A 72089-nucleotide genomic window follows, 5' to 3' on the forward strand; every position below is an offset into this window, starting at 1 on the left:
TCGGACTCCTATGGGAGCCGGGCTCCGTCTCCAGCTACCGACTCCAACCGAACTTCGGCCGACAAGTCTGGACCCCCAAGCAGGCCACAATAATGGCCACGGTTCTGCTCCACTCTCTGCGGCGGACCCTACGCAGTTTCATTACTCCCTGGCAGGCCCTAATAATGGCCACGATCCTGCTCCACTTCCTGCGATGGATACCGCACGATTCTCCCATTCTCTGGCAAGTCGCGACAACGGACGTCGCTCCGCTCCCCGTGGCAGACTCCACGTGGCTCGCCCCAGTGATAGCCACAGATCCACTCCACTACTCTCCGCAACAAACTCCTCCTGACTCTGGGCGGCCCACTACCAGACGGTTACAGACATCGCCATCAGTTTGTTGCCCCCTCCGCCTATAAAAGGGAGACTCCATATATGTTATTCTCTAAGCTCTCATTTTTACCTAGAAACTCTGTTAAAATTTTTGTTCGAGCACTCCATTCTTGTTGAGGCAGAGAACTGACTTGAGCGTCGGAGGGTCTTGCCGAAGCAACCCCACCTCCGATTTAGACTTCTTTTGCAGGTCCCGACGGCGACCGCGACTCCAGCTTCTCCGGCGCAAGCGGATTTTTTCACCAACATATCTCATTCTTGCCTTAATATCAAAATAAGAAAAAGAGAAGAAATATTTCCTTTCATATCTATTGCTCCGATATTAGAATCAAGAAAGAAAAAAATAAAATTTCTTTATGAACCATCATTGCTTCAATAAGAAATTTTTTTTAAATGGAACATTCTTTATATAAAAAGGGAGAGATTTATTTTCAAATAATCAAATTCATACAAGAAAGGAGAGAATTTTGATCGAATAAGAACAATTCTTAGAAATCCTCTAATTCCTTCACAAATAGTTTCAGCTAAATGAATTAAATTATTAAAGTTTGTTGAAAATATGTATATCATGATCTTTTATGTTGAATTCTTGACATAACTCTTCTAGTGCTTCACAAACCCAAAGTCTTTGAGCTTTAAAGATATTTTTTATGTATACTCAAATATTTTATCATCATCAAAAAGGGAGAGATTGTTGCTCCAAGAATTGATTTTGATGATCACAAACTATTTGAGGAGACTACTAACATGTTTGCTATCTTTGAAGATTATTTTTGTGATGTTTCAGATAGTCCAAGAGATTAGATTTGAAAAGCTTTATCAAATGTATCAAAAGTTGAAGTTTCAACAAGTTGAAGAAGTTTTTGAAAGCTTTTGAGAGTGTCCAAATTGATTTGAATTCACTTAAGAGTGTTTGAAAGTGTTCTGATAAGTTTCGAATCTTAAATGCATAAAAATTAAGTTGAAACAAAATGAAACGACCCATCTGGGTCATCCCTTTTTGTTGGACTACTGGTATGCTTTATTTTGGCTCATGGTACGCAGTGAGACGATCCACTTGGGATGACCCATGTGATTGGGATGATCCACCTAGAATGACCCCTGAGATTCTGAGATCAAAATAGAAAGTTAAACTTTATGTCTGGCCTATTGGGATGCCCCATGGGACGTTCCAATACCAGTGGGATGCCCCATGGGACGTCCTATTCTGGGCGAGCTACGTAACGATAAGTTTTTAGCTCATTTTTGATACATTTAATGTGCATTAAACACTCTTCAATGGCTCAAAACTAACTCTAAGATACTCTCAAGGGTAGATAGTAATTATAAAAACTCTCTTGAAGGAAAAAATTAGAAGTTTTGCTAGTATTCAAGGTTCACATCCGTGAAAAGCTCATTCAGCCTTAAAAGAGAGAAAAGAAGCATTCAATCACTTCACCAACCACTCTCCAACAGCAATCAAGTATGGAATTCATTGAGGGCATTTAGTAAAATTTTTTTTCCTTAAGTATTATATTTATTTTGTATTTATTGTATCTATTTAAGGAGATTGTGTACTGAATTTTCTGTACTCTATTTTTTTGAAACTATATTTGGGTTTTTGAGTTTTGAGAGGTTTCAAAACTCGTTTGGATTGATCTGAATCCTGAATTAGATTGTTGAGGATTGGTTTGTACCTGAAAAATAAGTATTCTTGCTTGGATAGCAAGGATCGGAGTATCCGACGTGTTGTAACTTTGAATTCATTTAGTGGATTGAATTCTCAAGTAGAGATTTGGGGAGTGGATGTTGGTGCAAAGTTGGCACCGAACCACTATAAATTCTTATATTTATTATACTTATTTCTCTTTACTTATTCTTTATGTCATTTACTTGCATTCTTTCTTTTATGTTTGAATTTATTTTTATTGAATATCAACCCATTTCACTCATCTCTTTAGCACATTATTTTAGTGCACTAATCTTTTAAAATTTAAAAAAGATCCAATTCACCCCTTCTCTTGGGCTCCATTTCTGGACAACAAGTATAAACTATCTAAATTCAATTACAAGATATAGGATTTAATTTAACATACTACGATCTATCTCTCTTAGGCACGGACCGTATCATAAGATCATGGTATGCTATAGACCATGCAGACTAGATCAATACCTTAAAAAATAAAAAGATATAAAATAAAAATATAATTTTATTACATAAAAATTAAATATAAAAATAAAATAAAAATTCATTTACAGACTTCATCATCTTCTCGAGTTAAAGGGATTCAGCCATGCATATGGATCTGCAATGCTTCCTCCATATTTTTCTCCTAAACAAAAGCAAAAATAATTAGAAAAGAAAAAAAAACTCTGCTACCTTGGATGTGTGCTGCTTGCTCCCTGTTTTGCTTCCCTACTCTTTGTTTCTCACTGTTGCTCCTTTGTTGGATGTGGCCTGCTTCTACTCTCTCTATTTTTTTTTCTTGTCCGCGGTCGTCTTCTTTTATAGCCTTCAATCCATGTGAAGAATGCATGAAAATGGAGTTTGAATCAGGTTAGAAATGGGGCTCTGAATTCAATTAGAACACCATCTCCTAACACCCTTAGGAGAGAACTTAGTGGATCTGCATGCCGTCCAAACTGCACCCGCATCTGCCTGCTTCAGATTTCACTGTAGCTAAGCTACAATTTCTTCATATGCATCATGATTTTTTATCGTGGACCTCTTAAGGGTCCATGGCTTGCTGTAAATCGAATAAACAATAGCTGATCCATGGTGGACCGGCAGAAGATGACTTAATGGGCTGATTTTTTTTTTTTGGCTTTTGGCTTTGTTCGAGATCCATTTTGAGTCTGATTTATGCTTAATTTTTTTCTTTAAATCCATAAATCGAGCTCTTTTATTGGTGATTATCCTTTCTACAAAACACAAGCAAAAGCATCAATTTTTAAGAAATAAAGGTCAATTAGTATATATTTTGATACTTTTATTAGGATATTTATTATACATATCATCGAGCTACCCCTCAGAGATGGTACGGATCTCAACTACTATTTATTGATCTCTATGGGGGTCTTCTTGCCTAGGAAGATCATCCTATAGGTTCTCCTGGATTCGTCGTTCATCAACATAACATTGAAGATGTCTCTATTGGATGAGTGCTTCTATCTTTTCTCTGAGCTACCAACAATCTTTTGTATCATACCCGTGGTCCCAGTGGTACCTACAATATTTTTTTGGATTCCTCACTCACATTGGAGCAGAAATTCTCCTCGATTGGGGGAGCTCTTCTTGGCATTCTATCTCCATTAGTATCTGAGCTTGGGAGGTGTTCAATGGAGTGAAATAGTGAAACTTCTGTGGAGGGGTTCTGGATCGGCATTGCCCCATGGAAGACCTAACTTGGTTTCCCTGAGGTGGAGTCCGAGAGTGATGGGGCCTTTGCTCGATGCGTTCATGCTACACTCACTAATAATCTTTTTTTTACCCTAATCAGTGTTCGACTGCGATCCACCATCGAGGTTCTTCCCTTGCTGATCTCAATCTTCCTCTACTTGAGCCTATCTCTCCATTTGCTTCAATATTTTGGCAAAGTCCTTTGGATATTTTTTGTTGAGCGAGAAGAGAAGGTCATTTTGGAGAAGTCCGACCTTTAGTTCAATCATTCCCATGGATTGGTCCAAGTTTCGCACTTCCAAGGTCGCAACATTGAAGTGGTTGATATAGTCTCTAAATGGCTCATTCTCCTGCTGCTTTAAACTGATGAGAAAGTCTGAGCTGTGATGCTGTCGATGACTGTTGGCAAAGTGCGTGATGAATATTTGGCTAAGCTGGTAAAAAGAGTCTATGGTGTTTGGTTGCAGGCTTGAATATCAGTGACGGACGGTCTTCATCAAGGTTGAAGGAAAAGCTCGATAGAGGGTTGTATCAGTTGCTCCTTGCAAGAGCATGAGGAATTTAAAATTTTCTAAGTGGTCCACGGAGTCAATAGTTTCATCGTACGATTGCAATTGCAACATTTTGAATCGGGGCAGCAACAGTTTGCTCATGATTTTTTGGATAAATGGAGGATCCGTATTGAAACCTAGATCGATGTCTTACTGTTGTGATGTTTATAGTGCGTCAATCCACTGCTACATCTCCTGAAGCCTCCTCTCCAAGTCGTCCTCTTGAGTTGGGTGGTGATGAAGAGAAAAATGATCCGATGTTGAATCTCTTCTTGGAATCATAGTGGGCGATCATCTATGCCTCTATCAAACTCGACTATCAGGTTGGCTAAGAAAAGTGGCACCCACCCTTAGGCTATGGGAAGGTTGGTCAGCCAACCTTTCTCTAACCAATTGCAAAATTTTTGGAGTAGGACGAGGCTCGGCATTCTGCTGCATTCCCATCACCGTAGCTGAAAGAGCTTGCACCTTTGGACAAGGCTGCTATACTGATCTTAGAAGACCACCAACACTACTGGTGGGGGATTCGCTTGGATCGATGGTGGTGGTGCATTCTCTGATGGGGCATTATTGGCCTTCCTACCATTAGAATGGTGGGATGCATTCGATGCACCTTTGTTGTGACCAATGCTACTCTGATACCGATTGTTGTTGCAGTATCATTTGCTCTAGCACCACCTCTTAGAAAGATCCCTTGTGTGAAATACGAATCTCCTAAATCCAAGATCGATGCCCAAATCCAGGATCGAAAGGCCAGTGACAATATCAATACCGCAAAAAGAAAGAAGAAACAAAATAAGAAACATAATCAAATGTATGGATTAAGCCAAAAACTCACCTCCACGGGACATGCAAGCTTCACTCTGAGAAAAGAAAAGATTTATAAGAGAAGATCGTACCTTCAAACCTCGTACACAAATCTCTCTCTCTCTCTCTCTCTCAATAAGAGGCACTTCCTCATAAAGCTCTCTCTAGAAGATCCCCCTAAAGTGACCATTGTCCACTGCTTGACAGTCTACCTGAAGCCTTTGCTTCTGCTCTCTACCAATGCATCTTGATATTTGTCTACTATCACTACTACTTTCAGAGCTCTGCCGCTATTTGTGACAATGTTTAGGTCTCTGCCGAACCATTGCTACCAAGCCACTATACTCTGTCACCCACAGGGCCTTTTAAAGGTCTCAATCACAGTCCAATTCGAATCCAAATTGGTAACAAAAATTTTGTTGAAACTACAAATAACCCCTAACTGTCAGATCCTAGTGCATGCATCCCAGGCCATCAGATCAAGCCAGCGAGATCTCTCTACCTTTGGATCGTGCGAAAATAGCTCTGTGCGCCTCGTAGAATTGCCATAGACCTCTAAGCGGTCCACACAAGGCGTGCGAACTGCGTTTGCTCCCATGGACCATACCAAATGGCACGGTAGACCATGTGACGGGGTGCGTGGACCATGCCCCCCACTTCCTGCGCCGTGCGGCTCACGGTGAAATGCATAGGCGCTTCTAGGCTGCATTGCTTGTGGGTCGTGCGTGTTCTCGCATGTTGGGCTGTGCCTGCCTCCTACTGGGTCGAGCCTTGGTGCAGGCTTATGGGTCGTGGCTTACTGCAAGCTACGTCCTACTGCACTGCATGCTACTGTGGACTATCCTCCTCATGGATTTCTCCATTTGGGCTTGTCGTGGGCTCGCTATGGATCAAATTCGAGGTATTTTTTTAACAATTCTTTACCTCGACTCAATATTCAACCTCCACCTAAACTTGAGAGCTTTCTAGATGATCTCGTCTCACCCCCATACCCTGAGGCATACGTCTACTGATCATGGATGGGCAAACATGAGAGTCGAGCTAGGCCACTCGATCCCATTGCCATCATGTGCTGTGCTCTGCCTAACATGAGATCTGCTCGGGATAGCCTCCTGTGGCAATCAAAATTTTATCTTGCAATATCGTCTGTCGTCCTTCTGAATCTCATATCTTGTGCCTGATCCACCTACATTTGGAGCTCCATCTCGCATGGGACTCCCACTGGCTTTTGAAGCTCTACCTCATGCTGAGCTTCCTATCAAGAGGTAATATCCTTCATACTTTTTTTTCCTTATCACAATCCTACTTTCGTGCAAGACCTTCAGGATTCCTCCATCAGATCTCCACCTATAGCCGGTCGAATCCAGTCTATTCAGTGAGATTAGATTCTTTTTGAAACTGGATATATATCGAATCTCATCCAATTTTTTGATTGTTCCATCATATACCTTCATGCTGACAGTCCCAATGCCCTCGATCGGACAGCTCGATCCATTCAGCAAGTAAATAATGCCCTCATTGTACTTCAAGGAGTCAAATAGTTCCTCTCTGTAATACACATTATGCGAATATGCAAAATCCATAATCCATTGGTGGAAAGAATTAGGTACCTCATTTGAGACTACAAGAACATCATTTCTGTCTTCTGTATCGCTACCCGCTATCGTCACAGTAGCCTTCGTTCAATCCCTGAGCTGTGGACAACCTCTAACATGATGCTCCAACTCATCACCCAGTAACATCTGATCTTGCTCAAATCTCTCATCTTGGACTTGGACCGCCTATCTCACGATCCCCTTTCACTTCATCTTCTGCCACCACCACCTTCAGACACCGTCACAACCGAGTCGCTACTTGAACTTGAGGCTCGATTCTCCTACCTAAGAATCTTGTTTTGGAGTAGAGCAGAAGTAATCTCTTTTATCTTGATGATACTCTTTTTCACTAAAAGAGCAGTCACCAAAGACTCAAAAGAAGAGAAAAGTGATGAAAGCAAGACAAATGATCTGGTCTTCCCCTCAATTTTCTTGCCAATACTGAGGAGATCGGTGAGGATCTTCTAGAAGTTGCAAAGATGCTTCTGCACGCTTTGTCGCTCGATCATCCACAGCTAGTAGAACTGCTTTCAAAGAAAGAGAGTGTTAGTGAGTGACTTCGCCATGTATATCCTGGTGTGGACACCGATCATCATGAATCATTATGGCTTGATTGTTGATAGAGTTTTTTATTTTGAGTCTTATAATGGGGTTGTAATCAGGCCCTTAAATTGGGTTTATTTGTAATTAAATCCTAGTTAGAGTCAAGCAATTGAAGAAGTTTTTTATTCAGTTCGAGTCAGTTCAGATCGAGTCAGCCACCTGGAGGAGTTCAAATCAGCTAGTTGTCATGTTCAGCCAATTGAAGATACCACCCAGATGACTTCTTCATGCACGCATGGAAGCCCTTTGAAAACCAAAATCGGGTGCCAATTGAAGACATGTGGAAGACCTTTGAAAACCATACTGAATGCCTTCTTCATGCAATTGACGCCCTCCTCATGGGATTTAACACCTTCCTCTTCACGCGCTCGGGATTTGAGATCTTCTCAGCAACATTCCATATTTAGCCATCTGGGATTAATGCGGCATTGATGCGCCCCTCCCCACACATGGATTTAACATCCTACTCACGTAAATCCTCATGCAAATCTTGGGATTCAAAGTTTTTTTCTGTTTAGGTTGTTTTGGTTTTTTTAAAAGGAAAACAAAGGATCTTGTAATCATCGATTGAATAAAAATAAAATTCTGCTTTCCTTTCCTCTACGTGCTTTTTTCTTCCTCCCCCCCCCCCCTCTCCATCTACTAATCTTCCTTCTTCTTTCCCTCTCTTCCTTCCCTCTCTTCTTCCTCTCTCCCATCTCTCTTCTAAAATCTCCCTCAAGGCTTGAAGTTGAAGGATGAAGACTCTTCGACAATTCTCACCAATCTGCAGGATCCATTTTTTAGCACCCATAATTTTCTATTCTCCCAAATCCCCACCATCCTTTCATGATTGCATTTCTGTTGTTGCAGGCAATTCTTTGCATGCTTGGATCGAATCCCTATGGTCTTAGACAATGGAAGGATTTCCTAACAACCACGACCTAATCTGACATTCGATTCCTCTCTCTTTTAGATATCTTAAATGATGTGCTTGTGAGATCTCTTTGCATATAAAATATATTTTTGAGTAGATCATTATTGTAGAAAGTTAAAATCTTTATTTCTTTATTAATTAGATTTAAAATTTTAATTGTAATCTGATGCCCTAATCATGGACAGTTTCTCAACTGTCTACGGTCCAATTCTAGATCTATAGAGGCTGTTCTATTTGCATGCATAATGAAAATCTCTTTCCAAATTTAGTATAATCACCTCCATTGTCTGTTATTTGTCGAGTATTTGTTGATTTGTGAAAAAACTTGATTGCTTGCTTTCTCTAGATCTAACCTGTCCCACATTAGATTGGTATCAGAGCAAGTTTGGTTAGGGCTAGAGTTTTGCATTTAGATAGCTTTTCTACATCAAAATCTGTAAGTTGGTACCCTATGCAATTCTCAGAGAAACTATGATTTTTTATTTCTAGAGACTTTAAAATTTTTTTAATTTTTGTGTAGATTTTAGACTTGACTAATAAGTGAAATTTTAAATTTAATTAGAATCTAAAATCATTTGATTCTCAAAAATCTATCTAAAAGAATCTTACATGTCCTGACTTTTACACCTGAAAATTGTTCAGAAAATGTTTGCACACCCTTGGAAGAAATAGAATTTTTCATCTATAGAAGAGTCAGAAATTTATAAAATTTGATGATTTGAAAACTAGATTCAATAATGAAGATTTTCACAAATGGAGATCTAAAAAATAGATCTGAAATTAGTGCCAAAATTTTTTGTTAGTTGGAGATCAACGCACAGAATTTTGTGACCTATTTCGCACAGCCTAAGAAAAACTGAATTTCTAGAGTCTAAAAATTCATACACTTAGGAAGAACTTTAAGGGTTGATTAGAGTATCAATTTTATTTTATGTTTGTTTGAAGTTTATAATTTTAGTAACTTAGTTTCATTTTTATAGTTTGATAACTTAATTGGTACTGTTTATTTCATCTTGGAATCAATATATACATCTTGTTTGCATCTGTAAGCTATCCTTAGGGTACTCTTATCAAAAGATAGGGAAAGAATTTTATCATCTTTTTTTGGTCCAAAAACCACCAACCTCATGTGCATTGACCCAAGCCTAGGCAAAAATCAATTAGATATTAAAAGAATAGTGTTAAAACAAGTCAAGTTCTTGATCTATAGTTGAATCCGTAAGTTGGTGTCTAAGGCTAAAGGTACATGACAAATACCTAAGCGAATTATGGTTACTTAATTAGGACCTCATGAGAGCGAGGAGAGCCCCCATAAATTTTACCTTTTACCTAGCCAGTCCAAAGATTTGAATGTTGGTCTACTTGTGCTTCGATCGATTCATAGTGATTTGAGCTTTAGATCTAGAAAACTCTTAGAATCAGTTGTACTATATGTCTACTGAGCTAGATATCACCTAGAAGACCTAGAATAAAGTCATGAAATGAATTTTGATTTTGTCGTAGCCTTTAAGAATATTATCGAGAGGTTAAATACCATAGGTGGTTTTGTCCAGAATTTGAATACGAGAGTGGAGACTCTAGAAGAAGAAAGGATGAATGGCATGGATGAACATGTTAGGAATACCTCTCGCCTAGATGACTACCCTAGAGAGCAACGTGACCATCTTGATTTTGATAGAGGTTGCAATCAAGCGGTCCAATCCCATCACAATCATAATGACCAAGATGAGAGAATACTCTAGAGTGTCAAGGTCGAAGCGCCAAGCTTTGTGGGCCGTCTGGACCCCAACGAGTATCTTGATTGGGAGGCAAACATGTATCATTATTTTGAATGATACAATATGTCTGAGAAGAGAAAAATCATATTCGCTAAAATGAGACTTTTAGATCAAGCCAAATTATATTGGCATAATAAGAAGAAATATGGAGTGATTAGCTATATATAGGAGACAGGAGCCCATAAGTACCTGAGATGAAATGAAAGATAAATTTTATGAAAAATATCTTCCTACCTCCTATCAGCAGCATCTCCTAGACTAATGGTAAAGATTGATCCAGGGTAGCAAGTCTGTTACTAAGTACATCGTCAAATTCAATGAATATCTTATGCAATGTGGTGTTAGTGAAGATTCGTCGATCACCTTGTCACGATTTAGAGCTGATTTAAGGGATGACATACAAAGAGAATTGTTCGTGTGTGAGGTCTATAGCTTAGAACAAGCTTATTAATTAGCTCAGAATTTTGAGAGATTTCAAAGATTGCCGGTAACCTGACAACTTGAGTCACGTAAATCTGGCATTCTTGATCCTAGACCTAACTTTAATGAGACCCTTAAACTCAGCTATAATCAGATCCCAACCAATTATTCCCCACCTGTTGGTCCCCCACTGAGAAAGGATGATAAAGCAAAGGAGGCTTTGTAGAGAATCCAAAAGGAAATAGTTCAGGAATCTGATATTTTAAGTACAACGGGTTAGGTCATTTTTCTAGTCAGTGCCCATCTCGAGCTCTACATATTAGAGAGCCTGATGAAAAGAACCCCAAAAACTCTCTGGGAGATGAAGAAGTATGGATAGCAGATACTGAGTTAGTTGAAGCTTATAAGGAACCCAGTACTTTGAAAGAAGTTGGACCTGAAGAGAGAATGGATGTAGTAAGATGCATTTTAGCCCAACCGAAAGAAAGTAAAGATTCATGCAGGACTACTATTTTTCACAACTTTATAGGTCAGAAAAATAAAGTGTGCAAGGTCATCATTAATAGTGATAGTTGCATCAACGCTGTTTCAACTGATGCTATTTGAAAACTTAGTCTGACGCCCGTAAATCACCAGAACCCATATAAGGTCAGTTGGGTAGATTCATCATCTATCCCAGTTAGGCACCATTGTCTAGTCTTTATTAAATTTTAGTCTTACCAAAAAAATATGTGGTGTGATGTTATGCCCATGGATGTAGAAAGCATAATCCTAGGAAGGTCTTGGTTGTTCGATCAGGATGCAAACTTTATGGTCGATCCAACTCGTATACGTTCATGAACAGAAGCAAAAAAATTATGATATACCCTTCACCCTATAGAAATGTAAAAAAGACTAGCCCTTTAGAGTCCAAAGAAGAAAAGTAGAACACGAGTTTATATTTAATTAGTGCAAAGGAGTTGGAAAAAAATTTGAAAGAAAACTCTTCTATTTGGATTCTAGCTGTTAAGAAAGTTAGCACAAAGGACACAAGTCATCACCCCCATTAGATAGTAAGTCTCCTTGAAAGTTTTAAAGTTGTTTTCCCTGAGGATCTCCGAATCACTTGCCACCCATAAGAAATATCCAACATGTAATAGACCTTATTTCGAGAGCTATCTGACCCAATTTGCTCCATTATCGCCTTAATCCCATAGAACATGCTGAGCTAAAACATTAAGTAAAAGAACTCCTTAGGAAAGAATTTGTTAGAGAAAGTCTCTGACTCTCAAGAAGGATGCAACTTGGAGAATGTGTGTGGATAGTGAGGCAATTAATAAAATAATGATAAGGTATCGATTTTTAATTTTTTGGCTTGATAATATGTTGGACATGATTGTTGGGTCAAATGTGTATTCCAAAATTGATCTAAAAAGTGGATATCGCCAAGTATGAATTAGGCCCAAAGATGAGTGGAAAATAGCTTTCAAAATCAAAGATGGTCTCAATAAATGGTTGGTCATGCCGTTTGGCTTGTCTAATGCTCCTAACATATTTATAAGACTCATGACTCAAGTACTACGACCATTTATGGACACATTTGTGGTCATGTACTTTGATGATATTCTCGTTTATAGCAAGACTAAGGAAGACCATTTAGAACATCTCCACTAAGTGTCCAAACTCTTAGAATTGAAAGTCTATTTGCCAATTTCAAGAAATGTGACTTCATGACCACACGTGTTCTTTTCTTAGGATTTATTGTGACCCCCGATGGTATGTTTATGGATCCTAAAAAAGTTCGTACAATTAAAGAATGGCCTGTACCCCAAAACATTCATGATGTTAGGAATTTTCATAGTTTACCAGCTTTTTATTGAAGATTCATTAAAAGATTTAGTACAATTGTGGCTCCCATTATGGATTGTATAAGAAAAGAGCTTTGAATGGATCAAGACTGCTGATCGAACTTTTCATGAAATTAAGGATCGTATGATCAGCACTCTTATGTTACATCTGTCAAATTTTTCTAAGATTTTTAAAGTTGCCTGTGATGCATCTGGGATGAAAATTGATAGAGTTCTTAGTCAAGAAGTACATCCTATGGCTTTCTTTAGCAAAAAGCTAAACAACACTAAGTGCAGGTATTCCATCTATGATAAGAAGTTCTATGCAGTGGTCCAAGTTCTTAAGTTCTGAAGGAACTACTTGCTTTCACGAGAATTTATCCTGTATTTTGACCATAAAGCTCTTAGGTTTCTCAACTCATAAAGAAAGTTAAATCCTAGACATGAGAAATGGATGGAGTTCCTTCATCATACACCTTTATATTGAAATACTATATCGATGTTAATAATCATGCTGTGGATACACTCTCTCATAGGGTGGATCCTTATCAGTAGTAGTTATTGATAAAATTGAACTACTAATGCACTCCGTCAAGAGTGGACCTTCTATGAGAGTGAATGTTAAAATCATCGGCATTGAGAAATTAAAAGAGATTATGATGACAGCCCAGACTTTGAAAAAATTATGTCTTCACTCCAACAAGGATTGTTTAGAGAAATTAGTGAATCTACCTTCCAGAATGAATAACTTTTAAAAACAATAAGCTATGTATCCCATATACCTTTGTCCATGATTTTTTGGTATGGGAATTACATGCAAGAGGTTTGTCCAATCATTTCAATAGGACCAAAACCATAGAGGCTATAGAAATCAATTTTATTGACGAGTCTGAAATAAAATGTAACCAAAATTATTGCCCAATGTGAACCTGCATTGTAGCTAAATAGTGTAGACAAAATACTGGATTATACAACCCAATACCGTTCCTAATTATCTGTGGAAAGATGTGAACATGGATTTTGTTTTAGGATTGCCATGTACAGCTAAAAAGAATGACTCTATCTATGTAGTAGTGGATTAGTTTTCAAAAATGACCCATTTTCTTCCTATTCTAAAGCCTTCAATGTCTCTAGAATTGCTCATCTTTACTTTGATGAAGTTATATGATTATATGGATTACCTAAATCAATTGTATCTTATAGAGACTTATGTTTGTAAGCTACTTTTGAAAAATTTATGGCACTTAATGGGGATGAAATTAAATTTTCATCAGTGTATCACCCCTAGATAATGGTCAAACTAAAGTTGTAAATAGAAGTTTAGAGAAATTACTTCAGTGTTTAATTGGCGAGAATATGAGAAATTAGGACTTGTGTTACCTAGAGCTAAATTTACTACAATAGTTTTATTAATAGGACTATTGGCACGAGTCTTTTCGAAGTTGTATATGGCCATCATCCTAGAATATCAGTTGATCTCATTCCTGTATCCTTGCATACTAGAACATCTGAAACAACAGAATCATTTGCACAACACGTTAGAAATTTGCATTAAAAAATTGTAAAAAAATTAATGTTAGCAATCAAATTTATAAATAATTAGCAGATTCACACTAATAAGCCCATGATTTTGCTAAAGGTGATTATTTATGATTGGATTAGACCAGAGCGATTTTCTTCGAAAACCATCAAAAAATTATATGCATGTGGAGCAGGCCCTTTAGGATCTTCAAGAAAATCAGACCAAATGCATATGTTATAGATTTACCATCTGACTATGGTATTAGCCTACTTTTAATGTTTCAGATCTTATAAATATAAAGAACCAATAACGATATCTAGTAATCCATTTGAACCTAACCCATCCATTGAAAGTAAACTCTAATCCGAGTGTCACAACCAAAATTTTCAAAAAAATATGATTGTATTGAAAGAATTTTGGACGAGCAGGTAATTTCCACCAGAAGGAAAGATATTACAGCTACCTGGTTCATTGGCAAGGCCGACCTGAGTCTGAGGACATTGGATAACCCGAGAAGAGCTACAAAAAATTGATCTAGATCTACTTGAACACTATCAGAGATGAGGTGGCCTTTATTCGATAGAGTCAAATTCCTTCCAATCTAGGAGAATTAGTATAGACATCGGTCACCATGAATCATTATGGCTCGATTATTAATAGAGCTTTTATTTTGAGTCCTATGATGGGGTTGTAATTGATCCTTAAATTGGGTTTGATTTGTAATTAATTCTAGTTAGAGTCAAGCATTTGAAGGAGTTTTTTATTCGGTTCGAGCCAGTTCAGTTTAAGTCAGCCATTAGAGTTCAAATCAGCTAGTTGTTATGTTTAGCCAATTGAAGATACATACCCAGATGACTTTTCACGCCTGCATGGAAGCCCTTTGAAAACCAAATCGAACGCCAATTGAAGACACGTGGAAGACCTTTAAAAACCAAACCAAATGCCCTCTTCATGCAATTGACATTCTCCTTATGGGATTTAATGCCTTCCTCTTCACGTGCATGAGATTGGAGATCTTCTCAGCAGCATTCCATGTTCCGCCATTCAGGATTAATGCGGTATTGACGCGCCCCTCTCCACGCACGGATTTAATGCTGTCCTCATGTAAATCCTCACACAAATCTTGGGATTTGAAGTTTATTTCTATTTAGGTTGCTTTGGTTTTCTTTTAAAAGGAGAACAAAGGGTCTCGTATTCATCAATTGAATGAGAATAAAATTCTGCTTTCCTTTCCTCTATGTGCTTTCTTCTTCCTCCCCCCTCCTTCTATGTCTACAATCTTCCTTCTTCTATCCCTCTCTTCCTTCTTTTCTTTCCCTCCCTTCTTCCTCTCTTCCATCTTTCTTCTGAAATCTCCTTCAAGGCTTGAAGTTGAAGGATGAAGACTCTTCGGACAATTCCCACAAATCCACAGGATCTACTTTTTAGCGCCCATAATTTCCTAATCTCCCAAATCCCCACCATCCTTTCATGATTGCTAACTTATTTTATTATTGCAGGCAATACTTCATATGCTCGGATTGAATCTCTATGGTCTTGGACAATGGAAAGATTTGCTAACAATTGTGGCCTGATCTGACGTCCGATTTCTCTCTTTTTTAGATGTCTTAATCGATGTGCTTGTGAGATCTCTTTGCATCTAAAATATATTTTTGAGTAGACTGTTATTATAGAAAGTTAAAACCCTTGTTTCTTTATTAATTAGATTTGAAATTTTAATCGTAATTTGATGCCCTAATCTTGGATACTTTCTCAACTATCTATGATTTGATTCTAGATCAGAGGCTATTCTATTTGCATGCATAATAAAAATCTCTTTTTGAATTTAGTATAATCACCCCCATTGTCTATTGTTTGTTGGGTATTTGTTGATTTGTGAGAAAACTTGGTTGTTTGCTTCCTCTAGATCTAACATGTCCCATATCACATCTCCTCGAGCTTTGACCATATCACTATCGAAAAAATCTCGCCAAGCATATGGATCATCACATAATCCATTAGATACAAATAGATTGTACTCATCATCTGCATTAGAAGCTGTCTCCAATCCTGCACATCCATGGTAGTCAGCTTTTTCTTACATAAGAGAGCATCGATTAATCCTTGCTGGATGAGCATATTCTTCATCCTCTCTTATCATAAAAAGAAATTACTCTTTCCATCATACTGATAGATCTCCATCTTGATTGAGCCAATCTTCTTCATCTTCTTCGATCTGGATCAATACCACTGCAATCTGGCACTCTCCTATGATCTGACTCTATCTGGTAATCAGACTCTGATACCAATTATTGTAACCAGAGCTGCTTTGATACCGATTATCATTGTGGTATCACTTTCTCTAGCACCACCACTTGAAAAGATCCCTCGTGCAGAATACAGATCTCCCAAATCTAGGATCAATTTTCAAGTCCAAGATCGAAATGCCGGTGATGATGTCGATACCGTAGAAAAAAAATAAAATAAAATAAAAAATATAATCAAATACGTGAATTAAGCCAAAGGCTCACCTTTATGAGGTATGCAAGCTTCACTATAAGAAAAAAAATTATAAGAGGAGATCACACCCTCAACCCTTGTACACCAATCCCTCTCTCAACAAGAAGTACTTCCTTACAAAGCTCTCTCTTTCTCTAGGAGATCTTTCTGAAGCGATCACTGTCTGCTGTCTGACAGTCTGCCTGAAGCCTCTGCTCCTGCTCCTTGCCGATGCATCTCAGCATTTGTCTCCTGCTGCTGCTGCTTCAGGAGCTCTGCTGTTGTCTACGGTCATGTTGGGTCTCTATCGAACCATCGCTACCAAGCTATTGTACCCTATCGCCCACAGGGTCTTTTAAAGGCCTCAATCACAATCCAATTCGAATCCAAATCAATAAGAGGAATCCCATTGAAACTTAAATAACAACCTATCCATCAGATCCTAGGTGCATGCATCCCAAGCCATCAGATCAAGCTAGCAAGATCTCTCGATCTTTGGATCATGCAAAAATAGCTCCATGTACCACATAGAATTGCCATAGACCTCTAAGCTATCCATGCAAGGTGCGTGGACCACGTCGTTCCCATGGACCGTGCATGGTCAGGTGCATAGACAGCACCCCCTACTTCCTGCATCGTGTGGCTCACAGAGAGCCACATGGGCACTTTTGGGCTGCATTGCACAAGGGTCATGCATGTGCTCGCGTGCTAGGCCACACCTGCCTCCCACTAGGTAGAGCCCTAGAGTAGGCCTGCGAGTCGTGGCCTGTTGCAGGCTGCATCCTGCTGCATTGTATGCTGCTGTGGGCTGTCCTCCTTGTGGGTTTCCCCATTTGGGCTTGTTATGGGCTCACTATGGGTCAAATTCGAGTCATTTTTCTCAACAAACTCTTCATGCCTTCATGTCGATCTACGATAAACTCTTTCCTCTTAGAATAAAACCCTACAATTAGTTGGAGGGGCCTGTTAGAAAGTATGATGGTTTCATGCATTCAATTTAAAAATTTTCATAAACAATTTATGTGCAACTGAAGTAAATTAATTTAAAATAATTTTACTTTGAATAATGCATTAGATCAAATCTAAAAATCATGTGCTGGATCTTGATACAAACACATCATCAAAATCTGAAATCTGAAATCAAAATAATAGGTTAGTAAAGTAAACTAAAGATCTGATCTCCATATCTTTGGATCTTGTAGATATCCAAGATTTCAACAGTAGCCACGCAAGCATCTAACCTCTGCTGGTATCCACACAGAGATGCCTAATCGAAGTATCAAGATCATCGATGTGCTAGCACCTTACAGACTGCACTTCTCAATTTTAGATCTGGATTCTCTTCTAGAACTCGAAGAAGATGAAGGTTGCGTGAACCCTTTTGCATAGATCGATGGGATCTGAATCGGACCACCATAAAGAGAAGAAGAATCTTTCTTCTTCTTTTCCTCTCTCTTGTCTCTCTCAGATTTGATCTCATCAAACCATGAAGCATGGAGGATGTAAGGAAGGATGAAAGGGAGGCAGGTGATCAGATGTCACAGCCAGAAGAGATAATGCATAAAAGGAAAAATAGTGCTCCCTTTTTCACACCCTTTTGTAATTTTTGTTGCACAAAAATTGAAGCCCTTAATGCCCCTAAATAGATAAGATCTGATCTTATTTGAAAAGGTAGGTGTGGCATGGAAAATATGGAAGAAAAGAGGGATGATGTGCAACAAAAAAAATCGAGTAAGAGATCTCACACAATTCCTAGCACATGCCCATCTTTCTCTTTAATTTTTATCTCACAAAAATTCTATTTTCCACACCTTATTAGATAATATTTAATCTTATTTTAAATCAAATTTAAATAAAATAAATTAAAAAGAGAGAGACTCCCAGATAAGGTGGTGCGCCAACAATTGGCGCCCTTATCTTCTCACATGCATATGGTAAAAGGGAGCATGACCCCATGCACTCTTTCTCTCTTTTCTACATGAGATTAGGAAAAATAAGCCTAGTAAGCCTAGGCTTAGGTAGTTAATATCAATTGGGTCTAATTTGGATTCAATCTGAATCCAATTCGAGCCCGATTCGAATCTGATTCGAAAGGTTGTCAATTCTGATCTAATCAGGATTGAAATCTAAGTCTGACTTGGATGATTAAACCCAATTAGTCTTAAAATAAATCAAATTAAATTAAATTAAATTAAATTTAAATTAATTAAAATTAATTCATAATTTAATCAAGTCTAATTAAATTACAACACTTACAATTAAGTCCCTCTACTAATAATTAGTAGTTGCCACATCTGTAACACTTACAAAATTAGCAGTTTCTAAAATTCAAACTATCAATCCAATTAATAATTTGAATATGATCTAAGCCATTGATCAAGACATGCTCTTTTTATGTGTGACCCCTTAGATTTTATTCCTTCTGATATTGAGACATACCATGATCTCCATCATAGTATCATCGAAACTTCTTTCAATGAACTGAAATAATTCCAACTCATCCCTACAAGGATCGTTGATCTGAAAATGATCCTAGTGAGTTTTCATAATCTACCAGTGACGTCTAAAGTATGTAGTAATAATCTAGCAGAATAGAAGAATGAACTCCTAAGTGTAGTCACGATGTGATACAATCCCTCTATCGTGAGTTTCGACTAGATGGAGATTATAGAGAACTCATCAAATCCTATCGTCAGTCTTATGCTAGATTGGCTCGATTTGAGTTCATTTATGAATCTAATGAAATTTTTTTTCAGTATTCACACTTACTCTGGTCAGAGATTTTTTAAACTCAATTTCATAAATCGTATATGACTACTCTTTTTCTATCAAGATCGATAAATTTTATCTAGGTGCATTTACTCCAAACAGCGAATCTAAACCTATAATAGCCAACATACATAGCAAGGACCCGAATGGTTAGGGACCAAAAAAATATGCAGTCAAACTAAATAGCCTCGCTACGAGTAGCCAACACATCATAGGTCAAAAGATCAATCATACCATTGCAGCATTGAAAAAATTACTAATGAGTGAGTAGACATCCAAGTAATTTTTCGTATTGATTACGCTCAGTATAAGTTATTGTCTAACAATCACCTGTACTCTCACCTTAGTATTCCTACACTACAGACTCAAGACTTATCTGTTCAGAAGAGAAATGATCCGTGCATCGATCTAAATAGATTGATCATTATCCTTCGTGACGATCTTATGATCGAGAGAATTTAGAAATTAACTACTAATAATGTATATCTCAAATTCTCAACATCTTGAGAATATACAAAATCATCTTTGTTAATTTTTAGAATAAATCATAAGCACATACAATATGATTGATAATAAAAATCATCCGATAAGTACAAAAATATATTCTAAAGAAAGATATACATCAGTCAAGATTAGCTCTAGAGCATACATCGAGCCAACTCTCATTTGCACTAAAGTCAATCTGTTATATACCTGAGCTTCATCTTCTGAAGATAGGCTTCGATCTTTAACTAGCAAAGTGACTTGAGCCTACCATATCCTATGTAGGGTTTACTCTTTGTATCTCTATGTATTTCTACTCGAGATAATCACATATATCCTTGCACTATGTACTTAGACTTCTGATGAAATATTGACTCCTTAGCGAGGGCTATGGGCTATTATCTTTACAGTATAGTGTCATAACATCCAATGATATGACATCTAGTTCTGCAACTATCATAAGAACCAAAATGTATCCTGCATATCTATAGCATACTCAGCTTCCACTGATCGATTACTTGGAATCCTTTCAACATACCGAACTAATATAACTTAAGAATATATACTGATGTAGACATTCTATTATCAATATCAGTGTATTCTTTCATTCTTAGCTCTAACCCTTCTTCAAAGATCCAGAATAAACCTTAGTGCTTCTTAAGTACCTAGAGATATTTTTATAGTAATCTAATGCTCCTAGTCTGGATTCGACTAATTTCTACTCATAACTCTCACAGCAAGATATACCAAGTCGAGTACATATCATAGCATACACCAATACCCAAGAGGTAGCAAATCCCTCTTGAAGGTTGCTATGCTGAATCTTTCAGCACCTCTTCTATGTACTTGTCTGTAAAAATCCAAATATCTTTTTAAATCTATCTCTATAAATCTTTATTCTCAGAATACAGGATGCTTGTATTAAATCTTTGATGAGAAAATTCTATATGCAACCACATCTTAATCGATGTTAGTATGGGACACTCCCACTGACCTTCATGTAAACACATGATTCCTTCTCAATTTTGAAAATCAAATAATTTGAACACAATATTGAAATGAGTATTCCAACTCCAAGATTTTGTTTAAATCCATAAATAGATTTTTACAATGTGATCTCTATTATAGAAGTAAAATTATAGACCGCTCTATATAGATATCTTCCCAAGATATCCATTCAAGATAGCTATCTAGACATTATTTCTGAGGATAATATCCAACATCGTCTGATTATAGATTTTAGGATCATCTCTATATTTTTCATCTTTCATGAGAAATACTTTCTCTGAATCTTCTGTAAGAATACCAAGTATCTTTCAAAAAGATGGAAGATCTACTCGATCTACGAGGTAAAGAAGATACTATATGTACTGGCTCATCATGAATAGCTTTTCAGATCCAATGGCTCGTTACTTTTCAAAACTTCTTTTCGAGTTTATCCTTCCATTGCTTTCAAGAAAATAGCATGATTGCTCACAATCACATTGTGAGCCAATGGGAAGAAAAGTGGCATCCCAAATTTTTTAGGATACCCTATAAAAAGCTCTCACAGACCTATCATTTAATTATCCACCATATCATATCTCATACGGTATGGTGGAACCAACTTTAGAGAGAGCCTAATTCAAATTTCAGAAATTAAAGCTTGTCTCTAAAAAAATAAAGATTAAATCAGTGATATTCATGATGGTCCGATCATATCTCATATAGTACCACTCCTTTCAAATACCCCATTGAGCTGAGGTGTACAAAGAAGATTCCATCATAAATCATGCCATTTTCTTTGAGTAATCAGAATTTTCTATTTGGTATTGCATTCTTGTTGCCTAGTAGAACAACCCAAAAGAGGGGGGTGAATTGGATTTTTCATAATTTAACCAAATAATATGCGGTTTTAAAAATTAATAAAGTAATGATGAGTATAGAAATAGAATATGTAAAAATTTAAATACAAAACAGTAAGAAAGAAGAGCACAATCACAAACACAATCGATGTATAGTAGTTCGGTATCTCTTGCACCTAGTCCACTCTCCAAGACCTACTTGAAAATTTTACTATAATCTTTTCAAGATTACAGTCGGATAATTTTTTAGACTCATTATCTAAAATTTAGTTGATTTTATATCGGATCACCGACCATAACGAATAAATAAGCTAATCCTTGGTGTACACTCCAATTTTAGGCTTGGATGGGCCTATCCCCTAGTTTCAAAACTCTTATTGAAGCTAGTTACAACAAGAACAAAAGTAGAAAGACAAATAAAAGTAAAAAACTTTTTTAATGAGCAATAAAGTCGATGAAGCTCTTGGCTCTTCTTTTGTGAAAGCTTTTGAATAGATGAGCTTGTCTTCTTGCTGAAGAAAATCTCTTGATTTGACATTTCAAGTGGTTGGAAAGTAAATACTCTCTTTTCAATGCTTTTGGACTTTTGATCTTGATTTTTATTTTTTCACTTTGATTCTTTTGTCATGTCACTTCAAAAAATTGTTGGAAACTTTAAACCACTATTTGGAACATCAAAAAATTATTTCTAAATGTTAGAATCCAAAAAATAGACGTTGGAAGTATTTTTGGACCGTTCTAAATTTTTTGCAAAACTAGCCATTGGAACTTGAGTTGATTCAGATTAAGCTTGAGTTGGCTCAACTTGAGCTTTGAGTCAACTTAGTTATATCTTGAGTCGACTCAAGATTTATGAGTTTTTTATCTCAAAAATCATCTCTCTATTGGCATCCTGTGACTCCGACTCGAGCAACTTTAGTCGACTCGACTCTTTAGCTGCCTTTGAGTTGACTCATGCCATACTTGAGTCGACTCGAGAATGTGCTAAAATACTTTTACATGCCATTCTGATTAAGTCAACTCGGGACCATCTTGAGTTGACTCGTGGTGCCCTCCACTAAATTTTTGTGATGTTTTTCAATTTGAATTCTTCTTCAATTTCACCCTTCAAATATCTTCCTCCAGCTTTGTTTGAGATGTGCAATGCCCTTCAAAAGCTTTAGATTCCTCTTTTTATTCTTAAATATATTATTGAATTTTTTTCTTTTGATACTCTATATTTTTTTTAAAACATGATCTTAAGGAGCTTATTAGTTCAAATATATACTCAAACATTTTGTTATTCATCAAAATTAATCCTTGGGGTCAACAATCTCTCTCTTTTTGATGATATTAAAACTTTTGAGTAAATGAGTAATTGGCAAGACATATGCACAATTTTTAAGAAATATATTTGAGTCAATAAAAATATAAGCTTTTTCATAAGTTTTGGCTTTGCTCCCCCTTAGTGTACGCCCATATTTATTTCAAGCTTAATGCTCATTCATTGATTATGCTATATGTACAAAATTTTTCATTCATATGATTGAACATGAGACATCGGCACATAAACATGATACACATTAAGGCTCATTGCTATACTTATATGTTATAGCTAAAATTTACATTTATAAGACATAGATACATTCATAAGGCACATGAGTTCATTTATGATATATTCATGAGGCATATGCATATGAGGCACATAACAAAGCAGAGCAAGCAATGCTCATGTCAAAGCAAAAGCAAGCAATGCTCATATGTGCTTCTACTCCCCCTTTTGTCGTCAACCAAAAGGGTAAGGTATAAAGAATTTAAAATACTCCATAACACAAGAATAAAGAAACGTAATAGTATAGCATTGCATTCATCAAAATGAATATGCTAGGTTATAGCATATCAATATACAATGTCATATAAGTCAGATAATACAAGCAAATCACACTAATGCAGTGATAAGTTAGCTAACACAAATACAAAAGTCCCAATATACAAGTCCTAACAGAAGTCCTAATACATCATATAGCTAAACAAAAGTCCCTATGCCTCTAATCCTCATCAGAAAGAATCTCCAGGTCTCGGATGAGAAAGTTTAAGAAGATGAAGGTCCAACTCTTTAGCTCCTAGTCCTGCCCGATGGACCAACCTTCAGAGATGTGAGAAATCTGACTCCAACTTGGTGTATACTTTAAAGGTGGCCTACTCTGACTAGCAGACAACTGGGTGGACTGTGTAGCAAACTGAAGCTGGACAGGAGGTCGTGGCTGAGCAGACACTGGTGGCTATGGCCGAACTGATGGCAGAGCAGATGGCTGAGGCCGAGCAAGTGGAGGTCGAGCATGGACTGAGGTTGGGGTTGAGTAGGAGCAAAATGAGCCATGAAAGCTCTGACGGCTATATCTGCTCTGATAGTTGCTAATACTGCACTCAGAGTAAGTCTCTTAAATTTTTCAATCAGACTATCTATGGCTCCAAGTACAAACATGATGCCCTATTGTTGGGACTATCCAAGTTCACTGATAGCCCCAAGCACCTAAGTGCCAGTCGGTCTGAATCCTCTAATGGCCATAAATATCATAGTGCTCCTGGACTCAAAACTCTCCCTCAGTCATGTAATCTCTCCTACCACATCAGAAACATCACCTGGTGCCTCTATCCTCAACTCTCGCTGCTCCAAGGTAGTGAGCCTATCTACCATACATCTCATCTCTGCCTGAATTCTCTCTACCTTTTCAGATAATCCTGCTATCTGGGCACTGAGTCTAGTCGAGATAAGATCAGCCAGCCTCCCCAATGTGATAGAGTCAGCAATTGTTGGCTGAGGTCTGGAGGCTATAAAGGATCTAGCTTGTGGTGTGGCTGTGAAGGAAGATTAGATGCAGTTCTAGATGATGAAGGGTAATTAGATGGAGCTCTAAGGGCACTGGATGTAGATAGCTCTCCTGTCTCCTTTATCCTGAGCTCCCTTCTCTTCTAAACTGACTCATTCCTCACCCATCTCCCAGCCTCAACATGAAAGTGCATACAAGTCAATGCCTTTTCATCATAAACATCAAAATGAGATAAATTCTTAAATATTTCATTTTCTAATAAAATTCCTATTGTTTCAAATACTCTGGTCAACATCATCCCATAGGGTAGACAAAAATTATTCTTGACTGCTACCTCGTAATTTGATACATCATAAATTCAGAAAGATTTAGAGGTATCCCCTGAATAATGTGATATGTGACACACAACTCTTTCTCTGACACAAAGTCATGCCTCCCTAATTTTGAAATAAATGTCCCTCTAATGATGTGATGCAGTACTCGCATCTCTATAGAAAGTGTGGGGGCTTTTATATCTCCAACAACATCCTCTCTACCAACATAATCCTCAATGCTTTCTTCTTATTAGACACTCTCTCGGGGACAACTCCTTCTAGGGGCAAGCCAATGACTCTAGCTAGGCTTTCTTCAAAAACATCGAATTGAACACCCTTCACTGTAGTAGTTACCTCTGTTGCTCCTCTCCTCAGATTTGTATAAAATCCTTAATCAACTTAGGGTACATAGGGATATTTAGGCAGCAAAAATTCCTCCACCCCATTCTGTCAAGCCACAGATCAATTGAGAAATGATATTTCTCAAAGAATGCAAAATCTACTCCCCTCCCCATTGCAATGGCCTTTGTTTCCATTCTCTCGGAGAGAGAGGCAATAGCCCTAGTTCTTGTTCTCTCATATGAGAGGGATGTGGAGGAGAAGAAGACTCCATACCTTATTCCTCAAATAGATTTGGCTTAAAAACTTTTGGTTGAACAGTGGGTTGGGATGGCTCGGTTGCTTGAGACGAAGAATCCAGTCGAGCCTTCTTCCTTTGCTCTCGCTGTTCAGCACTCTGACTCGAGAGAGATCTTCGCCCCATATGCCTTGTCTGCACCATTTCTCTCAAATCTACCAAGGATCAAGCATTGATTGGGAGATAGAGGACCGAGATCATGAGGAGAACTATAGAAAGGGGTTTTGGAGAAAGAGCATCGAGTTTTTGAATGATTTTAATGTGACGTAAAGAGTCATAGGGCCATTTAAAAACCTATGGCCCCAATAGTTGAGTCGACTCAAGGTTTGTTTGAGTCGACTCAAGTTCATTTTTAAGTCGACTCAAGCATGAGTCTGAAATTTTTTATAGTTTCAAAAAAATTCAGCACATAAAAAATATTAGGAGATTCCAAATAACATCAATCAATGGTTATGCACACAAAATTGATTATTTTAGGTTTGATTCAACTTGTTTTGGGCTTTAGAGAATAAAATTTATTCACTTCAATGCTGCGACCTTGGAGGTGCAAAACTTAGATCAATCTATGACAATGACCATACTAAAGACTAGACTCCATCAAAACAACCTCCTCTTCTCGCTCAACAAAAAATATCCGAAGAACTTTACCAAAATGTTGGAGTGGGTGGAGAGGTATGCTCAAGCAGAAGAAGCTTGGGATCAGTAAGGGAGAATCACAGTGGTGGAATGCGGCCAAACACTGAACGAGGAAAGAGAAAAGATTATTGATGAGTGCAGCACTGACATGCCGAGCAAAAGTCCGATCGATCTTGAACTCCACCTCGGAGAAATTGAACTAGCTTTCCTATAGGATAATGCTAATCTAGAACCCCCCATAGAGTTTCACTATTTCACTCCACTGAGCACCTTCCGAGCCTAGATACTAATGGAAATAGAACACTAAGAAGAGCTCTCCTAATCGAGGAGGATGACTGCTTCGATGCAGACAAAGAATCCAAAGAAGTATTGCAGATATCATAGGGACTACAGGCACGATACGAAAGAATGCTGGCAACTCAAAGAAGAAATAGAAGCACTCATCTGATGGAGACATCTTCGGTGCTATGTTGATGAACGACAAATCCCAAAGATCCCACGTGGTGATCCTTCACGGCAAGAATACCCCCATAGGAATCAACCAATAGCAAAAAAGATTCATACAATCTCAAGGGGTAGCTTGGCGATGACATCTCCAAACTAAATTGAGCTGAAGAAAAAGAACTAAAGAAGAGAAAGATTGAGGATAAAATCACCTTCTCTAGAGCTGACTTGAAAGGAATAAAATGTCCACAAGATGATCCATAGTTATATCCTTAAACATTTCAAATTATAATGTCCATCGAGTCTTAATTGATAATGAAAGGTTAGTAGACGTTTTGTTTTATGATGTATTTGTTCGAATGGACTTAAATTCTGAGTGGCTAGTGAAGAGAAACTCATCTCTAATCGAATTCTCGGATAGCGTGGTTCCCATAAAAGGAACCATCTCCTCACCACAATAGCTTGACGAGCTGCAAAATAGGATATCGTTGAAATAAATTATTTCGTAGTAAAGAATTTGTTGGTGTATAACATCATCTTAGGTCGACCTAGGCTGAATATTCTTCAAGCCATAGTGTCAACCTATCATTTGATGGTCAAATTTTCTATTCCTTTTGGGATAGTGAGCTCCAGAGAAATTAGTAATTAGCAAGAGAATGTTATATGACGACTTTACATGGTGCATTGCCAGCAGAACAATCAATAGATGAGCTTGACATGTGGGACGAGCTGATTGAACAAAGAGGCCAGCCAGTGGAAGACTTTATCCTAGTGCCAATTGATGGGAATCCAAGTAAAGTTGTTAAGATTGGCTCAAACTTATATGAAGAGGATCATCGGTACCTCACCTCTTTTCTCCAAGCTAATATAGACGTATTTGTCTGGTCGGCTTCTGATATGCCAAGCATCGATCTAGAGGTCATAGTAGTTAGCTCAATGTAGATATGAAGCACCGTCCAGTCAGACAAAAGAAATGCAGCTTTGCCCCGAGCAACAAAAAACTGTACAAGAAGAGTTCGATAAGCTTCTAAGGATGGGGTTCATTCGAGAAGTCTACTACCTAGAGTGGTTAGCTAATATTGTGTTGGTTAAGAAGACTATAGAAAGTGGCATGCATGCATTGACTATACCGATCTCAACAAGGCATATCTCAAGATAGCTACTCTTTACCTTAGATTGATTAATTGGTGGATGCAATCTTGGAGCATCAGCTCTTATCTTCATGGACACAATCTCCAGATGTAACCAGATTCGGATGGCTCCCAAAGATGAGGAGAAGATCTCTTTTGTCCTGACCAAGGTTTACTACATGATCATGCCATTTGGTTTGAAAAATATAGGCATGACCTACCAATGGCTCATCAATAAAGTTTTCAAGAACAGATCGACAGAAACATGGAGACATACGTGGATGACATGTTCGTTAAAAGTAGAGCTATCGAGCACTATATTACCAATCTTGAGGAGATGTTCACCACACTGGTATTTTCAAATAAAGCTCAACTACAGCAAGTGCGCGTTTTGGTGTCACCTTCAACAAATTTCTGAACTTCATGGTATCGCAATGGGGAATTGAAGCAAATCTCGAGAAGATTCAAGCTCTCCAAGAGTTGAAATCCCTAAGGACAATCAAAGAGGTACAGTGCCTGACTAAGAGGATTGTGGTTTTAGTAGATTTCTTTCAAGGTCGATTGAAAAAAGTCTTTCCTTCTTCAAAGCCCTTAAACAAGTGAAGGACTTGCTGAACTGAAGAGATACCTCAGCTCACCACCTCTTTTAAGTAAACCAGAGCCTGAAAAAGTGCTATACCTATACCTTGCAGTTTCACCTTCGATGATTAGTTTGGTCTTCGTTTGATAGGAAGCTAAGGTGCAAAAGTCGATCTACTATGTTAGTCGAGTCCTTCATGATGCTGAACTGAGATATATGAAGCTGGAGAAAATAGTTTATGCTCTCATGATATCCTTCAAGAAGTTGCTCTCATATTTCCACCGACCAATTGATCAAGTTTGTACTTTACCGACCCGACACCTCAGGGCAGCTAGCCAAATGGGCCATCGATTAGGAGAATTCGATATAAAATACCTCTTAAGGCCATCCATCAAAGCTCAGGCATTGACAAATTTTATCTTGGAATGCACCATCCTGGATGAAAAATAGAAAGATAGGTCGACAACTATGGCACCTGAAGAATGTTGGGTTCTTCATGTGGATGATTCCTCAAATACCATGAATTCAGGAGTCAGACTAATTTTAACTAGCCTAGATGGAGTGATCGCAGAGTATGCACTGTACTTTGAATTTCTAACCTCAAATAATGAAGTTGAGTACGAGATGCTCGTGATTGGTCTGCAAATAGTAAAAGAATTGGGAGTTCAACATTGGAGAGTTCCCAGTGACTCCCACTCATGTCGATAGGTACAGAAAGAGTTTGAGGCATGGAAGCTGAACATGATGAAGTATCTACAAAAGTCAAAGATCTTACATCTGATTTATCACCATGAATATCCAACAAATATCGAGATCGAAAAATGTGAGAGCCGACTTCTTATCTAAGCTTGCAATACTTGATACGACCGATCTAAAAAGAAGCTTGTATCTAAAAATTCTTGAGAAGCTGAGTATTGAGGAGTCTCTAATAATACAAACAAATCCTGAATCGAGCTGGATAGATCCGATCTTTAATATCTACAAGATAGAGTGTTGCCAACTGAACAAGACGAAGCCAAAAGTTAAGGCACCTCGCATCTTAATACCTCATATATGATGGGAAGCTATATAAGAAGTCTTTTACTCTGCCCTTACTTCAGTGTCTCTATCCTTCAGAAGTGGAATATGTCTTATGAGAAGTTCACGAGGGATCTGCGGCAATCACTTAGAGGGTAAGTTACTTGCTCACAAGATACTATGGTAAAGATATTTTTGACCAACCATGCAGAAGGATGCTACCAACTTAGTGAGCAAATACGTCCAGTGTCAAAGGAACTCAAACATCCAGCATCGATCTTTCACCCCTCTGGCCCCGATCACCATGTCCTGGCCTTCGCTCAATGGGGATGGATATCCTCGAACCTTTTCTTATTGCAACAGCACAAAGAAATTTTTGCTCGTTGCGATTGATTACTTCACCAAATGGATAGAAGTAAAGTATTGGTGACCATCACCAAGGTCAAGGTTCACAACTTCATATGGAAGTCAATTATCTATCGATTTGGCTCACCTCAAGCCATCATCACGACAATGGGCACCAGTTTGATAATCCAAAATTCATCAGATTCTGTAAAGAGTAAGGCATCTCTTATAGGTTGACCTCGGTAGCTAGTAATGGTGAGGCTGAAATAACAAATAGAATCTTGGTGCAAGGACTCAAGACCCACCTAGGCAAAGCTAAAGGGTTGTGGGTAAAATAGCTATACCACATACTTTGGGCATATCGCACAACTCAGCGAGTTCCAACTGAAAAAAAATCTTCTTTAATTTGCTTTTGGAACTAAGCTATCATACCTTTTAAGATCGATCTACCTATACTACAAGTGAAAGAATTTGATAAAGATAGCAATTCCATAGGAGAGGGCGAACCTGGACCTACTGGAAGAAATTTGAAAGTGAGCGCGTGCGGATTCGAATGGCCAACTACCAATAGAAGATAGCTCGATACTACAACTCAAGAGTCAAGAGAAAAGCCTTCCAAGCTGGAGAACTTATTCTTCGTAGAGCTAAAGTTTCACATCCGACTGAATGATCAAAACTCGCATCAAACTGGAAGGGTCCGTATCGCATTAATGAAGTAGTTCAATCAGGAGTTATCACCTTCGCCGACTAGATGGAACTCTAGTTCTCAGGACTTGAAACTCTGACAATCTATACATTTATCATCCTTAATTTGTAATTTCTACTGAACTAAATAATAAAGAAATATTTTTACAGATCTGCATGTTCTCTTAAAAAACATATGCTCCTCATCCTTAAATGAGCTGAGCAAAATACATCTCCAAATGATCTCCATGGTCTCCAATGTGTGCTCCTCGTCTCTAGACGAGCCAAGCAAAATGCATCTCCAAACAATCTCCACGATCTCCAATGTGTGCTCCTCATCCATGAATGAGTTGAATAGAATGTATTTTCACAATCTTCAATGCACACTCCTTATCCACGGATGAGCTAAGCAGATGCATCTCTAGGATCTCCAATGTGCGCTCCTTATCCACGGACACGCTTAGCAGAACACATCTCTCTGATCTCCAACACGTGCTCTTCGTCCATGGATAAGCTGAGCGGAATGCATCTCCACTACCTCCAATATGTGCTCCTCATCCATCAACAAGCTGAGCGGAATGCATCTCCAAACGATCTCCGTGATCTCCAACATGCTCTCCTCGTGCACGGATGAGCTGAGTGGAATGCATCTCTATGATTTATGCGTGCTCTTCGTTCACATATGAGTTGAGTGGAACGTGTCTCCACCTCGTCTATGGATGAGCTGAGCAAAATACATCTTTACGATCTTGAACGCACGCTCCTCATCCACGAACGAGCTGAGCAAAATATGTCTCCATAGTCTCCAATGTATGCTCCTCATCCATGGACAAGCTGAGCAGAATGCATCTCCAAGTGATCTCTACGATCTCCAACATGCGTCTTCATCCATGGATGAATTGAGCGGAATGTATCTCCATGGTCTCCAACATGTGCTCCTTATCCACGAATGAGCTAAGTGGAATGTGTCTCTATGCTCTTCAATGTGCTTTCCTCATCCATGGATGAGCTAAGCAAAAATGTCTCTATGATCTCCGACATATGCTCCTCATCTATGGACGAGCTGAGTGGAGTACATCTTCACGATCTCCAATGCATGATCCTCATCCATGAATGAGCTAAGCGGAATGCATCTCATTCATTTTCGAAGGACAACCTAGGGGAGTTGGAGAATAGGTGCAATTCTGATTAATGACACCTACGAGGATGTCTAGCTAAGATGGGACACTGAACTAACTATATATACCTCATTGGCCAACCTCCATAACTTGATATTGTGATATGCGAAAAGATGAATCCATTGAAAGAAAATCTTTACAAAATTTCGTCGGTCTATACAAAATACCTTGATCGATACCGAGGTTCTCAAAAAAAGATTGACCAACATTTAAGCCCAAACATGCCCAGACTAAGGTACAAGAAATATTTTAAACTCCGTCAGGAGCATGAGACTCACCGACATCACCAGGGTCTGATAGGATGATGATTGCAAGAGGTTGGGCCAATGTTGCATCCTCAGTCGCATGACTCCGCGAGTTGAGCTGAAGATTTCCTCGACTTGTACCTCCTCATCACCAACCTCATCCATTCCCTCCTTATCGTCTAACTTCAGAGGCTTGAGGTTGAGGTCAAGGAAATAATTCCTAACATTCTCTTGAAATCTGCAACCCCTTGCAAGTAAGACTCGGAGCCGAACTCCACCTTAATTTTTTGAAGTTCCTCAAAGGAGTGGAGGGCATCAACCATGGTGACTTTAGCGGCCTCCAATTTTTCTTTCTATTTGTTAGTCTCAGCAGGTAGCTGTGCCTCAGCGTCACCTCGGGCTTTGGTGAGTTCGAACTCAAGCCGTTCCACTTCGGCCTTCAGTGATGTGACCTTTTCCTCGACCATAAGCTTAGAAAGTTAGGCATCATCAGACCTCCTATTGGCTTGGCTGGCCTTCTCCTCGGGTTCTCTAGAAATTTTTTAAGCATCTGGATCGCCTCGACGAAGCAATCCACGTGATGGATAAGCTAAAAAAAATGATGAATGATAATAAAGATGAGATACCAAGGTCGTAATGTAGACAATCTGGTAAAGTCAATGCTTACCCAGAGAAGAGAATCATATGAGTCCTAAACTCGGAAGGCACCCCCTTCCGCATCTAGGGCTTCCACATCGGTGGGCATGATCACCGACTAAAGTAAATCTTGGAAACCCAATAGTCTCCAATTCCCTTCCTATTATCTTGGGCTTCAGGTTCTGATGGAGCTTCCATCGGAGGAGAAACCTCAGCTGGTAGATTGTCTAGATGAGATGACATGCGCACCAAAATCTAGGAGGTGCCTAAACTCCACAAGGGGATTGAATCCTCTGGAGCGACATACCTGAGAGACTGGGCATCTCATGGCATAAAAGGCTCCTTTCTCAAAGCACCGCTATGCCCTGAGGAACACCGACTGTAGGTTGGGCAAGAACGGCCTTAGTTCGCCGCATTTTGGAGCTAGGGCTGTGCTCTTCTTCTTCCTCTTGGCAGCTCAACGAAGGGCCTCAATATCCTCGGGCCTCATAGCTGCACAGAAGATGAAGTTAGTCAAAAGAAGGAAATGCCGAATTGGAAAAGAAAAACTCACTTACTCACAGGATCAGCCGGGCTCAACCCAACCTTGAATAAGTTCTCCTTGATCAGGAGCTTTAAGAGTGGAGGGAGAGTGAGGCCAAAGATCTGCACCAGTGACTCCTCCTTGGTATCTAAAAAGATAGGAGCTTTGATCACCAACCTCTAAGGTCGATCCCATAATGTGTTGAAGCCCTAGGGTTCTTCGATCGAGACAAAAAAAAATCATTCTTTCCAGTTATGGACCGAGGAAGGAGCACCTTGAAAGAGATGTCGTCCTTTTTAAGAGAGGCATACCACCATCTGGCCTCCATAAGATTCTCCTTCAGCATGAAGTAAACCTGAAGAGGCGAAAGGTCGATGCGACTCTGAGGAGAAGATAATGGACCAAGAAGGTTAGGATTTGATGCCATGAGTTTGGCGTTACACTGCAAGAGCTAATTCGTATGCATTAAGCAATTCTATGACTAAGTAATGCACCTAAGGTCGGCTTTTAAAGATTCCTTATAGAGGCCGATCTGACCTTTGCATGGAAGAGCTATGCACTCCCCGTGAACAGTGACCTCCAACTTGAATTCGACTAGAATTTGATATTTCAACCTAAAGATCTCTAAATCCTCTGTGGTGAGGACAAAGTTCATGCAGAATGAATCGAAATCGGGCACCTCACTCACTTTGGGTCTATTCGAAGAAGAAGCTACATCAGACCCAAGGTTTGCATCTCTAGGTCGTCACCTGAGGTCTAGACAAAAGGGATGAATTTGATGCACTCATATTCAAAGGATAAAGAACTGACCTATGGAGTGATGCAGTCGAGCAGACAAGGGATGAAGATGGGGGTTGATCATGGCTCAGCTTCAATCGAGCAGAATCATTGGAGACAGAGTATCAAAGCTTCCCCTCTACATAGCAAAAACAGTAAAAAGTAATTGTAATAGCACCTATTTATAGGAGCTTAGACGGCTTCGATCTACTGATGAATCACTTTCCTCCATCGATGTACACCAAACAGCAACCCATGATTGGTCAGAATAGAGTTCTTATGGATCCAGCGATCCAACAATCCAGATATGAAGATGATTCACCATATGAAGCCAATCCTTGATGCATGTCAACTGGAAGTAGCTCATCGAAATCACCCTTGACTTCAATTGATATTCTCTTTGACCGACCTTATTCAAGTTCGAACTTGAGAGTAGAAGACATCTGTTGTGGATCTCCACCTCGACCTTAGCTAGATGAATCTTCAATGCTAGCCGACTGAGTTACAAAAGATAGGCATTGGCCAGATCACGTATATGCGATTGCAGAACACACCCTAAGCTAGTAGCGGCTGTTCTCGATCCTCAATCCTTATCGAGGATTTCACCTCGTCTCTGGATGAGCTATTTTAGATCATCCATCTCCGAGCTAAGCCTTCCCCAATAGAATCTGTCTCTCTCCTAAATTGAAAAAATTTAAATAAAGAAGAATTCTTTCGTGATCGAGTCTTCCATAAAAAGAAATAACTTCTCTGAATCAATCTGCACGCCAAATCTGTAAAGCAATCAAGACTCCGAGATGTATACAACTCCGATTTCTTCCTTATAAATAAAAGGGTACTGAGACTCTCAAAAGAAGTTCTCAACTCTCACTCTCTCCATCTTATTGTTCTTCATCTTAAATTGAGCGTTGTAGGATTTTCACCAAAGAACACCTCGATGAGAATTTTTTGCAGGTATTCGGATGAAGCTTCAGCAATAACGTCGCTTCAGCCATCATCACTTCAGCAATCTGATCTCAGACGCGGAGATCAGGAGCAATACTACTCATTGCTCGCTATCCACAATGACATCATGCATTTTAATTTTTCATGGCAATTATCGACTAATAAGATAATATATTTTTTCTTCTATAAAAAAGAGCAAATAAGATCCTCGAATAAAGTTTTTTGGGATTCTCATAGCCAATAATACTCTCTCGTAGTCCTCCAAAGCTCTGAGTAATTTAAATATCAAAAAAATTTCTATCAAAAAATCTATGATAACTAATTTTTTTTAAAAATTTTAAAAATAATAATTATTTTTGGATCTCCACGACTCTCCGAGTTTCAGTTCGAACAAGCACCGACTACAGCCACTTTTCTTCGTATCGGAGACTAGATAGCCAGTACGATCCATCTCACGTTGCGGTGTATCGAGCTATGGAGGAGCCGGGTTCAATAATGATCCATCCTCTTTTGCAGCATCAATTGTGGGCTTGGACAGTAGACGCTTCCAGAGCTGTACGGGCGGGTGAAGTTGGAGTGCTTTGCCTTTCAGTGTAAGGCGAGGTCGACGTTGCGACAGATCAATCATTCTTTGGTACGAAAGATAGAACCTGAGCTCTTCCGTCGCACGACCCAACAGTCGATTCGTACGCGCAACGAAGGTGAATCCTTCTTTCGATACGTGTCCGGTGTCCGCGTCATCCATTTCCCACATTCCGCCACGTGTCTCTCCCTATCTCCTCCGAGCCCTTTTTTTTCCACCGCGCCTATAAAGCCTCCCTACTCCTCGCTCCTTCGCTTCGCCACTCTCCTCCAATGCCGCTATTCCACTCCTGCCTGCCCCGCTCGTCTACCTCCGCCGCGGAAGACCACACCTCCTCCACCGCCGCTGACCCGACCGACCCTCCTCTTCCGCCACCCCGGACTCTCCAGCTCTCCTCATCCACCGCCCCCGACTACAGCTCCTCCTCCAGCGGCACCGCGGCCACCTCCACCACCATCGACTCCTCCTCCCACATCACCCTCCCCTCCCTCCAATCCCTCGCCTCCTCCCTCCCAGACTCCCCTCCCTTTTCCGCCTCCTTCGCCTGCCTCTCCTCCCTCCACACCCCCGACGGAGCACCCGCCGCCATCGCCGTTGCAGGCCCTTCCCTCCTCTACTCCGCCTCCGCTGCCGAGATCTCCATATACGACCTCGCCTCCCTCTGCCACCTCGACTCCTTCCCCGCCTCCCCCGCCGCCGGCTCCGTCAAGTCCGTCGCCTTCTCCCCCGACGGCCGCGCCTTCACCGCCCACCAGGACGGCCGCATCCGCGCCTGGAAGCGCTCCGCCCGCTCCAGCCGCTACCATCTCGTCGCTTCCCTCCCTACTGCCGCCGACCGCCTCCGCCGCCTCCCCCTCCCCTCTAACTATGTCACCGTCCGCCGCCACAAGAAGCTCCTCTGGATCCAACACGCCGACGCCGTCTCCGCCGTCGCCGCCTCCGGCGGCTTCCTCTACTCCGTCTCCTGGGATAAAACCCTCAAGATCTGGCGCACCTCCGACCTCCGCTGCATCGAATCCGTGGCGGCGCATGAGGACGCCGTGAACGCCGTCGCCGTCGCCGGCGACGGGACGGTCTTTACGGGGTCGGCGGATCGGAGGATTAGGGTATGGGGGCGGTCGGCGGGGGGAAAGGGACGGCACGGGCTGGTGGCGACGCTGGAGAAGCACCGGTCGGCGGTGAACGCGCTCGCAGTGAGCGGCGACGGGTCGGTGCTGTACTCGGGGGCCTGCGACCGCTCCATCTTGGTGTGGGAAAAGGAAGACAGTACGAATTTTATGGCGGTCGCGGGGGCGCTGCGAGGACACCGGAAGGCGATCCTGTGTATCGCGTGCGTGGGAGATTTGGTGCTCAGTGGGTCTAGTGATCGGACGGTGAGGATTTGGAGGAGGGTGGGGGAGGGAAGGGTGTATAGTTTTGTTGGAGTTTTGGAGGTCACGTGAGCGGGGTGAGGTCGGTGGCGGCGGTGCGGGTGCCGCCGGGTGCGGAGAGGGAGGGAGAAGGGGAGGAAGAGTACCGGGTTTGTAGCGGGAGTTTGGACGGAGAGGTGAGGGTTTGGCGGGTTCGGATTTGGAATTGCAGACAAGGATGAATGGAAGCAGAAGAAGCTTTATTTTTTTTTTTTTGGCTATAAATGCGTATTTTTTTTAATTTTTTTCATTTATTTTGGTATATTATCGATGCAAGGAGGTTCTTTTTGACTTTCTAAAATCTGACAATTGGACCTATTCATTTCAAATCGTTGTCGGAGTTGGGTTGGAAAAGACGAACTTTGAGTGGAATAATTGCTATTCGTCAACAGCTTGTTTGGGGAATTTTATAAGATCTGACGATCAGCGAGCTAGTTTTTTATGTACGTAATTTAAATTCTTCTTTCATACCTAATGATTAGGTTTGTGTTTCTTAAAAACAACATTATTCTCTCATTCATGATAGATTCTTTAATTGAATAGTTGTTCAAATTCTCTCTTGGGGAATCAGATACGAGAAAGAGACCGGTCAGGGGACGACTTCTTGAGCTATGGTTTTGGATTGTATTCAGATTGGTGCGAAAGAATGGTTTACCTTCGTTCGCAATATCAATCATTGAACCACTGCTTTGATAGAAAATAAATGTAAGATGCGGAGTGCTTTGCATGCAATAGTTGTTTTGAGATCTGTGCAGACGAGGCAGGCTGCTAAATGCTTCAAAATTTTTGTCGAGAGCGATCCAATGGTTGATATTGTAGAAGAAGATCGATCATTCTTTCATGCGAAAAATTCAACATGAATCCATAAACTATATAGTAGTTGGCTCGCTATAGCTCAACTCCATTATGAAGTTGAGCAAGCACATAATAAGCAAAATTTGAAGCTAAATCAGGCTACTACTACATGTTTTTTTCCCTCTTTGATTACGGGTATAAATGAGCCAAGATGAGCTGAGTTTTAGGATGCTCAGACTGCACAACGCATAATGCATCTACTGGTGCTTGGCTTGAGTTTGAGCTAGCTATGCTCCGCGAAGCTGTTGATCAAACTCGGCTTGCATAAATTTGAAGCTGGGATTCCCTTTGATTTTTCATGTTTCTGGTGTTCAGGCACCACCTTTTTACAAGCTGAGCTTTGGAAGCTATTTGAGTAAGGTTTGTTTCCTAATTTAGCGGAGTTCAACAGGCTTATGAGCAGCTTGGACGGCTTGCAGCCCTATTTTTGTCTCCCCTATTACCAATTGCACAGTTTTAAAGGATATATCTAGTGCTACCAAAAAAAAAAGGGGATATATCTAGGGTTCGATGGTTTCGGTTTGTGACTTACAAAGGGTTCAATTTATCCAGATTGGAATGACACCAGTTAAGGATGCATAGATCTTTCTTTTTTGGTTCATATGTATCCAGTTAGGGATGCATATATCTTTCGGGAGAAAGAAGGATTATTCACCTTCCTTTGCATGATCCAACGTTGGATCATCAGCTGCTTCCTTTGAGATCTGTGCTGATGGATGAATGACAGTTCGTAACTTTGAGATCTATACGGTGGGTGATCCAGCGGTGGATTCATGTGAATGAAGGTGAATCCTGATCTTTCGTGCGAAAGATACAACTTGGTCCCGAAGGAAGTTTGGTATACTTTGTTTCGTTAGTACTACTAGAATCTATGTTCTCTTGTGCTTTCGGCAAGCATGCTATTGTTGTCAGCTTCCTGTTCACTGGGAAGTGGTCCTTTCGTTACTTTCTGTTTGATTTTTGTTCTTTTTTTAAAAGAAGGGTAAAGAGAAACGAAAGGGCCTGTAAAGAACTCTCTGTGTGGTTAACTCACGAGCTGAATGCATATATGATGCCTACACGTATTCATGCTGTCGCCTCCTTGCCACACCTTTGGTTGGACAAGAATTTTTCATAATGGAGGAACTAGCCCTCGGCTAAGTTTTTCAAGATTTCAAGGTTTATAGCATCTGATGCAATCTCATATATTTTGTGCGCCAAATATTCAGTAAGTGGTCCAACATGCATGCTATTTTCATTATTGCATGACTTCTTATGCAGCATGATGTGATAATCAACCACTCCGAAAGGTCTGATCTTAAATGCCAGGAATATATATATATACATATAGAAATATATAATGCACCAAGATAATCATATAGGTGTTGTAAGTGAGTCATACTCAACTAATTGATCCACATAATGTGGTAGTTGGATGTCTGATCTTTCTGAAAAATGATTCCATGACATATAATTATATGTAGTTCCAAAGAAATTTCTCAAGGAAGAATAAAAGAAAACATATCGGAAGGCTTGTGATATATATCTAACGCAAAGATCAAATTACACAAACAAGGACTAATAGTTGGACTGATGATTTCTTTCTCCAATATAGAAATAGTGTTCGACCACGCTACCCTTGTAGAATAGCATCTTAGGGCTTCCAAGGACCTCTGTAAACCATGTGCTGTAGTTGCTTTCATTGCCTTCGGGCCATGTTAGAGGTTCTTATAAGCCCTTGATTAGATAACCATATTTTGTATTGCATCAGATTGGTCATCTTTATTGTGGGCAAAGCAAAGCATCAAGTGGAGACAGATCAGTTACAGGTTGTTTGGTCACTTTTTAAGTTTGGTATCATTTAATTTAAAAATGTTGGTCACGCTAACAATTAAAGGGAGCCAATTGACTTCTTATCTGGTCCCAGATCAAGCCTCTGTCATGGCTAAAGGTATCTACTACCTGTCTAAATAAGCCATAACATGGATCAGGTGCAGGTCAATCAGATCCATCCCAAGTTGATCAGCCAAGCTTTTGGTCGAGTTAGATAATGGAACTCAAATAAAACTATACAAGCAAAGATCTGGCAGCTTACTCTTATTCTTATAACAATATTATAATTATAGGTTAATGTAAATTACAACTAGCTAGAATATCTCTTTCAGATCTTGCAGCACATATAAAACACAGCCAGTGGCAAATAAACAAACAGCATCACTAAAGTAATCGCTAATTGAGAAATTTTAGGAGCAGCCGCGTTTCTTGCTCCGTCTCTCATGTCTTCTGCCCATTTGGCCACCCTTCCAACCCTTTAATAATACTACGTGCATGCTTGGATGTTATTATTTCTATGCAAAATACTAAGAGGATAAGTAAAACAATGTTCTCTCGTCTCTTCTTGTCTAAATTGTCCTATCTACGTAGGCTGGAGTACCAAGTCAGAAACACGTAGGCTTTGCTTAAGAGCAATACAATTACTATGTATAGCTTGCCAGACACCTGGTGGAAGCATCCATGAATCATAGGTTGTCCAGTCTGAATAGAAGGGGTGTTGAAACTTTGATGGTCAAAGGCCAGCGGCACGTTGCATGGATTTGGACGAGGATACATATGGTTTTGTTCATGGAACTGATATTGATTAGATCAGCTTCTTAGCTAGAGAATTAATCTGGCATCATGTAATGCAATAGATTTGAGGTAAGTTATCTCTCCATCACCGACCGGTACGCACTCTATCTCCAGTTACAGCTGTAGAGATACAACATGAGGATTAGGCCAACAACCCCACAGGAGAAACCACGTCCGCATATTTTGGTAAGCAAGTTGAGCTTCCAGAGTGTTTCCATTCCCATACAAGGTTCACAGCAATCACTTTGCTTAATTGGTGTTAGGTACAGTCATTGACTTGCATGGAAAAATATTATTTGCATGAAGATAAGGTTTGTATCTGTATAGTTGCACTAAATGATCTTAGTGTCCATGTTCCCCTTGCAATGGAGGAGATGGGTCCTTTATTTATTATTAGAGTTGCCCTCTTATAATGTTGACTAGGATTTAAGAGGAGGGTTAGCGGACCCTATAAATTAATATCCCTTTAAGAGCAAGTCGTGGAGGATTCTAAACCATATGTTACATAATCCTCTCTAGCAAACAACCCATGCATGCTTTTGGACACCTAATATAATAACTTTCTATTTGATTGATAACTATATCAGGCGGAAGGTTTTTGCAACCTACCTCATGGGCCTTGGTTTGCACCTACTTATAACCTGAAGTAGCGATGCTAGTGGCCATGCAAAGGCTTTTTGTTATAATATTAAATAGAAAGAGTTAGATTTTTTTCCTTTTTTTTCTTAATATGGTAGAAGGTTCGTACCATTCTAGTGTGAATACATTCTATAAAATCAAAAAATAAAATATCACATAGAGTTAAATTTCATTTTAGGCCTATTTGATCACCTATAACCTGTTACATCCCTACTAAACTTGTGCTAGGAGGAGCCTATTTGGGATGTTTAGTTGGCACAAAGTAGAGATGAAATAATTTTCTGTGAGGACCCATGCGGGCGTATATTTAGTTGCATATTAGTTATTTACTAAAAAGATCTTGATACTTATATAGGACCAAGGAACTAAAATAATATCTCATGGCTAGCTTTTTTGGAAGAGATCTTGGGTTGCTATATAATGAGACAACCATTCTTCACAAAGATGAAAAAAGTAATCCATGTTCTTGCCTCCATCTAATGTCAACAATGTTCCAATTCTTGTACACCCAAATTTTTTGTTATTCTTCTCTGATGGAGAAAAATGAGCAATAAATGTAAAGAACAAGGCCATAGTTTCCCTTGATCTTCATGTAACACCAAAATAGATAGTAGTAGTAAGAGTAGAGGAGAAAAAAGGGAAGAAAGATATGGTTTGACCTAAATAGAGCGAGAGAGGGAAAGCAGAGAGAAGTTAAGGAGGAACTTATGAAAGAGAAGCATAGAAGAAGCTTTAAAGATATCATTTGCCAAGCTATAAATACTATGGTTGACCTGATTTAACCATCAAATCATTACTTTGAAACACAAATAGCTTTCTCTCGATGAATAGTTTTAAAAGATTAATGCATGCAAGCCCACATGTTGTATTGTTCAAAATGATTCACAAATTACTGATCTAGATTTTTAGTAGTGGATAGAATCATATAAGTAACTCGAACTGATGAGCCACCTTGTCCTATCTCATATCTTAGTCATGACCTATCAAATCTCTTATATGCTTTTGTTTGGAGAATATTTGAAGATTTTCATATCCTTTGATCTATATAGAAGTCCTATAAAACATGGATGAGTTTGATTTATTTTAAAATACTTCTTAGAGGTTCACTATCTTTGTAACATACACAAAAATCAGGGTATCTAAGCAAAAAGAGAATGGATTAATGGAAGAGTCTTAAAAAGTTTAAATTTTTTAACTCTTTGTTTAAGATGAAAAAAATGCATTCTCATGGTTGTGCTATCCTTGAGATAAATGTGTTCGCATAGTGTTACCTTCAGCCTATAGGTAAATATGAGCATGAGACCAACAATCACATCCCTTTGCATGTACATATTTGAATGAATTGGTTTTCTTTAAATGGTCACACACTTAGGGCAAACTCACATATACATAGTCGAAACAACTTTACGGAAGAGACCATGTTAGCATATTTTGGCGAGCAAGTTGAGCTTTCAGAGTGTTTCCGTTCTCATACAAAGTTCAAAGCAATCACTTTGCTTAATTGGTATTAGGTACTACATCAACATACATGGAAAAATATTATTTGCATGAAGATAAGGTTTGTATCTAGATGGTTGCACCGAATGATCTAAGTGTGCATGTTTCTCCTTGCAATGGAGGAGATGGGTCTTTTATTTATTATTAGAGTTGCCCTCTTATAATGTGGACTAGGATTTAAGAGGGTTAGTAGACCCTATAAATTAATATCCCTTTAAGAACAAATCCTGGAGGATTCTGAGCCATATGTTACGTAATCCTCTCCAACAGACAACCCATGCATGCATTTGGACACCTAATATAATAACTTACTATTTGATTACTAACTATATCAAGCGGAAGGTGTTTGCAATCTATCTCATGGGCCTTGGTTTGCATCTACTTACAACTTAAAGTAATGATGCTAGTGGCCATGTAAACGCTTTTTGTTATAATATTAAATAGAGAGAGTTAAATTTCTTCCCTTTTTTTTCTTGATAGAATGAAAGATTCATACCATTCTAGTATAAATACATTATTCATACTAGAAAATCTAAAAATAAAATATCACATAGAGTTAAACTTTATTTTAGGCCTGTTTGGTTGCCTATAACCAGTCATTAGTATTAAATTTACACTAGGAGGAGCCTATTTGAGATGTTTGGTTGGCACAAAGTGGAGTTGAAGTGATTTCCTATGATAACTCATGTGGATGTGTATTTAGTCCCATATCAGTTATTCATTGAAAAGATCTTAGTATTTGTACGGGACTAAGAAACCTAAATACACTATAAGAAAATAAGATTTTTACGATGAAATATACATGTATTTTCATCATAAATAAATATTTATGATGAAATACTATTTCTATCATAAATAATAAATTAATTATGACATGAGAATTTTATCGTAAATAATTAAGTATTTACAATGAAAATGAGAGTTGCATCATAAATACTATATTACTTACGATAAAATTTTTTTATCATAAATAATTGATGAAAAATAAAAATTTTTAAAAATAAATAAATATCAGGTTATTTATGATAAAAAATTTATATTATAAATAATAAAATATTTACAATGTAAAAATAAGTTTCATTAGAAATAATCTATTATTTGTAATGAAATGATTCCATCGCAAATAATCGATGAAAAATAAAATTTTTAAAACTAAATAAATGCTAGCTTATTTGTGATAGAATATTTACATTGTAAATAATAATTATTTGTGATGTAAATTTAATTTTCATCACAAATATTGATTATTTATGATGCAAATTTTTTATCACAAATAATCTATAAAAAATAATTATTTATAATAAAAAAAATTTATTGTAAATAATAAATATTTATGATGAAAAATTTTAGTCACAAATAATAAATATTTATGATGAAAATTAAATTCACATCATAAATAATTTATTATCTATGATTAAAATTTTTATTGTAAATAATCGATGAAAAATAAAAATTTTTAAAAATGAATAAAAATATCAACTTATTTATGATGGAAATTTTTCATCATAAATACTTAAGTATTTGCAATAAAATTATTTTTTCATCATAAATACTTTATTATTTATGATGTAAATTTTTAATCATAAATAATCAATAAATTTAATAATTTCTATCAAAAAAAATTTCTTTAAAATTTTTTTCTTTAAATAAAATTAACAAAAAAATTTGAAAAAATTATTTACAATGAAATTTTAATTTACATCACTAATAATTATTATAGTGTCTAAAAAGATTATTCCATCACTAATAATTCTCATCAAAAAAATAAATTTTTTTCTTCTAAAATTCTTTTCTCTAAAAAGATTAATAAAAAATTAAAAAAAATTATTTTTGATGAAAAAAATTTAATTATTTTATGATCAATTTTATGATCATAAATTTTTATATATTTTACAATCAAACAATCGATCGCAAATATATTTTACAATTGAATATAATTTTTTTTATTTTTTTTAATATGATATAATTTTAAAATTTAAAGTATATCTTCATTGTTCATTATCTAAATAATTATCGTTAGAGTATTATCATAAAAGATCACCTCAATCTGGTAGCCGTAGCTATATCAATCAATAAAATTTGATTTCGATAGTCATGAACGACTGCATGATGATCTGATAGATAGAAACTACCAATAGATCTAAAAATTTATAATGATGATTTCAATAATATTTATAGTTTACTATCAAAATTTTATTTTAATTGGATATCATTATCATGATCAATTTGGTATGGGATGATTTGGATCGTTAAATAAAAAATAAGTGATCAAAAGATCAAACGGCATCCGATTATAAGATGATATTTTAGATAAATGATCTTTACTATAATTTTTTTTTAATTTTTTTTAAAAAAATAATAAAAAAATTATTTATAATTAAAAATAATTCAATTATTTTATGATCAATTTTTTGATCATAAATTTTTATATATTTTATGACTAAAAAATCGATCGTAAATATATTTTACAATTGAATATAATTTTTTTTATTTTTCTCTGAATATGATATAATTTTAAAATTTAAAGTCTATCTTCATCATTCATTATCTAAATTATTATCATTAGAGATCATCATAAAAGACTACCTCGATCCGATAGCCGTAACTATGTCAATCAATAAAATTTGATTTCAACAGTTACGAACGATCGTATGATGATTTGATAGATAGATACCACCGATAGATCCAAAAACTTACAATGATAATCTCAATGATATTTATTGCATACTATCAAAATTTTATTTCAATCAGATATCATTATTATAATCAATTTGGTACGAAATGATTTGGATCGTTAAATAAAAAATGAATGATCGAAAAATCAAACGGCATCCGATTATAAGGTGATTTTTTAGATAAATGATCTTTGCTATTATTTTAATTATCTGTATGATGGTGATATATCGTAAAATCGAAATCCTGTATATAGGAACCATCCACGTTAAGTAGATCTTACAAAGGCATAAGTATAATTGCTTAAGGATTTTAAGAATGTGTATCAAGAGACATATAGTTTTGGATGATTTATATATGCGCAGTTTAAATTTTATGATCACCACTGTACAAACGATCAAAGTAGTAGCAAAGATTATTTATCTAAAAAAATTACTTTATAATCGAACGCCATTTGAGTTTTTGATTACTCATTTTTCATTTAACGATCCAAATCATTTTATACTAAATTGACCATAATAATGATGTTCGATTGAAGTAAAATTTTGATAGTACACTATAAATATCATCGAGATTATCGTTGTAAATTTTTGAATCTATCAGTGGTCTCTATCTATCAGATCATCATGCAGTCATTCATGATCATCGAAATTAAATTTTATTGATCAACATAGTTAGAGCGTAAGGATCGAGGTGATCTTTTATGATGATATTTTAATGATAATTATTTAGATAATAAATAGTAAAAATAGACTTTAAATTTTAAAATTATATTATATTCAAAAAAAATTATATTTGATTACAAAATATATTTATGATTGATTTTTTTATTATAAAATATAAAAAAAATTATGATCGAAAAATCAGTCACAAAATACTTGAATTATTTTTCATCACAAATAATTTTTTAAATTTTTTTGTTAATATTTTTTAGAGAAAAAAATTTTAGAAAAAAAATTATATTTTGATAGAAATTATTAGTGACAGAATAAACTTTTCCATCACTAATAATAATTATTAGCAATGCAAATTAAAATTTCATCATAAATAATTTTTTTTAATTTTTTATTAACTTTTTAGAGAAAAAAATTTAGAAAAATTATTTTTTTGGTTGGAATTATTAGCGATAAAAATTTATATTTCATCACAAATAAATGATTATTAGCATGGAAAATAATTTGCATCGCTAAAAGTCCAATAAATATCCGATGGTGGGGTTTTTCTGTCACTTCCGTCTGCGCGCGTTTTGGGTTCTCACATTTTCTCTTGACTTCCTCCACTCTCAGGCTTCCATCGGCCAGCTCCGCCATTGCTTTCCCAGGCTCCACCATCACTTATACTGACCATCACTGGTGACTCCTCATTCCTCTCAGGTACGATCTGCCATCGCTTTTCACTTGCCATCAGCTTTTTTTTTCGATTGATCGAGCCATCGGTGATCGACATCCGGCACCCCCGCTGGCACATGCCGGTGGCCACCAGAGCATAAAGCCATCGGTGGGGGGGGGGAGGGGGTTTGGCCGTGGGGAAGGGCGGGCCATGGGGTGCGAAGGAGCAACATCGATGGGGGTGGGGGGGGCTGTGGGGTTCGCCGAGTCAAGGAGGAGAGAGGAGGGGTGGGTCACAGGAGTCCGTCCGATGATGATAGGGTATGGGCACAGGAGTCGACGGTTGGAGGGACGGTGGCAGCTCAGAGGAGGTTCGAGTGCCGTGGGGTTGGGGGGATGGTGGCACAGGGTGCCATGGGGTTGGGTGGCTGGAGGGTGGAGGGGGTTGCAAGGGGCCAGGGGGTCGGACGGCAGAGGGGGTTTCATGGGGTGGGGATGGGTGGCCGGGGGCGGCACAGGGGCAGGGGCCAAAGGGTAGAGGGGGTGGCACGACAAATGAGGCGAGGCTGTGGGTGGCGCACCAAAGGGGGGTGGGTGCGAGTTGGCCACTAGCGAAGGAAGGTCGGCCAGGCCAGGGAGGAATAAAGGGAAGGGAGAAACGAGGATAGAAAAAAAACAAAGGTAAAAAAAATAAAATAATAAAATATTAATCAAATATTTTATTATTTGATTAATAATAAAATATTTTTTTATTATAATTTAATACATATTTTTTTGCTTGTCACTGCAACAAAATAGGTTATTAGCAACAAAATTTTTCATCGCTAATAATTGATTTTCGTTGCTAATATATATTAGCGATGAAATTTTGATCGTTAATAATTCATCGCAAATAATCTCATCGTTGATAATATTTTACGATGAAAAAAAATTTTCATCGCTAATAAATGATATTTACGATGAATCTTTTTCATCGTTAAAAAAAATAAGATGAAAAAATTTAATCTAAAAAAAGATATTTATGACCAAAAAATCATCAGTGATAAATAAAAAATTAATAGTGATGAAATTATTTTCATCACTATTAACTTAAAATTTTTAGCGATGAAAAATTTACATCGCAAAAAAAAAAATTGTAATGAAAATAAGTCATCACTATTAATTTAATAAAAAATAAATAATATTGAATAATATTAGTAATGAAAATTTTTATCACAAATAAGGCAATTTTTGACAAAAATTTATGTCGTTAATAATTATTTACGATCAAAAATTTTTTATCACTATTAATTATATATTTATTGGTAAATTAAATTATGTTAGTAAAATATTTTTGATGATGAATATTTCATCAAAAATAATTTCATCACTAATAATTTAGTCATATTTTTTTAAAAAAATTATGAATATATATTTTAAATTTATATATATAATTTTTTTATAAATTAAAAAAATAAAAATAAAAAATTTATATAATAAATTGATAAATAAATTTTATTATTTTATTATATTAAATTTAAATTATAAGATATTTAAAATAAAAAAAAATACATCAATAAGCTATCAAATATCGATATCTGAAAAATGAGCTGGAGATGGAGAGTGCTCGACGAAGCTCGGATCGACCTACTGCTGCCTCATCAGTCGTATTGTCTGCTCCATCTGCATCATCCGCTCCATCATTTGGATCTGAAAGCATTGATAATCTCGATGCATCCGCTCTACCATCATTATCTCACCCGATTCACAGCGTTCTAGACACATCTTCTCTGTACAGTTACCAGTCAAATTAGTAGATAATAAATTTAATTTAAGAATAAATAATTTGATAATTAAACTCAAAAAAAAAAATTGGATGTCTCCAATGCTCTAGAGCGAGGTTCTTCGATGGACCTCGCCCTCGCCTCACTACCGATGGAGACTGACCTGAAATAATAATAAATAAATCATTAATATGATAGCTATCCAAATTAAAAAATTTAAATTTTATTATATAAAAATAATAATAATATCACTCGGACTGACCTCACTCGAATCCGTCTCACTGGGACCTACCAGTGCAGGACCTTCTAATGATGGAACTAGTGCGGCAGTAGAAATCGATGAAGGCGCCTCAGCCTCCGAAGTAGACAGCGAACACGAACGTCATCGTCTGTCTCTTGGTACCATACCTGCAATTCTTAATATATAAATAAATATAATATTAAATAATAATAATAAAAACTATAAGTAGTTGAGCATGTAATAAATATAAAATAAATTTATGCAATAAATATAAAATAAACTATAAGCAGTTGAGCATGTAAAATAATATTAATGTAACATAATAACACGAAACTTAATCCAGAGGACTCAATAATTTTTTATTTTTTTCTAAAATATTTTTAACCTAAATTTTATTTTTTATTTTTTTTAAAATATTTTTTATCTAAAAATATTTTTTTTCTAAATAATTTTTTTCCTGAACGAGCTTCAGACTCGGCCTTCCATGGCCCCTACTCCCACGATGCCGGTGCCGTCACACACCCCGTACCGCCCGAACTCGACCCTCGCGACCCCCGCTCCGATGACACCAACATCGGTGCTGTCACACACCCCACACCGCCCGGACTTGGCCTCCCATGGTGCTGGCACTATCACAGACCTGCGCCATCTGGATCAGATCTCGATCTGGATCCCAATCCGAATCAAGGTTTCAACCCAGATCCCATCTCGATCCAATTCAGATCGTGATTCAAATTTTATTTTTTTAATCAAATAATAAAATATTTGATTAATTTTTTATTTTTTTCACTTTTTTTTTTTTCTATTTTTTTTTCTTTTTTTCTTTTTTTCCCCTCCTTTCTCTCTTCCCTTCCTTCCTCTCCATCGTGCAAACCCCTCCCCACCGCCGCCCCCTCCCCGGCCCCATCTCCCCCAGTCACCGGCTGCCCCCTCCCCGGCCCCATCACCATTGGCGACAGCCTCTTCGGCCTCGTCTCCGTCGCGGCCGGTCGCCCCCTCCCCGGCCCCATCCCACCCCCCACCCCATCCCACGTGCCTACACCCCAGACCCCTCCCCATCGACTGACAACCTCCCCACTGGCCGACCCCCTCCCCAGCCCCGTCTCCGTCACCATCAGCCGCCCCCTTTCTGGCCCTATACCCCCCTCCGGCCCATTCCAGCCCACCCCCTCCCCGCCTTCCGACCCCTCCCCGGCCCTATGCCGCCACCGGCGGCCCACAGCACCCCACCCCCTACCCCCTGCAGACGGCTTCGCCCTCCGGTGGCCTGATCAATACAAAATAAAAGGTTGAAAATCTTACCTCTGGCAGACGGCGGGCGGCACGGTGGCAGGCTCGGTCAAACGTCCTCTGGCAGCGGTGGAGAGGGGCTCGCCGGCGGGAAGAGACGGAGGGGAGAACATGGAGAGAGGAGAGCTCAAGGAGAGGAGAGTGATCAGGGAAAGAAGAGAGGGAGAAAATAAGGGTTTCGCATGATTTTGCATGAAGAGACGTCGATTTGATGTTGATTGAAAGCAAGAGTATTAGCAACATAATTTTTTATGGCTAATAATATTATTAGCGATGAAAATTAATTTTCGTCACTAATAATTTAAAAAAAATTCTAAGATAAAAAAATTTTTGCCACAAAAAAAAATTATTTGCAATGAAATACAATTTTTCGTCACTAATAACCTTATTAGCGATGAAAAAATAATTTTCATCGCTAATAATTCCTGCCAAAAAAAATTTCTCCCATTTTTTTGTTAAAAAAGTTCCCTTCCCACCAAAAAAATTTCCCCAGTAAAAAATTTTGCCACAAAAAAAATATTTACAATGAAAAAAAATTATCGTCACTGATAATATTATTAGCGATGAAAAAATAATTTTCATCGCTAATAATTTCTATCAAAAAAAATTGCCCCTATTTTCCAAAAAATTATTTATGATGAAAATAAAATATTTCATCATTAATTATCTTATTAGCAATGAAAAATAATCTTCATCGCTAATAATTTTTATTAAAAAATAAAATTTTTTTCTCTTAAAATTTTTTTTAAAAAAATTTATTTGTAATGAAAGTTAAATTTTAGTCATTAATAATCTTATTAGATTATTAACTAACAATCAAACATAATTTATAATTAAAAAACTCAACTAATTAGATTTATTTTTTTGGTGGCAACACTGTCATGAGTTGATCGAAAGGTTTGAATGGACATCCGAACTCAAATTTAATCTGCGAGCAGCTAAGATTCTTGAGATCCGATGCAAAAGGAGCATAGTAGAAAGGATAATACCTGCTCAAGAGTATGTCAATCTTAAGATAAATCTTGAACTGGATAGCAATAATAAGAGTTTAGCTAGTTAGAGAGTATCTGCGATAAACAATCATCGTATACTAATTAAGACCATGAATGCACTCTTATAAAATAATACGGAAGGATCCAGCAAAGGCCTTCCGCATATAGTTTAGAAGTATATGACACAATTTAGTCAATCAAATAGTTGATAAAGTTTTATTCTTTATACAGCTGGAAATTGAAGTATATGAAGTATTTACAATATTTCTAGCATTTCATCACAAAAAATTTATAATTTTTTATGTTTTAAATTTTTTATTTTTTTAAATATATTAGTGATGAAAATTTAGTTTTCATCGTAAATAATTAGTAATTTTTAAATTTTTTATTTTTTTAAATATTAGCGATGAAATTTTTTTATCGTAAATAATTGAGATCCAATATTATGTTTTAATGTATAAAGATCAAGTACCATATGAATAACCTTTTTGTAGATCATGTTTTAACGTATAAAGATCCAATTTTATCTCTTTTCTATGTTCTTGGGTGGATACAAGGCCTTTGTACTTTGTGACTTTTGTCGGTCCATAGATCCAACAACGTATACAAAATTGAACAATGAAACAGATTCAGAGAAACTTAGAGATGAAAAGTATTATCGTAAATAATGATCAATTTTTAATTTTTTTATTATAAATAATAAACTATTTATGATAGAAAATATGTTTTCATCGCAAACACTATGTTATTTACGACACAATATTTTCATCATAAATAATCTGTAATTTTTATATTTTTTAAATTTTTTTATTTTTTTTCAAATATTAACGATAAAAATTTTTCATCATAAATAGTAGAGTATTGGCGACGAAAAATGACTTTACATCGTCAATACTCAGTATTTGCGATGTAATATTTTTATCATAAATAATGTATACTTTTTAATTTTTTAATTTTTTTATTTTTTTCATATATTAGTGATAAAAATATTACGTCGTAAATACTCAAGTATTGACGATGAAAAATAACTTTCCATCATCAATATTCAAGTATTTGCGATGTAATATTTTCATCACAAATAATTTGTAATTTTTAAATTTTTAAATTTTTTTATTTTTTTCACGTATTACGGATAAAATTTTTTTATCGTAAATAATAGGTATTTATGAGATAATTTAGTTTTCATTGTCAATACTCAATTATTTACAACATAATATTTTCATCACAAATAATCTATAATTTTTAAATTTTTAAATTTTTTATTTTTTTAAATATTAGTAACAAAAATATTACATCATGAATACTCAAGTATTGGTGACAAAAAAAATTTTTCCATCACCAATATTTAAGTATTTACGATGTAATATTTTCATCATAAATAATCTATAATTTTTAATTTTTTAATTTTTTTTATTTTCTTTCAAATATTAGTGACGAAAATATTACGTCATAAATACTCAAGTATTGGTGATAAAAAATGACTTTCCATCATCAATATTCAAGTATTTACGATGTAATATTTTCATCACAAATAATTTATAATTTTTAAATTTTTAAATTTTTTTATTTTTTTCATGTATTAGCAACAAAAAAATTTTATCATAAATAATAGGTATTTGTGATGATAATTTAATTTTTATCATCAATATTCAATTATTTATGACATAATATCTTCATCACAAATAATCTATGATTTTTAAAATTTTAAAATTTTTTATTTTTTTTAAATATTAGTGATAAAAATATTACGTCATAAATACTCAAATATTGGTGATGAAAAATGACTTTCTGTCATTAATATTCAAGTATTTATGAAGTAATATTTTTATCATAAATAATCTATAATTTTAAAATTTTTAAAATTTTTATTTTCTTTCAAATATTAGTGACAAAAATATTACATCGTAAATACTCGAGTATTGGTGATGAAAAATAACTTTCTATCATCAATATTCAAGTATTTATGATGTAATATTTTCATCATAAATAATCTATAAGTTTAAAATTTTTTAAAATTTTTTATTTTTTTCACATATTAGCGATAATTTTTTTATTATAAATAATAGGTATTTATGATGATAATTTAGTTTTCATCATCAATACTCAATTATTTATGATGTAATATTTTTATCATAAATAATCTATAATTTTTAAATTTTTAAATTTTTTTATTTTTTTTCAAATATTAGTGATGAAAATATTACGTTATAAATACTCGAGTATTGATGATGAAAAATGACTTTTTATTGTCAATATTCAAGTATTAATATTGTAATATTTTCATCATAAATAATCTATAATTTTTTAAATTTTTTATTTTCTTTCAAATATTAGTGATAAAAATATTAGGACATAAATACTTAAGTATTGGTGATGAAAAATAATTTTTCATCACCAATATTCAAGTATTTATGATGTAATATTTTTATCATAAATAATCTATAATTTTTAATTTTTTTAATTTTTTTATTTTTTTATATATTAGTGAAAAAAAAATTTCACCATAAATAATAGGTATTTATGATGAAAATTTAGTTTTCATCACTAATACTTCATTATTTACAATGTAATATTTGCATCACAAATAATTTATAATTTTTTAATTTTTGAAATTTTTTATTTTTTTCAAATATTAGTGATAAAAATTTTTTATCATAAATAATCAGTATTTGTGATAAAAAATGAGCTTTCTTTGTAAATACTTGTATTATTTATGATGAAATTATTTTCATCACTAATATTTAAAAATTTAAAATTAAAAAAATATTTTAGTATTTATGATGATTAATATCATCGTAAATAATAGGTATTTATGATAAAAAAAAATTTCATCATAAATAGGAAGCTATTTACGATAAAAATAAATTTTTATCATAAATATTTTATTATTAGCGATGAATTTAATTTTTTATTGTAAATAGTCTTATTGGTGATGAAAATATTTTCATCGTTAATAAATTCATCATAAAAACTTTTTTTCTTATAGTGTGTTATAATTTAATACATATTTTTATAATTCAATGTATATAATTTATTGTGATTATGATTTAATATTTTAACTAGGATTAGTCGAATCCTTCAGTGAATTTTTAATGCATATGAACTGTCCAGTCTGGGATCCAAATAAAGATCCGATTTGGATCCAGATCATGATCCGAGTTGGATCGAGGTCGGGATCCAGTTAGAAATTAAGTCTGCATCTAGGTCGAGATCCAGATCCAGATTGGGATTCAGATCAGGATCTGATACAAATTTTAGTCAGAATCTGATCGAATACATCTCTCTATTTCCATAGAAAGATGCATGGCAGTGATTTAATGTATGCATTGATATAACCTTAGACTCCTATTCAAGAGTCAATCACAGAGTCCCTAAAACGGACTTTGTGAATGGCTCTTGAATGCCCCATTTGGGTAGTTCAAAAATATATCAATTTTCTATTGTTGTCATTGTGTTCTTTATTCTATTGTAGAAAATTTCATCGCAGTTATCTCGTTTGTCCTTCAAGTACATATTAGACGAGATTAAAATATGATCTATCTATATCGTGTATTTGGAGAACTGTAGGGAGATGCTATCGGATTTTTTTCGGATATGGAACAAAGAACAAAGCTATGGCAATAATAAAAGTGATGCATTGTTGAAAGGGATAGGGCCACACCTATTAGGAAAGAGTTGGTGGAGTTAGGACTCATTAAGCATTATTCTTTGTTATCAGATGGATATTGACAAAAGTTGGATGAATTATGTATATTGATCAATTGATTATCCAGATTGAAAATCAGATCGAGATTCGATTCGAGATCCGATCCGAATTCAGATCGAAATTTGGTCCAAGATCTGGATTGAGATCCGAATAGAGACTTGATGGAGTCAGAAGTTATTTGACTAAAATTTGACACTGATTAAAGCAACTCTTTTCGATGGAGAGAGACTTTTAAATCATATTCTGAAGCAAAAATATATATGTAGGAATGGAACTTGATTATATTCCTATTCATACCTATAAAACTGACTGTATATTATTTTATAAAGAGAACAAACAAGCAAGTGAATGTCCGAAATGTGGTGAGCCTAGGTACAAAATGAATAATAGAAAGAGAAAAGAGATATCTCATAAGATTTTAAGATATTTTTTATTGATTCTAAGACTCAAAAGTTGCATATGTCCATAAAGACAGCTGAAGAAATGAAATAGCATCATGAGCAGCGGGTTTCGAAGGAGAACATATTTAGCCATTCGATCGACTCTGAAATACAGAATGATTTTGATGCAAAGCATCTGCACTTTGTGAGTGACCTGCATAATATCCGATTTGATCTAGCGACAGATGGATTTAATCTCTTTGGCAATTTGAGTACTTCCTACAACATGTAGCCTGTGATGCTAATGTCATATAATGTGTCATCTTGAAAGTGCATGAAAGAACCATTTATGTCATTATTGATTCTGAATCTGAAAACATCAAGTAATGAAATTGATATATATCTATGACTCTTAATCAATGATCTGAAGGAGGTATGAAAAAATAAAGTACAAACATATGATTCTGTCAGTCGAAAAAATTTTAAGTTGCATGCTTCGATTTTATAGACCATCAATGATTTTTCTATATATGTAAACTTATCTGGGTGGAGTATCAAAAGATATCTAACATGTCCAATATGCAACAAAGATACATCCTCCTTATATTTAAAGTATGGAAGACAAATCTGCTTCATGGGTCATCGGCGATTTCTACCTACTAATCACTTTTGGAGGATCCGTTATAACTAACACTTTGATGGTAAGTCCAACTGATGTCCATGATCTAAGGAGCTAAGTGGAGTAAAAGTTTTAGAACAACTTAAAGCCATTGAAAATATAAAATTTGAAAAAATATCGGATACTCACAAGTGGAAGCGTACTGAAGCTGAGCTGAACTGGATGAAGCAAAGTATATTTTTCAAACTACCATATTGAAAATAGCTATTACTTCATCATAACTTGGATGTAATGCATATTGAGAAACATATTTGCGATAATATTATCGGTACAGTGTTGAACATCGTAGGAAAAATAAAAGATAATTCAAAAACTCACTTTGATTTGCTAGAAATAGAAATTCGATCGGAGTTGCATTTAGTTCGTCAAGGTGATAAATTTTTTATGCCACTTGCATGTTATTCACTATTTGACAAGAAAGAAGAAGAGTTTCTATGGATAGTTCAAAACCATAAAGTTTTCTAATGCTTACGTTTTAAATGTATCACAATGTGTGGGCAACAACATTGTCAATATCTCTGATATGAAAAGTCATGACTCGTGCAACACTTGCTTCCTGTGATCATATATGGCTATCTTAGTGGTGATGTTCAAGCTGCATTGATTGAGTTAGGAGTTTTCTTCTGAGAACTGTGTTATCGAAAATTAAAAATTAACTTCTTTGAGAAGTTTGAGAAGGATATTATACTCATTCTTTATAAGTTAGAAAAAAATTTTCACCATCATTTTTTGATGTGATGGTGCATCTGGCTGTTCATCTCTCAAAAAAAATTTTTTTGGTCGGAATGGTATATTATCGGTGGATGTATCCTATTGAAAGATAAAAAAATCATAATCTTTTTATCTTTTCAATTATAAGATATAAATATATTAGTTAAATTTAAATTTTTTTTATTTTTTGATTCTTATGTATCTTGAAAAAATATGTGCATAATAAGGCACGGCCTGAAGGATCTATAGTGAAAGCATACATAGCTACAAAGTGTGTTATATTATGCTCGATGTATCTTGATGATATCGAAACAAGCTTCAATCATATAAATTATAATGCAGACCGTGAGTGGGGTAATGATAAGCCGATACTGTTCATATTCAAACAAACGGTTCGACCTATGGGTGGAAGAAGATATGAGTTTATGGATGTGAAGGAGCTATCCAAGGCACACTTCTATATTCTAAATAATTATGAAAAAATTGAAGATTTCATTGAGTAAGTACTATCTTAGCATACATTTTAGTATTCTAACTAATTTTTCAAATCGATGTAAAATTAAAAATCATGTCTTGTTGTAGTGAGCACAAGAGGATACTTTTTAGGAAGAATAATACAGATGTTGATGATCGATATAAGAGAAAATTTGCAAAATTATTTGGAGACCTTGTAAGTTCTACCAATATTATGTTATATTTTTATAATTATAAAATTAATTATTTAAACCAACATAATTTTTTATATTATATTGTAGATGAAATCTAAGTATTTCAATAAAGAAAAAGATGCGATCGATGAGTTATACAATTTAGCATGTGGTCTCGATCGAAGAGTTAACCATTATGCATCCTGTATCATTAGAGACATGAGATTTCATATAAGAGAGCTTGAGATGTAAAGATAGATCTAGAATAGTGAGATTGCTATGATAGGATAAGAAGGAGAAGAGAAGATTGAATATTTTGGTGTATTGGTAGATATCATAGAATTGAAGTATGGATCCAATAATTCGGTATTCTTATTTCAATGTGAATGATGGGATATTAGCAATAAAAAAATCGATATTCATATCGATCCATACTTTATCAGTATAAATTTTACATAAATATAAAATCAGAATGAGTAGTATATATTAGCAAGTCAAGCGAAACAAGTAATATATTTGAAAGATCTGAAGTATCTAGGTGATTGACATGTCTTACAAAGAATAATACCTAAAGGTGTATATGACATACCAACCCGATTAGAGATGGATGAAAATTCAGATCTATATGACAAGGAAGCTTTTCAAGAGAAAAAATAAATATTGACTGATCTCTTTGTTGATGAAAAACTTGTGACAACTCCTTTGAATAGGATTGATCTATCATCCAATAAAGTTGGAGCTGATTTTGTATTTAATCTTGATGATTTGGAAGGCGATGATCAGTTCATAAATGATGATGAGATAGATGATATATTAATCAATTATTGTGATTCAGAGAAGGACCTACAAATCGAAGAGGATACAAATATTGATGAGTAGATATATACTCTTTGTTGAATTTTCTCTTATAATAATGGTATGCAATATAATTCTATTCATTAGCATTTATGTGTTTTTCATTATTATTGTTCATTCTTATATTCGTTTATATATCAAGTTAGTTATATACATGGTTTAAGTATTGCAGGTGTGGCGCCAAGAGGGAGACGATCATGTTCGAGTTCCTAACCTACCCCTCAGGCTGAGCCTTCCCCCATTTCCACTGCCTCACCATTGGAGCTGCCAGAGGGTGCTGTAGAGGCGGGTCCAAATGATAGTGCTACCAAGGTGGGTCAGAGTGGTATTTTAATATTTTTTACATAATAAAATTTAATTTTAGTTATATCTATTAGGCTTATAGATAGCTATCATACTAATGATTTATTCATTGTTGTTTCAGGCCATTCTCTATAGGTGGTGAGGTGAAGGCGAGGTCCGTCAAAGAATATTATCATGGAGCATTAAAGATTCAAGCACAAGAGACAGTCTCTCCTTATCGAGATTCCATCCGACTACACCACATTCATTAGGGGATAGTGCAAGCTATGGCGGACTGAGCTGGGCATCATATGCTGTAGCTATGCCCCTATGATGCTCTTCGATTGACGTCAAGTCATGTGGGCTGAGAGGAAGGTTATTTAGTAAAATATTTAATTAGCACTATATTCTTATAATATTTGTTATTCGCAGGCTATATTTGATATTATTGATTTTGAGCACGATTACATGCAGTGAGCCATAGATGATCATTTATGCTCGCATTTCAAAAATTACCAGCATCACATTCATTGCCACTGGTATACTGTAGTGCAAGACCAGGGAGTGGAGGTAACGTGGTAATGAATATATGACAGCATCAGTATCGAGGACTGGACTATCATATGCCGCAGGTATGAGGACCTGGCATATCAGGTTAAGCATCTAATTTTTTTTAGAGTTTAATAATTGAATTATTTATTCTTAAATTTAGTTACTTACTAATTTAACTACTAACTGTATAGAATCGATGTGTCCGAAATATCATTAATCGAAATAGACAGATCGTTGCACACTGTGGGGGTTTGAGGTCATTTACTCACCATATCGAGCAGATAGTAAGTAATTTCTATTTAGCATATTTTAACTCTTTAAATATTTAAAAAAAATATTAATTATTCTCAAATTACAGAGAGATATAGAGAATGGCGAGCTTTCTGGTATGATAGAGATCTACCAACGGACCCACTAGTGACGGTCAGGAAAGTAGACGATGGGAAGCTAGAAGATTTATATATGTCTTTCCAATTATTTTTTTATTGATATTTGATTTTCAATATAAATTTAAAATAGCTATAACTATAATTTTCAGGATCGTATGATAGAGATTAGATTCCAGCCTACTCCTGAGGACTCGATCGCACCCACAGATGATAAGATCTTTGATCAGATACTTGGTATGAGATTCTGTTATATTAGGGGGCTAGGGCATGGGATCAGAGCTCCTCCATCCTTCCACTCGTTCAAGGCTAACATCCATGCTACCTGTGATGTTCGATTGGAGGAGCTACAGAGGTAGGCTACTGAGGATCGATAGTGAGCTGTTGAGTATCGACAGCGAATGAGGTAGATGATAGAGCGAATGGTGCAGATGGAGTAGATGATGGAGCTGGTAAGGCAGCAGCAGGCCGGTCCATCATCCTCCACCTATTTTTCTTCTTCAGATGTCGATACTTGATGGCCAATGATTAATTTCTGTATTTTTTTATTTTGGACCTCTTGTAATTATTAAATTTATTTTTTTATAATTATATTTTAATATAATAAAATTATCAAATTTAATTATTTGAGGGTTTATTATCTATATTTTTATTTTAATTTTATAGATTATAAATATAAAACATTAAAAATATAAATTAAAAAATATATATTTATAATTTTTAAAAAATATTATATCATAATCAATGATGGAATTATTTACGATGGATTATTTCCATCATAAATAATTTATTTTTTAAAAATTTAAAAATTCTTTTTAAAATTATTTATGATTAATTTTTTCATCATAAATAATGATTTTTTGCAATGAAATTATTTGCAATGGATTATTTCCATCACAAATAATTTACTTTTTTTAAATTTAATTTTTTTAAAATTATTTGCTATTGAATTTTTTTATCGTAAATAATTTTTTTTGACGATGGAATTATTTATGATGAAAATTTTCCAGCATAAATAGTTTATTTTATTAATTTTAAAAAAATATTTATTTATTAAATTATTAGTGATTAAAATTTTTCATCATAAAAAGTTAATTATTAGCGATGAAAATTTAATTTTTATCGTAAAAAATTATCTACAACCTCATTTTGTACAATGAAATATTAGCGATGGAAATTTTATTACAAATAAGTATTAGCAATAGAAATTTAGTATTTGTGATGCTTTTTTTGCATTGCAAATGATCTTTTTTGTTGTGGTGATAATATATTTGGACTAGCTTTTTTAGATGAGGTTCTGAATTGTTATACAAAGAGACCACCATCCTTCACAAAGATAAAGAAGGTGATCCATGTTCTTGCCTCCATCTTATGTCAACGATGTTTGGGTTCTTATATACCCAAAATTTCTTGTTGTTCTGCTCTAACTAAAAAAAGGAGCAATAAATGTAAAGAACAAGGCCATAGTTTCTCCTGGTTTTCATGTAACACCAAAATAGATAATAGGAGTAGGAGTAGGAGTAGATGGGAAGAAAAGGAAAGGAAGGTATGGTTTGACCTGAATAGAGCGAGAGAGGGGAAATAGAGAAAAGCAGGGAGGAACTAATAAAAGAGGAGCATGAGAGAAGCTTTAAAGATATTGTTTGCCTAGCTGTAAATATTGTGGTTGATCTGGTTTAACCATCAAATTGTTATTTGAAAACAAAAATAGCTTTAACTCAATGAATAGTTTTGACAGATTGTGTGCAAGCCTATATGTCGTATTCTTCAAAACGATTCATCAACGAGTGATCTAGATTTTCGATAGTACATAGAATTATGTAAGTAACTTGAATAGATATGAGCCATCTTGTCCTATCTCATATCTTAGTCATGACCTATCAAATCTCTTATATGCTTTTATTTGAAAAACATTTGAAGATTGTCATATCCTCTTATCTATATGGAAATCCTATAAAACATGGATGAGTTTGATTTGTTTTAAAATACTTCCTAGAGGTTCATTATGTTTGTAACATACACAAAAGTCAGGGTATCTAAGTAAAGATAGAATGGATTAATGGTACAGTTTTCAAAAGTTTATATTCTTTGACTCTTTGTTGAAGATGAAAAAAGATTAGATTCTCATGGTTGTACTATCTTTGAGAGAAATGTGTTGGCAAGGTGTTACCTTCTAGGCCTATAGGTAAACATGAACAAGAGACCAATGATACACCCCTTTGCTTGTACATATTCGAATGAATTGGTTTTATTTGAATGGTGACATACTTAGGGCAAACTATAAATGAGGAGAAACTAAAAGAAAACTTCTGTTAAGTTTGGCCATACTGATACAAATGAGAGCTAGTATTTATTGCATTTACTTTACAAGTGATAAGATCAATTAAAAGATAAATATTTAAAAGATAGACTTCATTAATTAGATAAAGATAATTTTTATCAATTAAATAAAGTTAAAAGACGATGATAGACTTGATCTACTAAATAAATTAGTGCCAAACCATTGAGATAAATTATAACGAAAATAACAAAATAAGATGGAAAAAGTGAAAAGAACAAGAGCAGAATAGGAGCACACAATATTTATGTAGTTCGGTCTATTGACCTACGTTGATAAGTAGAGATAATATAAAAATTTCACTATAAAAAATTTAAAAATTATAGAATACAAAATTATCTCACAAATTCTCATCCCCACTACATCCAATCTCCAAGACACTCAATCACACCTTCCATTGGGGTTATAAGAGATATATATATAATCGATTAAATTGATTTATAATCAAATAGTTATTCTACAATAATCAAATTAGACCAATATATAATTGGTGTCCTTAGTCAATGTGGATTTGAAGTAGTATCCTAAGTCGACCTTTCAAAACTTGTAAACTTAATTAAGAAATAATTAACAACTAGAAATCAAGATTAACTTCAACATCTCTCATATGGCATGAAGCCTATCTCATTATTTTGTTCTTTTCTAGTAACATATTATTTTTATTCTTTTAAATCATGTGATTTATTTAATGGAATAGCCCATGCAGTCTAATAGTAGGAGCAAGCTTTCTAATTCTTGGTTAGCTATAGAGATCAACAATCATTGGCCAATAAAAGGCATCGAGGTCTCTAGTATTCTGAATAAAGGAGACTTTGGTGGAGCTAGTTTTATTATTACAAATACTAGCAGTACATTAGTAGCTATAAGAGGCGTTCGACTTTTTGAGAAGACAAACCCGATGGTCGAGTTGCATGCTACTTGAAAAGACTCAAAGTTTGCAGTGGTGCATTTGAAGGTGATCCATATTATACTTGAAGATGACTCATTCATAGTGGTTAAATAGATTTCAAATCAAATAATTACTGAGACTAGTTCCCACCCATTGCTATAGGATTGGTGGAGAATGATTACTTCTTTTCAATCTCATGAGGTGACACATGCTTATGAAAAGACTAGTAGTATGGCTAATTGGATGGTGATATATATAGGTAATCATATGGAAATCACTCTCTAGACTATTGCATTGAATATTTCTTTAGATTTTTGCATATTTTATTTTCTAAATCATATAAATATATTTTCACTAGATTGATTTAACAAATTAGGTTCTACACAACCTTGCCTCTCCAAGAAAAAAAAGCGCCAAGGTCCACTATATTTGAATGATGTATGAGCCAAACTGGCATTTTCTGGAAGCACATTAAATGGAGATAAGATGCACTTCCAAAATTAGAAGTTTAAGAGATCATTCTTACTAAAATTAGCAACTATTCATGGCCATTTATTGTTGACATGGACTAAATAATATTCACATGGATTTATTTGTATCCAAATCTATCTGAATATGGATAAAAATTTGAACATCAAAGTAAACTTCGTATTCCTATCTATATCTATGAAAGAAAAAATGGATAAGGATATGGATTGATAATTATTCAGTTTATCTTCGAATATCTGATTCTATTTGTAATCCTATTTAATTTTAAAATAAATTATAAAATTTTTTTTGAGATTTATGTTTATTATACTTTCACCCAGTATTTTGAAAAAATATACACTTACACCTCTAAAAACTAATGGTGTTACTTGAAAAGTTTCAAGATTGTGAAAGACCAAATTACCCTCCATATAATAACCCTAGTGAAAAAGAAGCAAGTCGACTAATGCTTCTTTTCACCATCTCTTTCTCCTTTTACCACTCCACTTACCATCTTTTTTCTAAAATTAGGGTTTGTGATTAGAAAATCTACTCTATTAAGAGATTATTCCCATTGAATTGCAGAGGCACCTCAAATTAATGAAGCCTTTGAGAGTGACCAAGAGCCGATGGTGTCTTGTTTGACGTATGATAGGAATTTTTTAATTTTCTAATAAAATTTTTATTTTGATTATTCTTATCTTTTTTTCATTTTTTGATGTCTTTTATCCTAACTGTATGCATGCCATCCTGACATATTCACAGAGAGCTTTCATTACTCTTCAGTTTTGTTGTTTAGTTCCAGAAATATAGCAGTTTCTGGTTAGGATTTCTTAAAAATAGTTAAGTGGTCCTCTTTCTCATATAGTTTTTATAATTTTATTGTTTTTGATTTTTTTTTGATCTTCAGTTAGGAATGCAATGGGTTTGCAGTTAAAAATTGCTACAAATGGTTCCCTTACTATCAAAGATATAAAATCTGTTAAAGTATTTTTGATGGTCCCCTTCTTCATATAGTTTAATTTGTAACCTTTATCCTTTCTGTTTTTAAAATCTCTGATGTTATGTTATCTTAGAAAAGAGTAGTTAAAAAATAATGTCTAGGAGTGGGAACAATGTGTATTCTTAATCCCCATTGCCATAACTTTATCATTTTAAAGTGGTACAAAGCATAGTATCATCATTTGTTAATGTTTGTAATTGATTTATTCTGAATCTGTAATTGTAATATCATATTTTAAATACTCCACTAACAAATACATTGATTGTTTGGTGTAAGGGTGCAATGACTTATCATACTTTGGTTGTGCATTATGAAGATCAAGATTATAAATGAAGATCTCTATTCATATTTAAAAATGATGGTTGATGTGTATAAACTCATTGGTAAGAGAGATGTGAACCTTTCTATCTCATATGGCAAAAAATTTTAATTAAGAATGACAATGATGTGATTCATTTGTTTAGCGCACATCAAAAAGTTGAGGAGATATACTTATTTGTTATAAATAATGTTGATAATCTAGTTCCTTCTATAGTTATTTCTTTTGGATGGGATATAGGTGAAGTTCAAGTTGGAAATCAACTTAGAGGGAAAGGAGAAGTTGAAGGGGATGTTGAAGGGGAGGAAGTTGGAGGAGGGGAAGTTGAACAAGATGTTGAGTTCAAGTAGGATCTGAAATTCAAGTTGGTGGTCAAATTGGCAAGGAAGATGATATGCCCGAGTTATCACAAGAACTTTATCCTTTTTCTGATTCAGATAATAGTGAGTGGATGATGAAGAAAGATTCAAATGATAGGGATGGCAATGATTCAACTGATGGGAGTGAGAATAAGAGATCTGATGATAATGACAATAATGATCAGTTGAGTGATACAAATTTTGTTGATGCCATATGGGATGTCTGTATTTTATCTATGGTGTATATTTGATGATTAAGATTTGGAAAGCTTTTACGTCTTGTTGTATATATTAAGCAAACTATAGGAATATGACATTTTGTAGTACTATATCAGGTTGGAAAGAGTACTGTTTACATTCAATATATTATATGTACATCCAGGTTGGATTTAAGTGTTTCATGATAGCTTATGCTTTTATATTCGATTCAGTTGGTATTATTTTTTGATACTTTTGTGCACATAGCATTGTTCAGATTATAAGTAATCATTAAATAGATTACTTATAATCAATACTTTTTTGATTAGTAGGTTATAAGTAATCATTTGATGTCATGTGAGACATGTTCAGATTACTTTTATGATCAAATTTATCTAATATGTTTAGATCATTTTGTAGTGCATTTTAATATAAATATTTTTATATTACACTCTAGTACAATTTGTAATGCACTTCTGTTAGGCTTTTTAATCAAATTTTCTGATATGTGCATGTATTTTCTTTACAAAAAAAGATGAAAAAACCTATTTCATAAATTAAATTATTTTTTCCAACTTAGTATATAGATAGAATTATTTGGCAATTCATCTTATATCATCACATTTCTTTTCAATTCTTATCCAAATGATAAGTTCATTCAAGAAATGTTGCATTGACTACAAAAGTACTAACAAAATGATATTTGTAAGAAGCAACTAACAGCAACATGAAGCGGTATCATCAAGAGGCACATCTTTACAGTAGCGCCAATAACAACAATAGCAACATACACACTAACACACAAAACTCATAACCTAAACAAGCACTTATCAAACTTATAACCTGAAAAAGCAAGCACTTATTAAACTCATAACCTAAACAAAACCATAACTTGAATAAAAAATTCATGTCAAAGATACCTAAAATATTCAACATTTAGATAGCAAACCATGTATAGTTTTTTTTTTTTTAAAAGGCAGGCTGCTACATAAAAATTTAAAATGAGAACTAAATAGAGGAAAGAAATAGTCAAGAAGATCAAACAAGCACTCTTTGCATTTCTAACCTAAAACTTAAGATCACATATGAAGTTTAGTGCCAACTTTCATAAAACTAATAAGTTTTCGAAAACTCTAATACAATTAATTTCACTAAAATGTATATATAATTATAAAAATAAGTAGTATATGATTCCAACTAAAAGTCTATTTGCCATAGTACTACTCACATCTGATTTTTTATTCTTACAATATAACTTTTTTGATTCTATCCTTAAATCACTAATTGCTCTTCTAATATCTCAAAATGAATCATCAATCGATACCAACGATTGACTTCTGAATTGATTATTTGTAGGTAAATACCAATCAACAAAGCGATGTTCTTCACAATTATAATATAGCTTGTTTGGATTTTTTTGAAAACTCAAAATTTAATTGATGCTACATGACCACAATAGCATCACTTTTTGAAATAATCTAGTGACAATGAGCTACTTTGAGAACCTATAGTGAATGAGACATCAAGATGTCCTATAGGAAAAAACTAAACAACATTAGTTAGCGAAAGAAAATAGAAATAATAACACAGCGAAAAGCACTCCACATAGTCCTTGCAATTCAGCCAATGAACTTGATCTAAGGCACCAAAAGCTTACTAGATCTTTATGATCAACATAAAGAACATTGTTTCATATGATGAAAAATACAAATCTTAATCCTAATGTAGCTTGCAAGGGTGTCAAAGATTAATAAATTGCATATATGCATGAGAAATTTTATATATCCCTAACAAATTCAAATTGAACTCTAATAAATAACATGCCTAAAAAAATGAGGCTTAGGGTTCCGATGAAGGACGTCGGTCTGGGGTTCTGATAAGGCATTGGATCGGAGTGAGAGGGTAATTAAAAATGCAGAAACCAAAGTAGCTTTTAGTAGGAGGAAAAAATTTGGATGATAGCCCGAGGCACATGAGAGAGAGAGCAGAGAACACCAAAGTAGAAGGCCATCATTGGAGAGGAGAACAGTAAAGCTAGAGGGATCTTAGAGGGGAGAGACCGGAGGTTCCCATTTTTTTTTTTAATCCTTTCTTCAAGGCTATTTGGGTCATTTCAAAAATCTGTAATGATGTAGCAATGAGGTTCAAGTTAACTTTAATAGATTGTCTAACAGTATGGGTTAAACTATAGGGTTGAGTAAAATGTTAAGGATGTAATTATAAGTTTTGAAAATTTATAGGTGTACCTATAATTTCGACCTATTCTCAAAAAAAAAATTATAATTTATCCTTAATTTTAATATAATACTCACTAATTATTAATTGAAATATATAGTCGTATTAACATGCTATTAATTTTATTTTTGCCACATACCTGCAGAGAACTGTCCGCATAGGCATGCAAGGTATTCAACTTGGCAATACTTTAATATAATATAAAAGATAACATATTTCTTATACAGGTAGTGATATTTATTAGAACAACTAACTATTATGCTAATATTTCAGATTTTAACATTTAAAGTATTTTCACATCATCCTTATATATAATATTACATTCATTGATCCAAGGAGCTATCAGCCATCTACAAATCAGCCTTGCCTCTATGCATAAATCTAAAATACCGATGATTGCTTCCAAAATTAAATCACTAAAATTTGAAAAACATCAGGTAAAAATTTATGAGCTTCACAACTCAATCAATAATAGGTTTACTTTATAAGATTAAAAATAGCTAGATTATATAATGCATCTTAAATCAATTGTATAAACATGATATGTTTATATAGGTAATAATCACAATATTTACTTTGACAATAATTGCATGCTGAAATAATACATCCCATTTCTTTAATATTATTAACACAACAATTGATACATCATGCTTGAATTGAATAGATATCCAGTGTAACAACATACTCTTATTCAAGTACTTAATCCTGGGTATTAAGTTACTAAACATCTTAGCTTTATAGTGGCCACATACATCCCTTGTGGCATGGGTCATGCGGCCATATTTAATTCCTATGTTAAGGGCTTTTATTTGGAATAATGATCATGCGGTTGTACTTAACTCTGCAGCTTAGGTCACGTGGCCGTATTTAACCGCTATGGAATAGGTCACACGGCTATATATATTTTCTATATTGTGGGTCACAAGTCTGCACTTAATCCGTATGACGTAGGTCATGTAATCACATTCGATTTCACATATAGCCAAGCTGAGAGAGTTAATAAATACATATCCACACATATATATCAATTCAACTATTTTTCTTTTATGAAACCACATTCAATTTTATAATTTAGCATCTAATACCCAAAAATCAACATACTTAACTGGCAAGGATGATTTAACCAAGAAATTGCATTTCAAAATTATAATATCAAGACCAATCCTACAAAATTCTCAATTTTTACTATAATTTATGTTGGAAAATACAATATCTAATTGCATGAAATTTTACAAATAATTACTATAAAGTGTGTGTTACCCAACAGATTCTCTAATGCTATACTCCATTCCTTCTAAACCTAACAATTCCAAATCATGCATAAATCTAAAATTAATTCTATATTATTGTTTTATAATCATCTATAAAATCCCTTAAAAATTCTAAAATCCCAATTTTTTGGCTAATTCCTTTCCCTATACAATAGACCCATTCCTTAGTTCATTTATCCTAACAAATAGTATCTAAAAATTCCCAAATTTTTCTCTTGAATTGGTCCATGAACTAACAACCTCTGGTTAAATTTTCAATTTAGACTACCTAGCCATTAGAGAATTAAAAATCATGGATTATCAAAGGGCAAATTCGATCCATGCAAAAATCAACATCAACCTTTCCTCAACATTCCTTCCCCCTAATTCCTCTCTATCCCATCCTTCCAAGCTTTTAGCCTTTACCTCCCCTATCAACCTAAATCTTCTAATAGTTAACTCTCAAATTTAAATCAACTAAGCGCAAAGATGGTTTAGGGCTTACCCATGCTTATGAGAAAGAAAACAAGAGAAACAACTGCACCAAAGAAGAAAAGAAGAAGAAAGAAAAAGAAAAAGAGGGTAAGAGAAAAATCATGGTGGGAATGAGAGATTGAGGGGAAAAGAGAGGAAGAGTATACCCAATAAGAGAAGGAGCTAGGAAGGGAGGAGAGCAATGGGGACGGAGAAGAAAGCACCAGAGCGAGAGAGAGAAGAAGGAAGATGAGGGGAGGCTCGATTGGAAAGAAACTAGAATATGAATTTTTTCTCCTTTTTTTGGTGCCAAAAATAGATGGAAGCCACCTAATAGATAGGCCCGGGGTGGTTTGCCAACTAGCAGACTAGGATCTCACTTAGTAAATATCTTACTTATATCCAATTTGATTTGTATATATATGCATTTAATATATATATATATATATAATTTTTGCATTCAACAAATATCTGTATTTGTACTCATCTGACAAAACAAATATGGATATGGATATACTGGTATCTGATCTGTTTTAGCCCTAACTTCCAGTTTTATGTGAATATCTTGGAATTTGTTGTGAGATTTTTTTTCTTTTCCAAAGGTGCATATCATAAACTATAATTCTCTGCTGATGGAAATTGAGGTTCTAGAGACAGCTGAACCTAATTTTTGTTCTGTATCCTTTACAATCTAGTTCTAATCTAAGCTTAAAACTGCATCATAAATCTTAAATTTGAGAAGGCTACAGCCTAAATGATGAGAAAACTAAATGTAAACTTGAATACCAGAGCAAAGAGGTGGTTCTGAGAATTTTTTTTTCAAAGGTGCATATCATATTTCTGGCATGATACATAATTTAGAACTCGTATTTTTTGGGTAAAAGAAAAGGTAGAAACTCATGGTTGATGGCAGCATCAGATAATGCCGTATTTGTTTCTTTACAGATATTTCTTTTCTTTTCTTTTCTGAGAGAGAATAGTAGCAGTGCCAAAGCATTTGTTGGCTCCCTAATGACACTTCCATACAAGAAATGGGAGATACACATATGATCAACAAATAATTTTCGCAAAGATGATTTCACTATCATTCCAAGAGTATGCTCACATTAAAGATCAATTTTTGTAAGAAAACATTTCTTGAGAAGACCAAACAAAAAGAACAGGCTAGCAGAACTTGGTAAACTAGAATGTAGAGAAGGCAATCCCTGCTTTTTATGTGCAAAGAAAAGACTTGTTTGGTAGAGGGGAGACAGTATACGAAATCCAATAACTGTCCTAACTCCCTTTATCTGCATAGAATATCTCCTTTCTTCCCCCATCTTCACATAATTTTGCCTTTCTCATGAGAAAGTTTGATGTTATTAAGTAAATTAATTAGATCAATAAACTCATTTTTTCATGCTTTGTCATATTTGAATCCTGAAGCCCAAGATATATTGTTGCTTAAATGTACCAAATAATCACTGACTTTGCTCTCTTCATTCTATAATAGGTTAAAATTATAGGAAAATGGAACCATAAAAGGGTGTCTTGCCAACTAAATATCATGCCAAATCTTTGTTTCCTCCCTATTAACTATGATTCTCTTGAAGGTGCTAAACAATAGAGATGCCGTTTTCAGAATCCCACTCTAGAACTAGGAAGTGAAAGAATTATTAGTTGAAGCTCCTCCCAGTTCAACATCATCGGTAATAGAAGACTTTATCCTACAAAAGTATCGGTCACCATTTTCACAGAAAAGTAAAGTTCAAATTTGTTAAATCTTGACTCCTAATCCACCTTCCTTCTTTGGACAGCATACTACATTCCATCTACACACAATGCCTGCCTGTAGTAGAATCAGTTCCTCTCCACAAGCTACTCCTTCAGAGTTTATTCAGCATTTATCGGAATCAGCTTTCCTCCTGCTAAGAGATATCTACACTTCCAGCTAGCCAACTTTTTCCCTTAACTTGTGCAAAAAGGGCTTCTAGCGTTAGGCACATTAGTAATGGGGTTAGAAAGGACCAAGGTAGGTTATGAGAAAGTCCTCTTAACTAACAACATAACAGTCTAACTAATCTTCTAGTATTTGCCTTAAGGCTGTCAGCCGGACGGCTTGGGTCGGGTTCAGAGCAGACCCTAATGCAACCCTATCTCTACAGCTTCCTTCTATGCCAAATCTTTCAGATATTCTAGCATATAGTCTATCTCCTGTGAGATATGTTCTAGTAAATATTTCCTGTGAGAATTTCAAAAGCATACTTGTTTAAAGTTGATATTGTACTGTATCTTTCTGATATACTTCTGAGTTTTTATGAAGGCAAAAAGGATTTCAATGGCGCCCATTTTTGTAATAAACCATAGTTAGGCAATATATGACAAACCTAGCATGAAATCAACAGGCCATTCAAAATAATACCCTCACGATCACGTTAGGATGCAAAACATTTATACATATAAATCCAGATCTGCAGAGAGACGAACTAGCAGCTGACTCTCTTGAAGTTTTCTCAGAAGTCTTTATTTCAGAGACAACAGATGACTTGAGAAATAAAATTTGCATGGACATCAGGATCAAAATTCAATTTTCATATTACGAAAGTGTAAAATAAAATGCAATTTATAGGGAACACAATCATCTTTTATGTCACAAAATGATACTAGATCATTCTAAATAAACTATTGAACCCATGTTCTTCCTATTCGGTTAGACTGGTAGTTTCTCTTCAATAACCTTCCCTAGAAAGGGCCATATCCCTTCACATTGCAGCCCCATTATCCACAGAACGATAAGCACATGCTTCTGCTTAACTTGTTTCCACTATTCCATGTTCCACATGTAATTCCTCCCATTTGCTTTCATTGCACTCAGTATTTCAGCTCTTCATGCAGTCCCATCCTATAAAACAAAATTGTATTCTGTCATTTCCATGCTACAAGTATCAGACAAGTGGTTTATAAACAAAATAACAAACCTTCAGGAAGAAACAAAGAGCCAGATTCAGTAATTTGTAGGATGGTTGCATCGGGTAGGATTAAATGAAATAACTCTATGCTATAAAATACATTATTTGAGAATAATCTGAGCACAAATGCTATAGAAAATATGGAATTAGAAAAGATCATGAGATCAATAAAATAGTTATTTCCATCAGACAACGAAAAGCACTTAAACTTGTTATTTAATCATCTCCTTCCAAAATTTGAATAGGAACTAGTTTTTTCAATTACAATGAACGTTCAATAAATTCAAACATCATAATACCATGGATGCATAAATTTGGTGCTAAAAAAATGTGTTTGTTTAGTTGAGTGTTCAGTCAAGGTGAAGGCTGGTTTGCAGGTGGAGTGAGATGAAAAAGAGTGAATACAAGAGAGCTGAACATGATAGAATCCAGAAAGGATACACAATGATGGAACTTATATACAAACATTGAAGCATCAATCCAACTATATATTGCTATTAGGTATGCACAACTTCAGGATGCATATCATGTACCCCAGGATTAATCTAGCTCAAGTTATTTACTTTTCAACAAGGGCCCACTTTCTACTACAGGCTTTTTTAGTTACTCAGATTCTTTTTCTGGTAGCTTTCAAATGCATTTACCAATACATAGTTAAGGCCATAATTTACTCATTTATAGTGTTTTCATGCTACAGTGTGGTGCTATCTGTGCACCAAGTAGTGGAAAGAAAAAACATATAATAGGCTAGGAAAGAACTATATGAAAGGACAAAACAAGCAAACTGGCTGTCTAGACCATGTAAACAGCTAATGAAGAAGTTACATGATGATTAGTCTTAAGAGACACAAATGCATGCATACAGTGCTGAGCACGTGTCATGCTTATAAGATGGATGGATAATAATGATCCCATCAAAATGTTCTTCTAAGAAAGTTGAGTACATTGATTAGCCTGTTCCTGAAGATAGAGATTTGCATGAAGTGACAAGTGTGCTATTTTTTGTGGAAGGGGTAGAATGACTAAGAGGCACACAGCTCAAGAAGTTTGATCCGTAACAATATAAATATGCATACATACAAATGTCAAACACGCATGCACAACAACGTGAATGTGCAAACACATACATACATATCACATGCATATGCAAGCAGTGCATATGTACAAATGTATCACTAGAATGAAAGCATGGAAAAACTCTTCTTTTTTTTTTTGGTGAGAAAAAACTCACATTTGGATCACTTTAATTGCATGAAGATCAAGGATAATGTGAATTTGACAAATGA

The 72089-nt window shown here is 35.5% G+C and overlaps 1 protein-coding gene and 1 long non-coding RNA gene across 2 annotated transcripts in view; one reads left to right on the forward strand and one right to left on the reverse strand.

The window, feature by feature from the left end:
• The first annotated feature begins 35019 nt into the window (after positions 1–35019).
• On the forward strand, positions 35020–36684 carry LOC105038826 (protein JINGUBANG). The gene is given in 2 exon segments (XM_073243493.1): positions 35020–36258; positions 36261–36684. Coding segments are annotated over 2 exon segments (1359 nt in total). The 5' UTR covers positions 35020–35102; the 3' UTR covers positions 36464–36684.
• Positions 36685–70393: 33709 nt separating this feature from the next.
• LOC140851587 (uncharacterized) overlaps positions 70394–72089 on the reverse strand; it is a 6269-nt gene continuing 4573 nt past the window's right edge. The window contains exon 2 of the long non-coding RNA XR_012134334.1: positions 70394–70736. This is a non-coding gene — a long non-coding RNA (uncharacterized lncRNA). The remainder of the gene's footprint in view (positions 70737–72089) is intronic.

Source organism: Elaeis guineensis, chromosome 9 (genome assembly GCF_000442705.2).
Source record: "Elaeis guineensis isolate ETL-2024a chromosome 9, EG11, whole genome shotgun sequence".
Classification (NCBI taxonomy): Eukaryota; Viridiplantae; Streptophyta; class Magnoliopsida; order Arecales; family Arecaceae; genus Elaeis; species Elaeis guineensis.